The 62,221-nt window shown below is 37.8% G+C and overlaps 2 protein-coding genes across 9 annotated transcripts; one reads left to right on the forward strand and one right to left on the reverse strand.

Annotated features, from left to right (window-relative positions):
• Positions 1 to 1,278: 1,278 nt before the first annotated feature.
• kdm1a (lysine (K)-specific demethylase 1a) lies at positions 1,279 to 21,466 on the reverse strand. 4 transcript variants are annotated; one of them, XM_084392890.1, is made up of 21 exons: positions 21,381 to 21,466; positions 20,167 to 20,448; positions 14,301 to 14,466; positions 14,024 to 14,157; positions 13,249 to 13,327; positions 12,269 to 12,361; positions 12,007 to 12,113; positions 11,840 to 11,921; positions 11,627 to 11,721; positions 11,094 to 11,111; positions 10,055 to 10,197; positions 9,838 to 9,928; positions 9,628 to 9,762; positions 7,558 to 7,631; positions 7,342 to 7,453; positions 7,021 to 7,153; positions 6,740 to 6,927; positions 3,184 to 3,298; positions 2,742 to 2,869; positions 2,359 to 2,505; positions 1,279 to 2,274 (listed from the first exon to the last, which is right to left on the reverse strand). In XM_084392890.1, the coding sequence occupies exons 2-21, from the start codon at positions 20,425 to 20,427 to the stop codon at positions 2,086 to 2,088; spliced, it is 2,490 nt and encodes an 829-aa protein (XP_084249016.1). In that variant the 5' UTR covers positions 20,428 to 20,448; positions 21,381 to 21,466; the 3' UTR covers positions 1,279 to 2,085. The 4 variants fall into 4 exon arrangements, with proteins under 4 accessions (XP_084249016.1, XP_084249014.1, XP_084249015.1 ...); XM_084392888.1 differs by having other exon boundaries at positions 14,289 to 14,466; XM_084392889.1 differs by having other exon boundaries at positions 14,301 to 14,469.
• Positions 21,467 to 23,583: 2,117 nt separating this feature from the next.
• Positions 23,584 to 29,773, forward strand: tmem30b (transmembrane protein 30B). Of its 5 annotated transcripts, none has more exons than XM_084394212.1 (8): positions 23,584 to 23,721; positions 24,994 to 25,180; positions 25,494 to 25,601; positions 25,692 to 25,799; positions 25,906 to 25,996; positions 26,090 to 26,233; positions 26,345 to 26,551; positions 28,663 to 29,773. In XM_084394212.1, exons 2-8 carry the CDS (start codon positions 24,995 to 24,997, stop codon positions 28,842 to 28,844), a joined length of 1,026 nt encoding a protein of 341 aa, XP_084250338.1. In that variant the 5' UTR covers positions 23,584 to 23,721; position 24,994; the 3' UTR covers positions 28,845 to 29,773. The 5 variants fall into 5 exon arrangements, with proteins under 5 accessions (XP_084250338.1, XP_084250336.1, XP_084250337.1 ...); XM_084394210.1 differs by having other exon boundaries at positions 23,584 to 23,712; XM_084394211.1 differs by having other exon boundaries at positions 23,701 to 23,832.
• The last annotated feature ends 32,448 nt before the right edge of the window (positions 29,774 to 62,221 follow it).

The raw sequence follows: 62,221 nt of genomic DNA on the forward strand, positions 1-62,221 counted from the left end.
CCAATATCAGCTCAGGTCCCTCAGATTCCCACAATGCAGTGCAGCTGCCAGGGCCCACACCACACAAACTGGGGCTGAAGCCAGAGGCCTGGAGGGGTTATAGCAAGAACAGAGAGAGGGAGAGGGATGCCAAGAAAGCCTCTGGGCAGCATGACATGTGAAGAGACTGGATAAACTAAGAATAAAAACAGAAAGAAATGGTCACAAAACTGAAAGAGGAGGAAAACACGAGAATGTGACAAGGTAGCTTAAGCTAAACAGCCTAAGAAAGTGTCTGACAGAAATATTAAGTAAAAAAAAAAAAAAGTTCACACAATTGCATTTAACAGACTCATCGCTAAAAATTGCGGTCACAATGAATGAAGCACAGCTCACACAGAAGTCCCTTTCAAACCAAGTAGTTTTCTGTTGGTCAACGTGCTCAAGTGACCAACTTAAACCCACAATACGCATTATGCGACGGGAAATCATTGGGTTTATGCAAAATTCCAGATCATATAGATTTTTATTGAAACAACTTTTATCTGCAGAAAATCGATGGATAGCGGAAATGGTGACCACATCTCCAAAAAAAAAAGTTGCAATGTAATGGAAGTACCAAAAGATCATTACGGTAGTTTTGCATTGTGATGTACGTCAAAGAGAAATTGATTATAGAAAAGAAAAAGAGGAGCAGGGATTAGATGCTTGGATCGGTTGTTGATTGGATGAGGCATATCTGAATGCGCACTAGGTCAGATTTAAGAGAGGGGTAGGTTTAAGCAGACCAAATGATTAGAGTAGTCCAGTATACGTCACCAGGAAATTTTGTTATTCATTAAAGTACAAAATAAAATTGTATTTTTTTTTTTTTAATGAAACCTACATAGATTAATCATTCACAATAAGACCAATAACATGCATTTAGGATTACCATTTCATGCTAACTTTCATTTGACTTAAGGCAGAACTCATGTGCGAGACAGTAACGGGGGAACGCAAAATCACATTGTGTGAAACAGACCTAGGAACGCAAACTTGAGAGGTTCATTCACAGAGAGCGAGACGCAGCACTGAAGAATGGAAAAGAACAGAGCTTCTCAAGACATGTTTTTAAAAGTTGAACGGGGCACCAATAATTGTTACCTTAAAAAAACAACATTTACCTTAAAGAAAAGTAGTGGAAAACAAAAATGCATTCTGTCCAAGTCAGCTCTTTGAGAGGGCAAATTTTATATTGAAATGATTAAATAGAATAAAACCCACAAAGAACTATAAAGAAAATGACAACAGGGAACATGAAGCTGATTTCATATTTATTTAATACCAAAACAACGAAATATAAAAAAAAGATCACAATGACCACAATTAAACAAATAAAACAAGAAAAACTTCAACTGCTCAAAAAAGATACAAAGCTATATAACTGATACTCTATTTTAACAGAAACAAATAATATTAGCAATTTAATGTGCATTCCAGCTAAGACAATTTTTCCTAACAAATCATTCAAGCTACAAAGTGAGGAACATAGCAAAGTCAAAATATCTGCTTTGTTTTTTCTTCTTTTTTATTATTCTGAAAAAATAAGAAGGAATGGGTTGTGTAGGAAGTTGGATTCAACTAATGCATTAATGTCCATCTCCGATCTGTTTTTTACAACTGAAATTTTAGTGCTCTGCCTTGAAACATCTGATACTTTGAGACATGAGTAACATTAAGTGTAAACACTTGTCCTAGTCCTTATATGTGCCTTAGAAGGGAGCAAACCATTCCAGGTGAACTCCAACATACCTGGGAATTCGTCGGGAACCATCCACCTGTCCTTTGAGATGACCTAGAAGTTAGCTGGCATGACAGGAGGGAACTGAGTGGAAGGTTCCTTTAAATCCTGGCTCCAGCTCTCAGATTAGTGAATGATTTCCCTAAAGGCATGTATTTACACGTAGACAAACTCTCCCATAAATACACACACACATTCTCAGTCTAAGGAGTCACCCAGTGTCCTGACTTGACCCTCCCGCTCTTTATCTACCAAGACATTCTTTTACCGACAACCCCCAACTCCTTCTCTCTCTGGCTGCATCATGTACAGGGTTTAGATGTTTATTGGATGCTGGGGGAGGGCTGTGGGTTCGGATTGGCTGTTGCTTGGCGTGGCATAGTGTACATGGCTCCCAGGAACTGATCAGCGATCCTTCCTGCCTCCCTCAGCCCACTCAGCAAAGCGCCGTGCACCGTAGCAGGGTAGTTTCTAATCGTGTGTTCACCCGCGAAGAACAGACGTGGAACAGGCTGTGAAATGCACACAATCAGCATGACATCTGCTTCGGGTAACACGCATATCAGAGGAAATGAGCAATAAACTATGACACTCACCTGTGAGGCTCCAGGTATGGCAGGACCAGGTGTGATGGGCTGGGCCATGAGATCATAGTCGTTCCCCGACGAACCAGCTGCTACGTACGAGTAGGACCCACGAGCCCAGGGGTCGGCCCGCCAGCGACTCACCACCGTCTCTTTTGGCTACCATGACGACAGACACATAACACATAGTCAGTTTGTTGTCGTTAGAGCAGAGCCAGAAGCTCCATACCGCGGGAATGAGCCACAAAGTCTCGAGTGTGTACCGAGATATGAGAGCACTGAACTTTTCAGTAGATTTAGGTTGACGTTTCCTCTCATAACTGTTACTCACAATCTTTTGTTGTACAGTATCCAACTACAAATGAAGCAAGCTACTCTAGCGCATCTGAACTCACCTGAGGTACTGCACTGCTTCCAAAGATACCCTTGAGGATTGCCAGACAACGGCCAACGATGACATCATCACTAATATTCTCCATAATGCCTGCAGCCTCTCCTGCCATCAGAGCCAGCAGTATGGGTGCTGAGAAGGCAAAAAAGGTCAGATTTAATGTGAGCTTTATATGACATAATTATGTAATTATAAGTAAAAATTCAATTACATAGTTAAATGTAGTCTTTAGCAGATCTCAAGATATGTTGTTCATAATTTCAATAATGTTGAGATGATTAAATTTACTTCTTGCATTTTAAACTTTCACATTTTTTAAATTCCCCACTAAATTATAAAGATTTGTATAAGTCATTTATTGGTTATCACCCATAGCATCAAAATAATGATCAACTTATTAACCAGAATTTTAATATTGGTGCATCTTTAAACTGAATGATTATCACCTTTGTAGAGGTTCCAGAAGAGAAACAGTTCCCCTCGACTGGCTGTGGTACTTCCCACATGTCCAAAGAGGTTAACACTGGGGTCCCAGAATACTCTATCAAAACACAACACCACCTAGGACAAGGACGACACAGATTAAGTCATAATATATATCTTTTTAATCACGCCGTTGTTAGTGGAGGACAGTAAAGGTATAGTTCACCCAAAAATGACAATTCTGTCCTCATTTACTCTGACTGAAATATGAATGCAGCACGGACCAAAGACATCTAAACGAACCAAAAACAGGATGTGCTGTCACACGATGCAACCCTAAGTAGGACAGAATTCTCAAGCATTCATGTTCTCTCGTCATAGCAGCTACATTGCCTAATACAATTCGGTACAGGCATCAGAAACGCTGTCTCCTTGTAGCAGGATCTTCGTTAGCGTGTGCAACGGAGGAATTCCTGGTGCTGTTTTGAGTCCTTTAAATATGTTATAAACTCTTCGCAAGTTCTCAGTTGGTAAAAATACAATCATATGTACGCACATATACCAAGCGCATTTGGCCCAGCACACAGCATTTTTTTCCGTTGCAAAATATACATAATAAAAGCCGCTTTTTGTTTTGTATCGTTTTATTTTTTGGTCCGGACCAAAAGAGCCAAGATAACCAAACTACAAGTGTGAGCACACCCTTAGTTTCCTCTGTGGAATATTAGATATTTGGAGAAATGTATGTTTTTTTGCCCATACAATGGAAGTCAATGGGCACCAAAACATTCAAAATATCTTCTTTTGAGTTCGTACAGGTTTGGAACAACATGAGGGTGAGTAAATTGACAATTAAAATTTTTGGGTGAACTCTCCCTTCAATTAAACCCCAATCAAATATTAGCAGTCTAAGGGGCCGATCACACCGACGCGTTTTTTGCAGTGAGAGGCGCCTATTTTCAATTTGGTTTCCTATGGCAGCGAGTGTTCTGCGCGCTGTTTATGCGCCTCGCGTTTTTGAAGTTGAAAAAAAAAGCAACTCCGAGCTGAAAAAGGGCCCGACGTCATCGCGTTTTTTTCCACTGTCCAATCGAATGAATGGAGAGGCAGTGATGTTTCGTTTTAGTGATGAAAGCTCCAGTTGCTTGAACGCTCGGAGAGTGCGATGATGGAGGATAAACTTGTGGTGCTCTCGCAGGTTACCAGGAGCTTAACGACTTCACGAAACGCAACTACCACAATGTTAACAGAAAGTAAATAAAGTTAATAAAAGGCTGATTTGACATTTACTTGACTGACAGGACATTTGTTTCAGTGGTTGCCTAGCAACATAAACGCAGCGCACTGCTCGTTCTGTGTGATGGGGCAGTGCTGTGTGCCTCGCGTTTTCGAACCAGAAAAACACGTTAGGTGTGATGAACATAATACAAATGTATTCAAGACCACTTACAACAAGCCCCTATAAACTACAAAACCCACATTATGCAATTTCTTTATCACATGTACATTTTGTTTTAGCAGATGCTTACGAAGCAAAATCACTTTCCCACAACCACAAAAGCCTAAAGCCATTACCGAGAGATTATTTTTGTCACTAGAATGATACAAATTGATAAGGAAAAAACACATGTAATCTTAAAAAAGTAGCTAAAGCTTGCTTTCAATAGAGTCAAAGAAAAAGCATTTCAGTGAAAATTTCTGACATCCTGCGGTGTATACAGACAGCTGTTTCTGATATAGCAGCACTGTGAATGAATCTGGTAACACACTGTGCCCCCTTGTGACAAAAAACGAGAAATGGAGAAGGACAATTGCATAATACTGCAGTATTTTTCTGCTGCAGCTGAACAACGAGAGGGAGAGTGCAGTGAAGGAGGATGATGACGCATCCTGGACACCCAATGTGTGTGGGGGTAAATTTGTTCAGGACTCAAACTGATTAAATACACACACACACACACACATATCCAGACCTGCCAACCTGTACGCATTTTGCGTAGCGGATACGCATTTTGACTTCAAAGTACGCTGGTACGATTTGTTAGTCTAAACTACGCAAAAACCTGGTGACGCCTCTGCACGCGCAGTCCTCAAATCAAGCAACAGCAAAAGAAGAAGAGTTCGACCAATAATAGCGCTGGATTCATTCCCCAAATAGCAAGCGGGGATGATTGACAGATGCGTAAGGCCTATCATTAAAAAGAGACTGAAAATCGACACCAATAAAGAATCCCGCTCGATCCGCCTTCACTCCCGCGGCCGCCGTCTGATGTCATAAGCGAGGACAGTACAGTAGTCACTGTAGCCTACATCTGACTCCTGAAGGTAAACGGGCTGGGCTGGGCTCGATGTGGAAAGTTGAAATATTGTACTGAGTTAACCTAATCCTATGGATTCGATGATCACACTGATTGCATGGATTATCTTAAAATACTCCGTTCTTCATGGTCACTCAGAAAAGAGGAAGACATCATTCAGCCATGCAAATAATAAAATGCTCAAGAAATGCTGAACAATAAATCTTAATAAACTTGAAATCGCTATGGCTTAACGTTAGTGATTATGAAAGTGATGTGATATTACGGATAAGCGCGAGTCTGGAGAAACAGGCGTTTATTAATTAATTCTCAGTGCTAAGAAACGTAGCCTTCATGTGTTACGTTATTATGTTAATAATAACTAAAGTACCTAATTATGTTATTTATTTTGTATGAAAACTAGCGCGTTATGGATTAAAAAGTAGGCTACCGTTGTATCAGTGCTGCGCGAGCTCAAACACCGACGCGCGCACAAAGAGAGAGAAGTAGCCTAATTGTAAAATTAAATTTGACGGGCTAAGTTTAAATTTTGTTCTTGCTCGTTTTTTTTTTTTTTTTTTTTTTCTGTCAAAATGCCAGAAAGCATTTTGTATTATCCATCCTTGTTTTTAAAATTCGTTAAATGACGAACGTTTTACTGTTAACAGCCCTTATATGTCGGATTCGTCTAACGTTACCGGTATACTTGATATTCTTTTTAGAATAAGTGATTCGTTATGCTATTATTGTACTCCTGTCTAATCATTGTCAAATGTTTTCTATAAATATGTTTGTATTGGTAACATTTATTCAGCTAATGCGTGCCCTGTTTAAAATGCGCAATGTTCAAATGCAAAGGCAGCACGTCACAAATAGAAGCCCTTTTCCCTGTGGTATTTAGTAGCATATTTGGATATTGGGATAATAAATTAAGTAGCCTATCTTAATTGTATTTTTTTTTTTTTTTACAGTTTTATAGGGATTTCTTAATTTGAGACTAGTTGACCAGCACACATTTTATGCAATGCAATATAATGCATGTGTGTCGTCGTCGTCCACAACCCCCCCCCCCCCCCCCCGTCGGTAGGCTACGCAAAAAATAATTTCAAGGTTGGCAGGTATGCATATCTATCGTATTAAATATGATTTGACCTAACTAGCTTCACTCTGTATTAGCCAAAGTGGATTAGTTGGATATACATATATAAAATGTCCCATGCTGACACAGGCCAATTTTGTCATTACATCAACGACTTCCCGCCTGCAAAGGAATTATTCACACCTTGTTGAGGTTCCCAAAGCCCATTCTCTGGATGGCAGCCGTCTTCCATTCCGGCAGGGGAGGCACAAACTGCACGGCTGGCGGCTGCTGCTTCATCACTCCCAAAGGAAGGGTACACAACACGGCATCACACTTATAAATAAACGTCTGGGTAGTGGAGCGGGTATTTACCGCTATCACCTCACAACCTGAGATGGAGAGGAAATTATGTTTAAACTTACACAATAAAAAGCACACCAAAATACAGGCACAAACAGCAGGAGCTGGTCTGACTGACTCACCAGATGATGTGTATCGGACCTGTCTCACTGCAGTGTTGAGTTTGATATCCAAACCCTCTGCAAGTGCCACTGGTACGCATGAGTATCCATTCCGCACAGTCAAGTGACTTCCCGTGAACTCGAAATCATCGTCCTACTCAAACACAGAAGGAAAAGGGACAGGTTGCAGAAGCAAGATTTGTTTTCTTACATTTATATGCATTTGACTGGGAATCGAACCCTTGGCCTTGCCATTGTAAGAACCATTTTCTACCAGCTGAGCTACATGAACACTATAAAGACATTAAAGGTGTTTTGCAAGAAAAGGTGGGCGTGCAGTACCTGATCCCAGTGTTTGAGCGAGAGCGTGGACAGAGGCGTAGCATTGGCAAACTCCAGGTTTGCAAAGTGCCAGTCAAGAATCTGTCGATCTCTCGAAGACAGGTAAACATCACTGAGGAAGAGATCCAGGATGACATTACTTGGACTCATTGGGGAGGTTAGACAGGTATGTGGCCTCACTGTATTTGATTACATGCATAGGTTTTATATGATTACCTGGGTGGGTTGGCCTCCAGCTCCTGTAGTCTCTCCTCTAGCTTAACCTGCATCTCCACCAGTTCGTCATACTCCTGCAGCAGAAAGACAGGATTACAGATCAGCACATTTATGCATTCGGTTTTATAAATCTTACTGTAACCAAAGGATTACATATTCTTAATCGGAAGAGGTTAAACTGAGGTTGAACCAATGTGTGTTTATAAATGACAGATGGCAATACCATATCTAGAGAGCAGGGTGGCCAATGCCTGACATAATACAGATTTATTATGTATTTTAAATATAGATGGGGGAATTAATATGCAGGCTTTTTACACAATTTAGAAGGGGAAAAAAATCATCACAAAATTGGTATTATAAGAAGTTGATTCTTAACTTATATTGAACTCAGAACAGTTAAAAATAACCATCCTCTCTCCCTAGCACCTAAGTGTGTGTACACTCTTCAGTGAACGGTTGAAGGCAGCAGCAGTGGTTTCATCCCAGAGGGCAGAGTCATCCCTCTCTGAGTGGGCCAGCCGTTCACCCAGCTAACCAGCATGGGACTATTTAAAGAAAAGTCTACCCTTAAACCACATCACACAACTTTAAAATATCCTGCTACAGTTTCTCTGTGTGTCAGACTGTTACAGTCTGCAAAAATGTATTTTAAATCACATGAAGACCACAAGCACAATGAATGGTATAACTCTCCACACAAGGTGAAAGCACATTCAGTATATGAAAGAGAGAAAATTACAGGTATAGGTAGACATTTCTGTTGCTCTTTTGAGTCCCTTTAAAGCCATATGCACTACTGTTCAAAGGTATGGGATCAGTTTTTTTGTGTTGTTGAAAGAAATTAAGTATTTTATTATGCAATTACAATTGATCAAAAGGGCTAGTATAGACATTTATAATGTTACAAAAGCTTTCTATTTCAAATAAATGCGGTTTATTTGAAAACTTTCTATTCAAAGAATCCTAAAAAAAAATTTAAGCAGCACATCAGGTTGATAAGAAATAACACCACTGATAATAAGAAATGATTCTTGAGCACCAAATCAGCATATCAGAATGATTTCTGAAGGATCATGTGACACTGAATACTGGAGTAATGGCTGTTTAAAATTCAGCTTTGCCATCACGGAGATAAATTACAATTTAAATTATATTAAAATATAAAAGTTAATTTAAATGGAAATAATTTGAGATATTACTGTTTTTACTGTATTTTTTAACAAAAAACATTTAGAAAATCTTACCAACCCCAAACTTTTGAATGGTAGTCCATATCATGGAGAAAACAATGATTTGGCCCCTTTAAAGACTAATCAGCCTATGTATACTGATCTATAAAAAAAAAAAAATCCTTCTGTAGTCAAGTTTTGATTTTGAATATGAAATTGTGAATAAAGTTCATTTTTCCATACTATAAACCTCAAGGCCAAGGTTTAAGGCTTCATCTCTGAGTCACGCACTAAAAGTATCTCTAAAGTTTAAAATGAAGTTAAACCCCAATGTGAGTGAGCAGGCATCGAAATTCATGTTTCAACCATAAATGGGTAAAGTGCCTCTAATAGGCAACAATTGAGAGTGATTATGTGAATTAACATGCTAAAATCTCACCAGTGTAGACCGCTTAAGTTAGGAATTTAACTTTCTGCTCTGTGGGTGCTAAAGAGAGTCCGACAATGTTAGACTGTGGTTTGGAAAATGTACTAAAACAACCCAACTGAAACAGCAGGCTGAAATGGTATTATGCTCCATTACCAAGCACAGAGGTGTTTGGCATGGTTGGAAAACACTGCTGTGCAGTAAAAGATATTAAGATCGAGCATGATGGATCCAGAGGTGTCTGGAGTTGCTACCAGAGAAGACCTAATTAGGAGATTTCGTAAGGGATGCTTGGCTGTCGAATGTGCATTAAGCATTAGTGGATAGCAAGAATTGTTTGCAACAAACTGATTATCTTTGACATGTGGTTTTCTATCAGCATGTCTAAATGTGTGAGCGTGCACTGTTTACATGGTCAGTGTGGGGTGATGTCATATGGGTTTGGTTAATGTGGGGATTTTGGTCAACTACCTTGCAGAGAGCAGTGAGGTCTCTGTGTTTGCTCTTCACCAGGAACTCAGCTGTGATGTCTCTGGGTGGCTTCACCTCACTGGCCTCTTTATACTGCTGATGCAGCTCTTTTACTTTCTCCTTAGTACCCACCATCTGAACACGAACAAGCAAATTAACTGTGTGACGAGTAAGCTGTAACTGAGGGACGTGTAACTGTGTGTTAATTACCTTGTTCAAAAGGTCTCTGAGCTCCTCTTGAGTCTTCACAATCTTCTTCCAGTGTTCGATCTGTTCATCTTTCACATGTTTTTCCTGCAGCCTGAACAGAGAAAAGCAGTATGTCAGTGCCATGCTATTGACTCTATTTTAAAGGACAAGAATTGCTTTTATTGAGGTTTAATTCTTAAGGGTCCAAGACAAGCAAATAAATCCAGTGTTCACTCACTGTATGACGACTTCTAGGGCTTGTCCCAGAGACACAGGTTTGTTGTTAAGAAAGTTGAAGTCCAGCTGGTGGCTGAGATATGATGTCGCCTCTAACAGGCGATTGAACTCTTGTTCTACCATCTCATCCTTCTCTTTAGGGACCTTCAGCAGGGTTACAACCATTAAAGGAACATATATGGATCATAATCTAAAAATGTCCTTTTGTCTTTTATAGAAGAAATTTTTTTTTTACAATTTGGAGCAACATGAGGAGAGTTAATTTTTTCATTTTAAGTGAACTATTCTTTTAAGTGTAAAAGCCTGTAAAGAACAATTAACATAATACCATATTGTTCCAAATATATGATGACCCCCCCTCCCCTTTTTCAAGATGTACCTTTTAAAAAAAGGCTTTTTGAGGACCAAAACTAATGTTTGAAAATAATTTTTCTTATTAATAATGTTTTATATTGAAAGAATGGTAAACACTGGTAAAATGTACCAACAATCACATTTATTTGCGTTTATAAGTCCTGGGTGGAACACTCATTTTACTCGTATTTGGCACTCCCTATTGTTGCGGGTGAATAATTTACATGTAAAAGTCTAGACCCTGAAAAATAAGACCACCCCATTTTTTCCAGATGTATTTCCAAGAAAAAAAAAAGGAAGTCTTATATTAGGAACAATACAGTATTTATAAAAACAAATGGTAGCATTTTATTAATGGGGATTCATTTTCCCAGAGGGATTATATTGACCTTAACTGATAGACAGAGCTTAATTATTCATAAATTCAGTTGCATCACCAAACAATGCAGACAATTAACATCATGCATTTAAAAGTTCATGCATTATGAACCCAGGATGTCTGCCATTTAACAGGTGTTCATTTCCATCATGTTCTCGGGTAGCAAACTGTACTGAACAGGTGTTAATATAAAAATGAGACAAACCTGTATTGAATATGTAATTGTCATTGGGTGTTGTGAATAAATTAACTGGAACAAGTCCTCTAATTATATGTGTTGTATGATATTATAAACAGAAATACTTACACTTGTGCAGCGCTCTCCCTGGATAATCACCATTTTAAGAAATGAAAATGGAGTGAAATCAAGTAAGAGAAAAACAAAAAGAATAGGATGGAATATAGCAAAGGGAAAATGTTCAGGGTTTAAGAGGGGGCAGAGAGTGAGAGAGAGAAAAATATTGTTAGAATGTTTTTTTTTCCTCTAATTAGAGTCTGACAGCTTGACTTTAAACATAGTTAAGATGCCAATCAGAAGAGAATGGGAGGAGCACTGACTTTTCATTTGATTTAAACATCATGTTAACTGGTCTGATAAACAACTGCACTATAACTGTGAACACACTGAGGTAATGGATGCTGTACACATCTACTAATATCATTATCAAAGTTTTGACACTTTCAACATTATATTCCTATTTTAACATTTATTTTACTTTTGATATATTACTTAATACTTTAAAATTCTGATCTTATACATACAAACATACGAGTATATGATACTGATCTGTGTATGAAACCAGAGTGATGCGTGTCTGCCAGTGTTTCAAGAGCACTCACAGCCTGTCCATTGGCCTCATAGAGCGGACACTTCTGTTTGATCTTGGCCAGCTCCATGTTGACCTGTTTGCTGATTACAGCCATTGGGTTTCCACCTGAAAGACATGTACACTTCAATTTCAAACTGTTGCAAAAAGTCTGAATGAACATATGACTCTTTTCCATGGTCAACAGTGCCACTTCCTGGAGAGAAGTGTATTTGATATTTCTTACCCAGTCCAGTCACTACCATGGCACCCAGGTCAGCTACATAGTTCCCTTTTCTGAAAGTGGCCACTCGCCCTCCTACACGATCCTATCAAGAACAAATAAGGTTTGTAAAAGAAAAAAACTTGTCTCAGCTGTGTGTAAGATGCTGTATCGTAACTAAATTTACTTACTCTTGCCTCCAGAACAGTCACATCCATCCCAAAACTCTGCAGCTGTCTTGCTGCTGCCAGCCCTGACACCCCACCTCCGATCACTATCACCTTTCCTGTCTTTTTTGCTACAAGAACATAAGAGAGTATAATACGAACAATACAGAGTTGTCTCTACAACAGAAAAATTAAACATAATTGTGAAAAAATACTGTTGTCTTCCTGTTTGTTTGGACATTAATATCTCTAGTTCTGCTCTGTTGTAAAATTAAGTCTCAATTACTTGGCAGAGGCTTTACTCTCTTGTAGACGCCAAAGTTGATAAACCCATGTCTCTCCAGGTAGCTGTGTATCCGGTGCACCAGCACAGCATCACCTGCAGAGAGAACCAGCAGACCAATTAAAAATATGCACAAGAATATTTAACAAATACAATTAAAAGGTACACTATGTAACTTTTGCTGTTCAAATGACTCAATACATCATCAAAACGTATTTTTGCCCTGATTAAATAAGGTAAGCCTTTCCTGACACTTATAAGTGTGTATATTTTAAACCTGTCTGGATGGTTTTAGCAGGAAATTGCTTGCATACTCCACTCGCCCTTGCGGGTCTCGTCATATCCGTAATAGAGAAAAGTTTCTTCGGCTACTTTGCCGTGTATATGGTGTGGTAGTGGCACAGGTTAGTTGTCACAATAATCAAGAGAGGTTGACATGAAGCACGCAAATCTCGAAAATCTCATCTCGAAAAATGCCAAACAGCAGAGAGTCTACTGTCAAAAAAGAAAAGAAAAGGCTTGGCTTTTTGAGGATGGCGAGAACTGAGGGATTTTAAATGTTTTTATTTGTAAGTTTTACATTCCAAAGCATTTTCTATTGTGAAGGGTCATTTCATTTCGGTTGTTGCGCTGTGCAGGAATTTATTTTCAAGGAAGAACTACGTCTATTGTGTATAGCTACTATGATGTCTTTAGCTAGTCAGTTTGAGATCCTTTCCATCTAAATGTTAACCTAATAGTAAAAGTTGAGCAGTAGGATAAATCTCTCTCTTTTTTTAGTTTTGAGAAAGAACCATATTCATCCACACAGCGCCGAAGCACAACCAAAACAAAGTTCTTCCACAAAATGCTTTTTTTTTTTAACTGCTGGAGGGCCAAAAGTTACAATAGTGTACCTTTTAAGTTTATACATTCATTTAAGTGTAATAACATGAAATTTGGGATTTTTGGAATCAGAGCAATGTCAGGTGGAACAGACTTACTGTTGTATGGAGCTTCTAGCTGTTGCACAGTGGCCTCAAAGGTCAGTTGAACTTTGGGGTTGTCCAACCATAGCTGAAGCTGAACATTAGAGAGAAGACATTTTCACAACTGACTGGAAAACACATTTAGTTGTTCCTGAAACATTTCTGTTGAATCACCTTTAAATATCTTCTACACTACTATTCAGTAGTTTGGGTCAGTGAGATTTTTGCTAACCAAGGCTGCATTTATTTTTTCTAAAATATAGTAAAAACAGCAATATAGTGAAATATGATTACAATTTAAAATAACTGTTTCCTATTTTAATACATTTTAAACTTTTATTTATTCCTGTGATAGCAGAGCTAAAATTTCAACAGCCATTACTCCAGTCTACAGGGTTGCATGATCCTTCAAAATATCCCAATTTGCTGATTTGGTGCTGAAGAAACATTTATTATTAAAAGTGTTGAAAACAGTTGTGCTGCTTAATATTTTGTGGACACCATTTTTTCAGGATTCCTTGACGAATAGAAAATACAAAAGAACAGCATTTATTTGAAATGGAAATCTTTTGCAAAGATTTGATCAATTTAATGCTTCCTTTCTGAATATTAAGTTTTCATTTCTTTTTATTACTGACCACAAACTATAGAACAGTAGTGTATTATGATCCAATACAACTTCTAAAAGAGTTTCTGCCATAATAATGATGTGTCTATTTGGCTCTAGCTTATCAGCCTCAAAAAACTTTAATCAAATATCACAGAATTGTGTTTCCAGCTGTGAACTCACTGTGCGGTTCCGGATGTATAAGAACACCTTCTGAGTATGCTGTGGTCCACTGATAATATCAGGGAAGCATGCAGCTTCCTGTGATGTCATACGGTCATGTGGGAGACGGCTCTGGAAGGCAGCCCCCTCTACACCTGAAAAGTTACAATATTTCAAATTCATAGACTCACAACTATTATGTCAAAATGACGGGAATCATTTTGAAATGTTTGTTAAATTGCTTTCAGAATTCAGTAAAAGGTATAAAATGATAGATTAGGCCAACCTCTTTCCATACCTGATGGTTCCTCAGGTTCGCTGTCATTCTCCTCCTCTATTGGTGGGGCTGGTGGAGGAACCACCTGTTTGCGTTCTTTCTCAGCTTTAGCGTTCCTCTCTTCCTCCGAGTAATACTCATCCTCCGACAGATTGGCGAGACTCTCATCCATCTCTCTGTACTCCACCTGCAGCAGGAGGCACAATAAAAGCTTCATTAAAACCTTGTTCTGCTTCACCTGGGGTGAAATGGGACCATTATTCTCTTACAACTTACGGCAATGTCACTTTTTATAGCAATTTTTGGCATTACAGGGATTATTTAAAACAAATAAATAGAAAAGAACAAAGGGAGGAAGCACATCACAAGTGAAACAAAACCTCCGCCTGAATCCCTTATTCGTTATCCTTGACTTGGAAGTCTGTTCATATACATATATCAAACTCTGAAGAAAGAAAGGATACATTACAAAATACATAAACAATGCCACTTTTTTTTTACATTTTTTTGTGTGGTAACATTTTATCCAGTTTCTACTTAACCCCTTAACTGTCACCATCCTACCGGTGGAACGTTTGGCATTATATTTTTAAACCAATAAAATCTTGGTCACTCTAAACCTAAGGTAATATTTACAAACTATGTATCATTTGAAAACTTACAATCTCTAGTTTTCATATTTGGTGTGGTTTTTAATAGAAATGACAATGCAGTAGATTTATTACAAGAACTGCAACAAGAATATTTTCAGACTCATAAGGCATGTTCAGACCTTTATTTTTAAATAGTGTATATACATGAAAAATTATGAAAAATTGGTAGAAACCTCAATTTGTTTTCATGCCAAGAGTTATAATAATTACATATAATTTTTTATTTAAATGGTCTGAAATGTTTTAAAGGTGCATTGCGCGAGAGTCTGAGTTTTCGCAGAACTACGCCCCCTCTGGCGGCAAGCGAAACTGCAACCAGAGGTGTGCACGCTCACGGACCACACGCACACGCACGCTTGCACGAGCTCGAGCTGGTCATAACCCAAGGAGCATCAGCCGCACAAATCTTTTGTTTACAATCATAATGTCTTCAGAGGTAATAAAGTTTTAAATCTGCAAGTAATTTAAAATATGTGAAAGGAAAGGCAATTGAGTAAATAACACACTTATGTGTGAGGGAAAAAATGGGGGTAGTAGAAAACTTCGTTTTTTATTCCCATCTATCTCCATGTTGAACTGTGTTATGTGTTTACTGTATCCACTTATGACTATTATTATGGAAACACGTTCATGAACAATATAAGTTATAACTTTGTAAAAGCTCAAAATTGTAATCATGATACCATACCATACACAGTCGGTCAACAAAGTACACCCAAATGTCTCAAGGTAATAAACAATCAAGTGGCACTATGACGTTACCATAAAAGCCAAACAGGCTAATCCGCCGAAGATTTGCGGGGGTTTAGCCTGTTTTATTGATCAGCTAAGTAGCATATTCCAATAGCAATACATCGTAATTAAGCAGTAATTTGCTCAAAATTTGTGTCTAAGTATCTAACTTATATATCAGCATTTTATATCACAATCATTCTGAACCTGATCACTGACAATGGTAAGTTAGTAAAACCTATTCCGATTGTACATTTATCTAGCTTACGCTAAAGCATTACACATTTTATGGATCGTCATTTATTGTCATTATTGGCCGTATCAGACATTAGAGAATGGGATCCTGTATATCTTACCTTTTTATCAAGAAAAAAGCCAACTGAGGATCCCGTTTGAGCCCTAGAGCAGACCGGAGATCTCTCCATTTGTTGAAAGCCTTCCCTATGTTTACTCTCGTCTTACCCCGACGCCTGTCTGACTCCAATTTGGACCTTTTGGTTGCACTAGACAAAAGTTCTCTTTTTTTTTTTATCTGACGTGGAGTTTGCGTTGGTGTTTGAAATGAACTACAAGCCGGTCTCTTAGAATCCATTTTCTACGGAGAATGGCGGCGTCGGCGCATACACAAACCTGCCAGACATATGAGCGTGCCGTGAACGCGCATGACGTCACGCCCAGTCTCAGATTCCGACCCGAATCCCTCTTATTTATTTTACTGTACAGGATTATAGAGGCAATCGCAGTGATCAGAGAAGGGCTCAGTCAGCCCATCAGGCAATTGTTTAAGCATGTATGGGTTAGAAAACGGGTATTTTTAACATGAAAAGTTGCGCAATGCACCTTTAAATAAAGAAAAACATTAGATTCTTCATTTGTGATGCGGCGAGCTATGACGCACATCTGTGTTCTTTCCGCATGCCTTTTGTGTGTTTAAGAGGTCGAATTCAAATCAAATACTGCCAAACTGCCCCTAAAACTTCTGAATAGATTGTCTACTTCATAAATTGTATGAAAATTATGAATATATATATGAATGAATGAATATATATATGAATGAATGAATGTATATATGTGTGTGTATATATATATATATATATATATATATATATATATATATATATATATATATATATATACACACACACACACACACATACATATATATGTAAATGTAAGAGTCCTTATTTGGTTCGCAATAGAGCCTTGATGTCATCTAGAGGAAAAGTTTGGTATTGCGTCAAACAAAATCTTTTTTTTGAGCTATCAACCTAAAATTTGGACCATAACTTGTTCAGATTTTAGAAGTTCCAGCAGGTTTTGTGTAAAACATGTTAATTTGTAGTTAATAGTTAGAAATGTCATTTTGGGGTTTATGCCTACGGCATATACACACGATGGGGGAGGAGAGAGAGCTCAGTGCACAAGACGGAAATGAACAGAACAACAATAGAAAGAGAGAGATGGCAGAGAAAATGGGAGGGCCTGAAAATAGACGCCGAGGTTGCTTTATTTCTTCTCGATACCCGAGTAACGTTGGTTTTGCTGTGTTTCACAGAACTAAAATATGCTGTCTTTTCTTGAATATACTCGTGTGTCATCTTAGCTTGTTTGCATTATTATTATTATAAGCTTGGAACGTCTAAACCTCCTCCAACACCTGTTTCAAGCATCGGCTCCCAAAGTATGTCAGAAAAGAGAGATAACATACTCCTAATATATGTTATTTCTTTTGGTTCCTTTTTAGTGATTGCTATAACTCCTTAATCTTGTCACATTTGTAATATTAGTTACTTGGACTATCGTGTTATGTAGGGAGCTGTTGATGAAAACTAGGGATGTGCAAGACAATTCGACTAGTCCACTGAACAATACTTCTGCTGCGCCTGCTAGTCGATTTTTTTTACACATTTAATGTTTTGCTTTTGCTTATATTTTTACAAAGGCTACGTTTAAATTACTATCATGTTAATTTAAAAAAATAATATATTATTTTGAAAAGTGTATATCTGGAGCAGAAAAACAAAATCATTTCATTTTACCTAAGATTTTGCATGCAATGGTTTTCTCTGTGGCACTCGCAGCAGCTTCAGAGAAATTTCCGCAATAAACGAGCACCCAGTTTATAATAATAAACTGTTTTTTTATAATAATAATTTTATAATAATAAAGTTAAAATACTTACACTTACATAATTAAGTTTCTAATCCAGCTGATTTTGCTTTAAATGGTGGCTGTCATAAAAACAAAAAATATGATTAGGCTATGTAATATGGTGCATATATTTAACAAAATGCTCCTCTCTAGAGTTATTTTTCTTGCCGACTATCAAGTTAATGGTCAACGAATGGCTTTTCTGAGGTATATTACGTGACATTGTTTGCAACACTGAGCGATTATATGAGACATGATATGGATTTCGGTAAGTTGTACAGTATCTTTCAACATATTTTCTGATGTTCATTCATTTTATTTCGTTCTGTAACGTAGTAGAAAGGAAGGGATGATCAGGGTTTACTCACGGTCTGCGACAACTGTTCAATATGAAAACTGAAAAGTGACGTACAGTCTTTGTTCATCTTTCTTTTCATAACATAAATAAATGTATAGTCTATATGCTTGTCCTGTAAGTTTGTGAAATGAAAATGTGATTGAAAACAGAAGCCATTAAATGTCTTATTAAAATATGCAAATTAAAATGACGGGTCATAATAGATTATGACGGAATTTGTATGATCCTATCCATCTAACACTCTGTGAGGGAGTATTTTGAAAGACTACATAAAACTTTTCAGTGTTCTTTTATGTCATAGTCAAACTAGCATAACAATAAAGCTTGCTTATTGGTGTGTTATACTACTGGTTATGAGGGACAATATGGTATGAAATTTTATATTGGATTAAAGGAGAAACGTTATGAATGAAACTTAAGCCGGGCTCAGACTACAGGAGTTTCAGGCCGATTTACCCCTCCCGACAATCTGAGAGGGATAAAAATAAATAAATAAAAACACATCCAGGGCATCAATCGGTTCCGACATTCTAGGTTAAGACTAAACTACCGTTTAAACGTTTAGGAACGTACGTGTTTGTTTTTTGGGATGGAATGGAAGGGATGATTTTGCCATCGAAGGAGTAGAGGAACTAAATAACCTTTAGACATTCAACCCGAATTATCATAGTAACACAAATTGCTTTCAGTTATTGATGACATCATACCCTCAGGCGGCAGGCAGAGAAGATTCCGCCATAGTCGTAGCCTGTGTTGCATAGTGTGTACGTGAACGTGGGGTTGGAGGTGTCAAGATAGAGGTGTGATCCTTTTGAGTAGGGGCATGTTTGTTTTGGTGATTTCAAATATCAACATTTACCAGAAATCGGTTAAGGATTTGATGTTGGATTTTTTGTAAACACTATACCACTTATATATATATATATATATATATTTTAAAGTCCCTGTAAAGGCAATTCTACAAAAAAATTCTAAACACATTATAAGTGCTAGAAATGTATTGCTAAAACATGTTACAAAGACTGAGAACTGTAAAGTACTAAATTGTGGAGTTAGACCGTTTAACAGTTTTTCACCCTTGCTGTGAGCCGGATTTTTTGGGCGGAGCTAAAACGGGGGCTCGATGACGCACTGCGACCCCCTGAGCTTGATTGGGCCCCTACTTGATGACGCACGGAGTCACTAAGCCTATCGCTCAATCGCGAGTTACTATCAGACAGCCTACAGTTTGCTAGCTACTATGCCCACGGCTCTGGCTATGCCTTCGTCATGTAAATGCGTATTCCCTGGATGCAATCACTTAGAAAACAGATCGGTGTCCTTATTTAAATTTCCGAAAAATGATCATATCAAGAAGAGGTGGATTTATCTTGTGAAGAGCTAACGTTACCTTGATGGAGAGCTGATGATCACCACCACACCCGCCTCTGTAGAGATCAGGATAGTTTACTTTCGTTGGAGACAACTGGAATTCACTGATAATCCGCTGTTACTGGTGAATTATGGGGCCGAACCGACTATCTCCCGCTGTCCGCTTCGGCCTTCATCCTCCCGTCGCGCCGACATGCACGAGCTGTGCGCGAGTCATATTTCCCGCGAGTGGGCGTGGTTACAGCGCAGCCAGCGGACACGCCCCCAGCGTTTGAGATCTGAGACTACTGCTCATTTTTTCGAGATTTTGATAGCTTATTTTATTTACTTGGCGGCTTTTTTAATCATTGAAATTGGGCTGGGTGGCTAATAACACATTTTTCGGTGGTATGACAAACTCAGAACACATACTTAATTTTGACTTTACAGGGACTTTAAGTATTTTGATTAGCAATCAGACCAATTTAAGTATCAGAGCAATAAAAAGTAATGTATTATTTAGTGCCAATTCATTATTTTACTTCACTTTCTGTCTCAGTTCAACTCAGCTAAATAAATAAGCCTGCCTTAATCATTCCTGTTCTCTCTTCAGAGAACAGGAAACATTAATAAAGATGTTTACCTTGGCCCTCTTGCGGCGACTGGTTCTGCGCCCCTCTGCAGAGTCCTGATCAATCCCTCCTGGTCCAGGAGGGTGTGAGAGAGGGGGTCCACCTGGTTCCCCACTTGGGGAGGCTCTCTCTTTCTTTTTCACATCTGCTGAACCAGGGCCAGAGGGACCGGCCGGACCAGCCTGAGGGGCAGGGAGGATTTCAGGAGCACGGTCACCGCCGTTACCCCCTGAGGAAGAGGAGCCTGGGTCTGACTTCTTATTGGACAGCATCACAGGTGACAGAGGACTCTCCTGAAGTGATGAAAAAAGCTGAATGTAGGTGCACAAACAAAAGATAACCAGCAATCTAAAGAGAGACAATACAACATATTCTCCATCTATACATCTTTAAGTGTCTGTCATAAACTAAATGCTTCAAGATTAATAATGATCATCTTGGATTCCTTCCAAACGGTTTGGTCCCATACCTAACATAATGAATGTACTGCTGGCTGCCCCACATTACATGTGCCAAAGGATTTTAATGTTGATCAAAACAAAAAGAGGTTTGCAGAAGTTTAACGTCACACTAGTGCACCTGCTCTGAACAAACAGGCATCGTTGGGGACACTCAGGTTGTTCAGGTATGAGAGGAGCTTAGAGATGTTAGGTAACGTTAAATGTTGCATAATGACTTTGACTGTAACGTTACATCATTACAAAACATATCTTATTCTGGCCCAATTTCTCTGCTCAAATACGTTAGATCGTGAACAAACTCTGTAGCATTAAACCAAATAAAATCTATATTTATATATTTACTTTTAATCAGAGACCAAAGCAATAAATGAGCGGCCTGAATATAATTTACAAGTCTAACGTTAGCTGTTTTCATAACGATAGCAGATAAACGCTATACCGCGCATAATTAAAGCCAGGAACACCAGTCTCAGCTCTAAATGTGGGCTAACGCGTTAAATAATTTATTTTATTAAAAACATTCGCAAACAACATATTTCGTAACTACGAAAAATAAGACAATAACTGACGCTCGTGCACAGGTTAGCAAACATGCTATTGCTAGCGGCACGAGCTCTTCCCTCTGCTCATCAATCTACAGAAAACCTTAGTTCTTCATTACTGTTAATTTATTATAATTATCATATAAAATATATATAGATGTTATGCCTTCGTCTCATTTAACGCGTTGTGCTCTGTTTATAAAAAATATTATTTATATTTACCTCCTCGCGGCTGTGCGAAATCTAGCACAAAGAAACAGACGCTTGTCCCTGCAGGAACACCGCAGCCAATCAGGTAGACGACGAGGGTAAAGAAGGCGGGATCTAAATTGTCCAGTGTTGTAATTGGGTAAAATGCCATCGATCAAATATTTCGGAAAGTCAGGTTTAATTTATGCAAATTCTACTTGCGTCGTTTAACTGTATGCAAAATTCATGGAACCCTCATGTTATGATCGAATTCTGCAAACTATCCTGCTGCAGTCGGTCAAATTGACACCAGTTGGATTCAGTACAATTTCCACAAAAAATCACACTATGAAAAAACAAAATCCAGAATCGTGAGCAAACAATTAACTTTTTTTTTTAATATCAATACTTTTCACATATTACAAAGAATAAATATCTTAATCTATTTTATTTTTTATTTTTTTATTAACCACTATTTTAAGACTGCCCCTCCCCCAGATACTTGGAACATTTGCCTTTACATTTTTATAACAATAATATCTTAGTCTAAATCTAAAGTAATCTTTACAACCATTTATCATTTGAAGGGTTTCTGATTTTAGTTTTCAGATTTTTTGTGACTGATTTTCAAAAGAAATGACAGAATAATAGATAGATAGCGAATATTCTTCATGCCGAACTACACATGCCCTGTTTTTTTTTAACGTTTTTTTTATGTGGGTTTTAGAGGTTGAATACAAATCAAATATTAACATTACTGCCCAAACCACTTCTGAATAGGATGTCTACTTTATAAATATTATGAAAATTGTGGTCACATATGGTACAGATCGCTCAAAACATGTCATATTGGAAAAGTTTGACAACAGACCTTTCGCTCTCATGTCTTGAAGACATGGTGTTGGCTGACCTGAAGGACATCACTGGACCCCTTGCTGGACCCCCTGCAGTTTGCTTATTGAGCAAACAGCTCAGTGGATGATGCAGTCAACATGGGACTGCAACATCTGGACAAACCAGGGACTTATACAAGGATCCTGTTTGTAGACTTCAGCTCGGCCTTCAACACCATCATCCCAGGCAGCACCACTCCAGACTAAGTTAACCCAGCTCTCTGTTCCTAGCTCTATTTGTCAGTGGATCACCAGCTTTCTGACAGATAGGCAACAGCTTGTGAGAATGGCGAAATTCACCTCTAACACCAGCACAATCAGCACTATAGGTCTGGCGCCCCAATCTCTCTCCCCACTGCTCTTCTCCCTGTACACGAACACTGCCAAAGACCCTTCTGTCAAACTTCTGAAGTTTGCAGACGACACTACCATCATCGGCCTCCTACACAATGGTGATGAGTCTGCATAGGCAGGAGGTTAAACAGCTTGCTGTCTGGTGCAGTCATAACCTGGAGCTGAACACGCACAAAACTGTGGACGTGATTGTGGAATTTAGAAGAAACTCCCAACTCGCCATCATGAACAGCACTGATGAAGCAGTGGAGTCATTCAGGTTCCTGGGCACCATCATCTCTCAGTACCTGAAGTGAGACAATAATATTTGCTCTACTGCAAAAAAGGCCCAGCAGAGGTTATACTTTCACCAGCTGAAGAAGTTTAACCTGCCACGTGCTGCTGATGCAGTTCTACTTTGCAGTCATTGAGTCTGCCCTTCCGTAACTGTCTGGTTTGGCTCAGCTACAGAATCAGAAGACTACACAGGACAGTTCAGACTGCTGAGAGGATTATTGGTGCTCCCCTGCCCACAAACCATATACACCCAGAGTGAGGAAAAGGGCTCAGAAAATCATCACTCACATCCAAGTAACGTTTTCTTTGAACTGTTGCTGCCCGGCCGGCGCTACAAGAGCACCAAAAACAGCCAGGCACAAGATTGCCTCATGGCAGTCTAACTCATGAACAGTTTTGTTCTCCCCACTGTGCAAAGATAAATATGTGCAATATATTTATACATCATATAGCCTACATCACAGCCAATCTGCAGTATATATAGCTCACCTGTACAACTTTGTCTATTTTTGTTTATTTATAGATAGTACATAATTTGTATCTTATTCACATAGGCCTATATCTTTATTCTTTATGTTGTAACTATCTGTGTACTGTTGTTGACTGTGTACTGGAAGCTGCTTCTGTCACCAAAACAAATTCCAAACATGGCAAAAAAGCTAATTCTGGTTCTGATCCTGATCATAACAATCCACCAGTGACCAGACTGAAGTGGGAAAGGGAGGGTTAATGTATTCGACGTATGCGCTTTGGGAGCACGAGCCATGTGTGTGACGTATGCGCTATGGGAGGAGTATACGCAAAGCGGAAAAGCTAATCCAGGTGCGGCCACTACGGGACAGGTAAAACAGGTACTGGACTGTGTGAAGGTGTGTCTCCTGTTTGTCGGTGTACTGTGCGATTTTTTTTTAAAGCGGGCAACTAAAATAGGCCAAGCTGACTGCGCGGATCTTTTCCTAAAGGTTAGTTTTAACCCGTTTATTAAGCTTTAAGGTTTCTGATTTCTCAGATTGAGTGATTACTGATTGAGAGATTCATGAAGCACGGTTTCGTTTTCCTGCGACGTCACCCGTTGTTGTTGTTGTAGTGCTGGTGAGCTGATTCTCACAAAAATTTCTTTGACTTTATCATAGTAGGCTTAGGCTATACAACATTTTGATCAGTTTTCTATAATTATGTTTGCCGTAAATATTTATAAGGATCCAATAATAATAATAATTACATTTAAAGGCAAATTTATTACTGATATTGACCAAAACAATATGTGACTTGCACGTTCAACCAACCAACAATTGGTTGTTTCTTACTATGGGCACTGTGTGGACTTGGGCCTGTGGATTTAGGCCTATTATATATATAAACTCTTATTAATATTTAAACACTTTTTAAAACACGTTTACTGTCAAACGTTTTATTTGTTTTCACTGTCTACTGTCAATATCTAACTGTACATGCATCAGATAATAATTTCTAATTAAAGTCATAAACATCTTGACCACACTTTAAATCATGTATTGAATTTAATAACATTCTGTAATGGAAATGACATTTTTGGAATAAAATTGCAGACTTGCTTTATTTATCCTGAATACACATAATTAAATTACATTTGTACTTTTTTTATATAATATGAATTGAAATGAATTGAAAATAATGCTTAATATAAATGTTATTAAATCATTTAATTATTTTGTGTGTGTGTGTTCAGCACACATCACATGTGTAATTTGTATCTAATATTTATGCTCTTAATTATTGTTCTGTGGGGTGGAAATGATGCCACAATTGAGAGGTATTCTTTAATAAATGTATAGTAATCATTTCTACACAATAAATATTGAAATAGTTTATAATAGTAGATAGTTCATATTAATTAATATTTTTATGGTGGATTTTCATATTTTTAAGATTCGAGATTTTAAAATGGCTAAAATGAAGTCTTTTGAAAAGTCATTAATGATGAATGTTTCAAATGCAGTTTTAAATGTAACCTTAATAAAACAAAAAGATAAAAGTTGAACTCTGATCTGTTTTCCATTGGGCTTTAAAAAGAGTATTATTGTTTTATCAATGTAATTTAGGTGCACACAGTAAGCTTGTCCTTCCTTTTCTTAAATCATCAGGATGAAGAACGAGGGAGAGACGGCTGAACGGCCTGACAACACAGCATTCACACAGCAACGGCTCCCGGCATGGCAGCCCATACTCTCAGCTGGCATTGTCATACCTGGCTTTCTACTCATTGGCTTGGCCTTCATAGGCATTGGAGTTGGTCTGTTTCTGACTTCACAGACCATACAAGTGCTAGAGGTAAGTGTTTACTGCAGGACAACAACAGGAGCCAGTTCACTGGGTGGATGACATGGCATTTTACTGTAGAGTTTGTTCAGCCTCTCTAGTAGTTTAACAGTTGTACTGAGGTCGGTTTTTGCTCGTTTGTTAAAGGATAGACGACACTATTTAAACATTCACGTCTGTTTTAGAGTTATCAAACTCTTGGCTCTACATTACACTGCCTAGTACTTGAGTTAGTTTTGAGGTGTTATCACACCGGGGTGTTTTGTGCAAGGTGAGAGATGTTAATTAAAGATTAATGCTCTGTTTGTTTCTCACCATGTCACAGAGGGATTACACAGGCTTTGAGAAGGATTCACCCTGTTTCAGCTGTACGAACCCAAACACCCAAAACTGCACCTGTGAAATCACATTCGCCCTCAGTGAATTGTTTAAGGTAAAGTCTTTGAGTTTGACTCTCTTTTAAAGCCTGATATTTCTCTCTCAATGTTAGAAAGAGACTGATAATGGTCTGTGGTGCTTACAGGGCCCCATCTTCTTTTATTATGGCCTGTCTAATTACTACCAAAACTTCAGAAAATATGGTGTGTCAAAAGACGACTATCAGCTCACTGGCGATACAAGTTACTTCAAGGTTTGTGTCTGGCCAGAATGATCTTTTAAATGTTTATTTTATTTTATTTTTCTTTCCATGTAATGGATCATACGTTTCTTGTTTTTATTTTCATCTGACTTTCTAGAGTCCACAAGAATCCTGCTCTCCATTTGACTATGACTCCAATAAGAATGCCATTGTCCCATGCGGCGCTATTGCAAATAGCTTGTTCAATGGTATCATTTCTGTTTGGTAGATTATCTTTATGTATGCACTTAGTTCTCGGATGGATTACTAATATATTTTTTTGTTTATTTGTTTCTGCAAAGACACATTTGATCTTTACCAAATAATCAATGGTACGAAGAAGCAGGTGCCATTAGATGGTAAAGGAATCTCCTGGTGGACTGATTACAACCTCAAGTACAGGAATCCTTCGTTTGTGAATGGCTCCTTTGCAAAGGCTTTCGATGGTAATTAGCCTTCAATTTTGCAGTATAACGCAAAAGTCACTATCCCTGGATTTGATTTTTAGACTTGGAATATAACCTAAATGCTTTATCTTTATTAATGCTGATTAACAGGTACAGTGAAGCCCACAAACTGGCCCAAGCCAGCATATGAGCTGGACCTCACAGACCAGAGCAACAATGGTTTCCTGAACCAGGACTTCCTTGTGTGGATGAGGAGATCAGCACTTCCTGAGTTCAGGAAGCTGTACCGGCGTATCACAGAGGGTGATTATGGCGCGGGGCTCCCTGCTGGGAACTACTCTCTGACAGTGCATTACAGTATCCTTCATCTGCAAGTCAAATTTGATTCAAGACATTAATTGGGAATTAATAGTAGGATTATCATATTTGATTCATTCCATGTTCTTGAGTTTGTAGGATTTCATCTAAGCCACGTCATGGCTACAGTCAGAAAGTCTTCAGATATTTGTAGGCTCAAGACCGCATGGCATATGGCTTCAGTCCTGTTTCGCAGATGTCTTTTGACAGTGTTTGCCTGAGATCCAGGCAAACAGGGTTTTACATGTTGGGTGTGGCTTTTAGTTGGTCCAGAGCAGAATGTAGAAGAAACCGAGGTTTTTTTCTTTTGAATATGCATTGTGTGCCTATGCAAATCATTGAAAAGGCATGACAGTCAAAAGAGCAGCTGGGATTTGTCTTAAAGGTGCACTTTTGTAAATTTCCCTCCTCAGTAAACTATTTTCTGTAAAGCAGCATAAACGAGCGAATGAGACCTGAAGCCTCACACATTCAAGTTACAAATGGGCGTGCCCGCTCTTACGTTTCAAATAATGTGGATATACAAGTTTTACACATAAGGAAATGAATTGAACTATTTAAAAATATGTTTATGTACACTAACGGTCAAATATTTGGGGTTGGTAAGATTAAAAAAAAAACTCTCTTAAAAAAAGTATCTTATGCTCACCAAGGCTGCATTTATTTGATCAAAAATACAGTAAGGAATATTGTGAAATATTAGTACAAATTGAAGTAAAAGCTGAATTTTCAGCAGCCATTACTCAAGTCTTCAGTGTCACACGATCCTTCAAAATGTTGATTTGGTGCTCAAGAAACATTTAATATTACTATCAATGTTGAAGACAGTTGTTCTGCTTAATGTTTTTAGGGATGCCATGATACTTAAAAAAAAAAAAAAGATTCCTTTATTAGTAGAAAGTTCAAAAGAACAGCATTTATTTGAAACAGAAATCTTTTGCAACGTTCTAAATGTCTTTATCGTCACTTTTGACCAATTTAACGTGTTCTTGCTGAATTTTACTGACCTTAAACTTAGTGTACGGTAGTGTACATTCACATGAGATTAAGCTCTATATAATAGTAGATATACATGGAGCTGGTCTCCTAATTTTTGCTCACATGACCAGCTGAATACGTCTCTGTAACTCTCCTGTCATTGGACACTTGTGGAATCAATTGATTATGACTGGCATTAAATAGAGTATTTCTACAATGGTATCAGTGATTAAAACATCCTTTTACTTTAAAGGAACACTCCACCGTTTTTTTAAATAGGGCTTATATACCTTCTTTCCTACATTTAGATAGGTGGGCAAATGCATTTTTGTCTCAGTGCATGCGTTGTTTTAGTTTGACAGGGTCGGCGCTAGCTTAGCTTAGCATAATGAATGGAATCCTTTGTTGCCAGCTAGCATGTCCTGAGTAAAAGTGATATATATAAAAAAAAAAAACCACCTAATTACTTCTTGTAGCCTGCGTATTCACAACAAGTACAAATAGCGATGCAGATTAACACTAGTCACCATGATGTGGCAGATAGGCAGATATTGACTTGGGACTATATTAGGGGGAAGCACAGGCGAAGCACTGCTACTTGGGCGCAGAGATATCACGCCTGTGCTTCCCCCTAATATAGTCCTTAATATATAAGTCAATATCTGCCTAGGAAATCGCCTAGTGTTAATCTGCATCGCTATTTGTACTCGTTGTGAACCACAAAAAGTAATTAGGTGTTTTTTATTTATTTTTTATATCACTTTTACTCAGGACATGCTAGCTGGCAACAAAGGATTACATTCATTAAGCTAAGCTAAGCTAGCGCCGACCCTATCAAACTAAAACAGTGCATGCACTGAGACAAAAATGCATTTGCCCGCCTATCTAAATGTAGGAAAGAAGGTGAATAAGCCCTATTTCAAAAAACGGTGGAGTGTTCCTTTAAGTGTCAGTATGCGTCCAAAATGACTGGCTGTGTAGCATGATCACAACATTACTTATTGCAGATTTAAGGCAAAGTTTTTAGAAACACTTGTTATCTGAGTAAGCTTTACTGTTTTTTTTACTGCCATAGAAGTGCTCATGTGCAGCATGAATGAACTGTGTTTGTTCCTTAACCACGTCATTTCCAGACTACCCAGTACTGACTTTTGATGGACGTAAGAAGGTGGTCTTCAGCAATGTGTCTTGGATGGGAGGGAAGAACGACTTCTTGGGCATTGCTTATTTAGTGGTTGGCTCCTTGTGTGTGGTCATGTCAGTGGTTATGCTTATTGTTTATGCCAAATTCAAATTCTCAGAAGATGATGCATAGTGATGCATCCAAACGAAAGGAAAGAAATAAGTGGCTCATTAAGATGGAACCAAATTTTGAAAAACATGAACAAATCAAGTTCTATGTAATCATTTTGCACTCACTTGCTAAAAAGTTTTAACTTCAGGTCATTTATTTATTTCTTTTTAATCAGGAATTGTTTATTTATTAAAAGAACTTTAATAACAGGATATGCATTAGACTTTAGGAAAAAAACTCAATTATGCTAATGCTCAAAGAGCAAAAATCTTCAATCAATGTGACATACACTAAAATCTGAAGATCAAATTCGTTATCTGATGTCATTATTCAGGGACTGTTACAGGTTTTTAGTCTACTTAGACTGTCTCAGGTATAAAAGATGAATTAGCAGTTTAAATTTGATCTCTTGATAACACAATAAATGTTTAACCTATATATAGACAATTTTAGGTGCCATGTCTACCTGTCAAATGCAGGTTTAGTTTAATATATGGAAAATTAAAATTGATTGTGACTTGTATATTTTCTGTAATAAACTTTATATGCTGTTTTATAATATTAAAGTTTACACAAGTATTTTATTGCTGTCTTATAATATTTAGCCATAACAGCAGCACAGGTTTTGCTGTGAGCTATGACCGCAATAAGCATAAAAGATTTTATTTCCAACCAAGGGAAGCCTTCTGCTTTTAGATTGCCATTTGTACTGGACAAGTTAAATGAAAGTGAAGGGTGAATCTTGACTGACTCACAGAGTCTTTGTTTGCATGCATCGGTGATATTGATCCCTGTTAGTGGAAGAGATTTCACTTGGGTGCAGTATTCTGTGCAGAGTTTAGCTCTAATTCTGCACAGTGGTTCTGTGTTTTGTGAAGGTAACAGCGTTTGAGAAGTGAGGATAAAGCTTCGTTTGATCTCACTCATAATTAAATGCTTTGATCAAACTGTAATATTTCAAACTTTTATATTATCTGGATCTGATTTTTAAATGGGCTATAGGCCTATGTAGAATTCAGAAACCTGTGTTATTAGCGACACCGGTGGCCGTTAAGTGAACTGCAGCCAGCAATTTATTATGCTCAGCTCAAGTAGGCCTACGTACAAGAGACTGAACGTGATTCACCTTAGTTTTAAACAAACATCCAGATGCTGCTGAGTGCGACGTTTATAGATGAATATGTAAATATGTGCTGCTCGCTTTCTTCTCAATAAAATAATCACACAACAGAAATGTCAACGGTGAGAAATGTGGATATGTTTGCACTAACTCAATTCACCGGCATCATGTCGACAGATGAGGTAGCCTAATTAAAGTTATTTTATATTTTGATTATAAATGTGCTTTATTTGAGACTATAGACAAAGTATATCTGACTATGTGAGACTAGTTTGAATTAATCCGTTGTCTTTGCACGACACAGCATTCATTTCAACGGAGGCTCTCGGGAGCGCGCGAAAACGTCACAGCCTTTTGATTTTCCAGGCAAAAATAAAAAACATTCTAGGCTTTCACAACCTAGGAAGTCTGGGAAGCTATACGTTGGTAAAGAAAGCGATTAATACATGATAATATAGTTCAAAATATGACATATACAGGCCTTTTAATTGAACTTGAATCCTATGAAACCTTATTGTTAAACATGCTGTCCGCACGTTTGGTAAGTAAAGGTGACAGTTATATGATTTTTTAATAAAAAAAAAAAAAAATTATGTGAAAGAAGTAATTTATGTTCACCAACGCTGTAGCCCATTTGTTTGATCAAAATACAGTAGGCTAAAAACAGTAATAATGTGAAATAGGCTACTCTTACTTTTAATACTAGGCTATACTATTAATGCAGTAGGCCTACTATTACTTTTATGTCATTAATTTAAAATGACTGTTTTCTATTTTAAAGTGTAATTTATTCCGTGATGACAAAGTTGAATTTCAGCATCATTACTTCAGTCTTCAGTGTTACATCCTTCAGAAATCATTTTTAAATGCTGGTTTGGTGCTCAAGAAACATTGTATCATTGTTAAAAACATTTTCCTGCTTTAATATTTTTGTGGAAACTGTGGTACACTTTTTCAGAATTATTTGATAAATATAAAGTTCAAAAGAACAGCATTTATTTTTAATAGAAATCTTTTGTAACATCAATGTCTTTACTGTCACTTTTGATTCATTAAATGTTTCCTTTCTGAAAAAAAAACAAAAAAAAACTTCACATAGTTCTTTTGAACGGTTTTGTAATATAAGTATAAAAAGATTTTGATTAAAACAACATCTGCCAATGATAAAGAAGCAAGTGAGCCGATGAGCATCAGGAATGAAAATCGTAACACTGCTCTATGTGCACTAGGTGGCGTGGTTGGGTCAATGTTTGCAGTAAAACACCTGCTGCCACCATCTTTCTCTTTTTGTAAACTTGTAGCTGTTGTAGGCCTTTAAATATCTACTGTGTAATTAACCATTTTACGTTCCAAGATGGCTCTATTATTAAAGCTATAGTAAAGCTCTGCTCAAATCCCTTTGTTTCAGTTTTTAATCTCATTAGAAGGATAAAAGCCTCACCTTTGCTCGGTTGTTAGGTGTGTATATATGAGGTGCACCGGGATGTTTTGAGCGTGAGAGAGCATGTGGCGGCTCTCTCGCCGATGACTCTGTGCCGTCGTGGCCAGGCTGCTATCACTGTTTTGTATTATTAGCCTGTGATATGAGTGCCTTCATTTCCTGTTCTTTCAGATGGGCGAAGCAGGCCTGATATTGGAAAAGCTGAGAGAAGCAAGTGAAAAAAAACAACAACAACAACAAGACCAGAGGTGCATCTCTTTCTCTCACTTAAATTGTTTCTCTCTCTCTCTCTCTCTCTCTCTCTCTCTCTCTCTCTCGTCCTAATATAGGCATTGCATTATAAGTGCAAGTGATGATGGATCTTGTGTGGGTGATTTCTCTGAAGAGCGAGTTTATGAACAGAACAGGTAGTCATTATTATCCTACTGGGTTCCGCCCTTCTGGAAAGCTTAAATAGGCTATATTGTCAAGTAATTTCATTTTTCAGACCCCAACCAATAATGCAGAGCACTTTGTCATTATTGATGTCATAAGTGTTGCTATAACAACAAATCCTCTATATAATGACCAGTTTCTTGATTATAACAAGCACGAAAGGTTTTTATTTAGGAGCAGTGTGATCCTGAAGAGCCATTAGGATTGGACAACTTAAATGAAAGTAAAGGGTCGAATCTTTACTGACTCGCCAAGACTTCATTAACACACTGCGGTGATATTGATGTCAGTGGAGGAAATTTTAGACTAGTATAGGCTAGTCCTCACAGTGATTCAGTCCTGCACTGTTTGCAAAGTGTTGATAAACATCAATTCAAACGAATTCAAGCATTCGAATGCTTTCGCACGTCCTACAACGCCCTTATTTAAATGAGTGCACTTCACTCAAGCTTTAATAATAGATTGATTCCACGTTATCAAGCAATTAGGTGCCGTGTTATGGTTTCTGAAGTGATGGGAAGCCTTCGCTACTCCTCTGAGTTTTTAGAGAGGGTTTTAGTGCGGATTCGGCATCACAGAATGTCAAACAGTTGCACAGCCTACGTGACCGCAGGCATTTATGCAAAAAATACATGAGCAGATGTATCCAGTGATGTCTGGGTGTCTGTCTGGAACCGTGATGTCGCACCCATCAGTTTCACACAGATAACAGCTTGCTCGTTGACCAATAGGAGAGAAACAACACTGAAGAGGTGTGTATTAAAGGATAGGACTGCAAAAACAATAAAAAAAAAGTATTTTTGTTTACCAATACAGATATATCCAAACATCCAAAAAACTAGATATGTTTGCTTGAGAAGCAAAACTGACCAATACACTTTTGGAGTTTTTTGTTTGTTTGTTTGTTTGCTTGTTTGTTTTAAGCATAAACATCTCTAGCCGACATTTTTATTAAATGTAACCTATCCTTCAAATATTTCCAGTAAGATTTTATTTTTGTTTTAAAGAAATTAATACTTTTATTCAAGAAGGACACATTAAATAGATCAAAAGTGACATTAAAGACTTCTTTTTGCGTTTTTACAGCATAATTTTCATAACAATATTAAGCAGCACAGTTTTTCTTCTTTTTTTTATAATTGATAATAATAAGGAATGTTTTTTGAGCACCAAAACAGCATATTAGAAGGATTTCTGAAGCACAAATTACATTTTAAAGTATATTAAAATGGAAATCGGTTATAAATTGTAATAATATTTCACTAAATTATTGTTTCAGTGTATTTTTGGTCAAATAAATGCAGCCTTGGTGAGCATAAGAAACTCGACCCCAAACTTTTGAAATGTAGTGAATGCTTAAAACAAGAAAAGGTCATATACATTGCCTTTCCGTTTGAACTAAGGTTTGAGTTTGATAAATGATTTGCATATCATGCATATATAATGTAATTATAAACCAAAAATGTGGAGTAAATAAATAAGAGCTCAATTTATTCATGAATTGGATTAGATATTGTGTGCATTCCAGTTAACATTGATTCATTTGCATGTTCAATGCTGATAGCTTTAAAAGGACAAACAGCATTACAGTGAAATGATAGAAATATCCTGAAATACACATAATACCCTGACGTATTTAAAGATTCCCTTTAAATGGTTTTCCATTAACATGAAATGAAACTTCTGATAACTGCACCCTGCAGCTGAGTTTTGCAAATGATCATCAATCTCTTGACATTAATTAGAAAAAGATTCCCACAAAAGTGAATGCTGGTCCCCACACTCCCTCTGGCCACCTTCATTTGGGAAAGAATTCAGTGTTGGGCTGCACAGTCTTCACTTTGGGAGAACCATTATCATAAAACTATAAGACGTTACGAATGCCAAAGAAATATTATAAACTGCGAACAGAAGATTCTTCATTTTAATGCATAATCTCTATAACAAAGTGGGCAAATGTATAATGTACACGTGTGAACTTGATCTGGAAGAGGTGCGACAGAAGGAATGAAAGACATAATACATTTCAGGCAGTAGGAAAGGGAGTCTTGACCTTCGGCGTCACATTTAGCAGGTCTAGATACAGTCTTAAATTTGCTACATTGTCTCTCTCATTAAACCCTGATTTGCCTCTAATTGGAAGTAAATGGCTGGCAGTTCACTGCTAATCACTGTAATTGTGGTCTCATTTTGTGTGCTTGAAAACTAGCCTGCTCTGACTTCATCAGCCACCCAAGAGCAGAGTTTGAGGTATATTTCATTTAATCAAATTAATATTGATTTAAAGTAGGGCGCAATTCTTGCGTTTTACAACACTCAGCTCAGATAGTTTCAGAATGCCCCTACACTCAATTATTTGAATTGGTTTGTATGTTGAGTTGCTTGACTTGCATTTGTTATTTTTTCCGGCAAGCGAATCTGTAAACCTTCACAACAAATTTGAGGAAGTGCCTTGTTGTTTTGCTCTGTGTGACGGTAATGAGAATTGGCATCTTTATTTTGGATCTTGTGAGAACCCAACGGTTACCCATCATTGCATGACTGAGGGACACAAAAGTTCTAAAATAAGGGACTGATCGCTGTGTTTGACTGTCTCTTTGCTTTTTGTTTGTTTCATGTCAGATGTAGCCACAGAGATGGGCTGAATCTATGCAAAACAGGGTGTTAGTTTCGAGTCCGCATGGATAAATTTAGCTACTTTGTGTCACCTCACTGTCTCCGATATAGACATAAACTCGCTGGCTGAGTTTGGGATTCAGGCCATTGTGGTTTCTAGGTTGCCTCGTGACTTTGTCTGTTTTTGTGGCAGTCCTCCTGAGACTTTGTGCTGTTTTTATGCACTTATCAAATCTGTAAGAAAATAGATTTAGTATGAAACTATACATTTGGTGTTTTCATGATGCACTCTGCTTTACATTCACTTTTGTACTGATGATTGTGTGCATTATGTAAGCGTCAATTAGGCCACAGTACAGCTGAAGCCACCAAGAGCTGCAATTGTGCTTTTGCATTCTCACAATCCTTTGGAATTAAGTTATTTAAAAATATGAAAATAAAATCAAAAATTGTAAATGAAAAGTAATACTATTTATATTTAATTCAGCATGAATCAGAAGTTGTGATAGTCTTTTCTTCCCTATTGTGATGGATACCTAAGTGAAAAGGCTTCTCAGACAAGAAAAAAATGTAGGGCGGGACTTGATTGGATGCTTGTGGTTTGCTATTGCTGTGATCTCATGTGAGTGACAGATCGCATCGCCCTCGCGCCAGTAAACACGTCATCAGAGAAGAGATGTCGCTGCAAAAGGGATGGGAATTTAAAAAAGAAAAATGATGAGCACAGATAAAACGTAATTGTCATGGCTGGGTTGCGGAAACAAAGATAAATTGATCTAAATGCAGCATTTTTATTAGCAGAACTCAAAAAGACAAACACTCAGGTGCAAACTTGAGGCAGGAACAGAACAAGTATAGCGTAACAATAACGGACAACTGAACTGAACAAAACACAGAGCTCAAATGAATCAATTAACAAAATTAATTTCAGGAGTGACAGATAATAAAGCAATAAAAATCCATGGAAAACTAAACATGTATACCAAAGCAACCCATAAACAGAAATAAAACCAGAATACCCATAGCAATAATAATTACCGGAATATTCCATTAAAAAAACAAGATTTGTCCATTGTGGATTCATCGTGACTTTAATATTTATATCAAAATAAGTTAATATAATTCAATATTGAATAATATAAATGAAATGAAATTAATTATTATGTATATTTCACAGAAATTAAATGTTATTTTATTATTATTAGGAAAATATTTCAATTAGGTGATATGAGCCTTGAAAATAAGCTATGAATTCAGAAGTTTATACAGATATTTTCATATTTTTTTTGGTCAGGGGCGCTTGAAGCAACTGCAGCATATTTATAAAATGCAGCATAGGAAATATAACGTTTAGTTACTTATTACTTACCAAGTGGTTAGTTTTATATGAGCTTTTTTGTTTGTTTTGTTACTTTTTCAGACCCGGAAATGACTGCAGTTCGGAGCAGTAATCATTCTGGGCAGATGGCTTTGCTTCTGCCGTTTAAAATTGTTTCATATTTGTCAACTTTGGCCATTCCTCCCAAGGTTTCTTTCTGGCACTTAGACTTTTTCTCGCAATGTCCTTGTGCTTGGTCACCGGGGGGTTGATATCCTAAGCCGCTTTCTGTAAATCTCCATTGTTGAAAGCCAATTTACAAGTTGAAATCTTTAATTCGAACTTAGAAATGGCATTTCTGTACCAATACAATGTCTATTTATATGTGTGTTTATCTCTCTTTCACACTGCTTTTAATCTACTACGTGACTGATATTTATCTCCCGCTCTGGCGCTGCCTTTCTTTTTCGATAGCGTTCTTCAATAAGTGCGTTTTGATAACATCGGCAATGACTTTGGGTCTACAAGTCTTTTTCTGAACACATACAGAGAAGACTGTGTAGAAATTGGCCAAAGGTTTTCATTGTCTGAATATTTTATATTTATTTTACAGAGGTTACTCTTGCAAAAGCTCAGGTGGTTTGAAGGATTTTCTTCTAGGTTTTAAGGATGATGCTTTTCAAACTGAGCACACATGCATAGACCTATAACATGTCAGAGCTTTAGCAAAATGGGAAGATTTCCTGTGAATATATTGATGGTCCAATCCTCACAAAGCTGCTATATTGCTTCAGAATATTAATGCTTTCATGGTGTTTTTAATGGTCTTTTTTGTCCTTTGGTTTATGACAACCGTGGGCACAATTAATTGTATTTGTATAAAAATAACAGCATATGGGTTTGGAATTACATGACAGTGAGTCAAATTGTGATAGAATTTTAGGTGAACTATTCCAAGTCTCTCTTATTCTGCCCTCCTGTCTAGGAGAAAAAAAAAAGTATATTACAGGTCTCATTTGGGATTTTTCTTTCTTGTGATGCAAGAACTTTGAATAGATCTTCCCACATTTTGCAATTTTCGCACCTCTCATGTATTCTTTGAGCCTATTAAGTGTAGTTTTATATTTATGTGTCAGTGTTTGATGGTGTGCAACATGGAAAAGCTTAACGGGAAAGTAATGTTTCACACTGCCACATCCACTCAGTGCTGAGCAGATGACACTGCCCTTCACACACTCTGTCTTCCTCTGCCCATCAGCCCTGAGGCTGTTTCAATCTCAAACAATCCTTTTGGACTGACGGAGCAGTTGGCATGTTGTTGCATTGTAGAGACTGACTGGAGAGCTATAAGGAGTGACAGCAAAGAGAGAAATGCTGTGACATCACACAAAAAGCGTGTGACACCACATCAATTGGAATTCAAGGGAATGTTGTGTTTAAGGGATTAGTGCACCTGAGAATTAAGCCTGTCATCATTTATTCACCTACATGACTATCTTTCAAGGGAATTGAGTAATGTGCTGGGTTCTATGAAATTGCCATGAATGGGGACTGGAGTTTTCAAGTTTTAAAAAGGGCAAAAAGATTACTGACGGAGGATTTGGTGTGCAACAGATCCTGAGCATCATTAACAAATATCGGTCAAGTACCGTTGCTCCATATACACATAGGGCCCTATTTTAATGATCTGAAACGCAAGGATCAAACGCACGCTGTCTCGGGCGCTGTTGCTATTACACCGGCGGGATAAAGGATTGGGTTGGGTTAGTCTAAAATGGGTTGGTCTGAAGTAGCTACATTACTCATAGGTGTGGTTTGGGCGTAACGTGAAATAAACCAATCAGAGCATCATCTCACATTCCCTTTAAAAGCAGGCGCGCTTGTTCCATGGCGGATTGCTATTATAACGGCGGATTTGCCAGGCGCACGCCAGTAGTGGTTCACAGCCGAGGAGACCAACGTTCTCGTCAGGGTCGTAAAAGACAGAGAAGTGACATTGGGGATGGGAGAAACCCACCCAAATAAGGTTATAATTGTTATAACAGGCGTATAATAATTTGGGTAAATGTGTAAGCTAGATTTATGCCTATTTTTTCACATCTTCATGGACACCACAATGATTTCCCTCATGTGGAATATTTTTCTTTGTAATTATGTATGGTTTGCAAAAATGGCAACTGCTGCATCTGTGTGAAGATGAGAGAAGCAAAGTGTATGCACGTTGTGCACACCCTACATTATGGCCAAGTATGCGCCCTTAAAATAGCATCTGAATGCGCCATTGACTTAGACTAGGTTTTTCCTGGTCTGTGGCGGAATTGTTTTCTGGAACTGCAAAATAGCACCAGGAAACGTTTGCGCCGGAACACGCCTCCTCTTTTCGCTGAACCGCCCCCCGGGAGCGCAAGTTCATTCCCTAATTTACCGACGTGCGTCTGCTGAGGGAAAAGTCCGCTGTGCGTCGGGTGCAAAATAGGAATGACACATGCGTCGGTGTACAAAGTAAATTGCGCTGGGTGCAAGATAGGGCCCATAATGTCACAAGTTTATTTACCGGTGTGAAAAAAACCCTCAACGTGACATCCATAGTTCATAAGCTATACGACAGTTTTGAAATTGAACTTGTTCATTGATAATATGTTATAGCTGCACCAAGATAAATGAGTTAGTGAGTTGAACTCGGGAACTAGATTAGCTCAATTCATGAACAAATTATACACACAGATTTTGTAAACTGGTGATTTAAAAGAGTGATTCGTTCAGCAGTGAGAATGTGCTATCATGTGCTGTCACACATATGACTATTTGGAATATTTTATGCTATACTTTTATGATTTGTCATTTTTGAGTTTGACAGCTCCAGGCCTCATTCACTTTCATTGACCAGCATTCTTTTCAAAACAAAAAAGAAATTCATACTGGTTTGAAGCAACATAAGGGTGAGTAAATCACCCTTACGTCCGTCCTTCGGATGAGACGTAAAACCGAGGTCCTGACTCTCTGTGGTCATTAAAAATCCCAGGATGTCTTTCGAAAGAGTAGGGGTGTAACCCCGGCATCCTGGCCAAATTTGCCCAGTGGCCTCTGTCCATCATGGCCTCCTAATCATCCCCATATACTGATTGGCTTCATCACTGTCTCCTCTCCACCAGTAAGCTGGTGTGTGGTGGGCGTTCTGGCGCAATATGGCTGCTGTCGCATCATCCAAGTGGATGCTGCACATTGGTGGTGGTTGAGGAGATTCCCCCCTTCTATGTAAAGCGCTTTGAGTGCCGAGAAAAGCGCTATATAAATGTAATGAATTATTAAATGATAACAGAATCGTCAGTTTTGGGTGAGCTATTCCTTTAAAGCATTTTCAGCCCAGAGCTTTTGATGAACCCACCAGTGTTTACATGAGCCTGAAGAGCTGTCCATTTGTTTTTCTGTGGGTAGCAGGTGTATTGCCGTATTCTCCTTCATTACATAAAGCATCTTTCTCCATACACTTAAAAAAATTGAACCAAGTTTTACTGTGGTTTCCAGTTTGCACTGGATCACTGTACACACCTGTGTAAGAAACACCAGTGATTTTAAGACTGTCTTTGGTTCACTGCAGTTTTAAGGAGAAAATAGCCTACTCAGCAATGGAATTTATGAATTTGCACATGGTTTGTCTTAAAGCATAACACCACATAGACATATAAACAACATTAAAAGCTTGATTTTCACCACAGGGGGACTTTAAATATTTTGAATGCCTCTTATGCTCACCAAGACTGCATTAATGTAATCAAAAATAAAACAAAAAAAGTCATATTGCAAAGAATTATTACAATTTAAAAGAACTGTTTTCTATTTTAATATATTTAAAAATGTAATTTATTCTGTTATGGCAAAGCTGAATTTTCAGCCACCATTACTCCAGTCTTCAGAGATCATTCTAATATGCTGATTTGCTGCTCAAGCATTTCTTATGTTCAGTTGTGCTGCATAATATTTTTGTAGAAACAATGATTTTTTTTGTGTGAAAGTTTCTATTTCAGTGATGTCAAGCTGAGTAGCCCGCTGTAAAATCTCATTCATCCAAAATCCTGCTCACTGTACATTAAACATCCAATACATTCTGTTTGGTTACTACGTTTACATACACTTCAATTCAGTTACATTTTCAGTCGACTAAAGCAATAAAGTCTTTAAATGCCACGCAAGTGCTGTATGTGCTTTATGAAATCATGTCAGTCCAACATTTTATTTTGTGCACAATAGAGCTGCACGATTAATTGTTAAAAGATCGCAATCTCGGTTCAAACACCCACGTGATCTTATTTCAAAATGACAATGATTCGGCTATGCCTATTAAACATTTGACTAGTATGATCGTAGCAAGAATTCTATGGTAGCGATTAAAACAGAGTAAATGAAAGTTTACCTTTTGAATCATGTACCTTCAAATAAAGATAGTATCGTTACATCGTTACGCCAGTAGGTGGCGACAAGTGACTTAAAACATTTATTTGTCATTGAATATTTGTCACATTCATTCAAACTGATTTTTTAAAAAATGCTAATACAAATTAATTACTTATATTTTTAAATCGACTACAGCAATTAACATTATGTCAGAACCTTGAGTGAATTAGTCCCTAAATGTTATTTTGTTTACTTGTCTCTTCAGAATCGTGGGAGAATCGTGATCTCTATTATATATAAAAAAAAAAAGTGATTCCCAATTTATCCAGAATCGTGCAGCTCTAGTGCACAAGGTGTATTTCATTTGTCAAATATTCGATTATGCATTGTGTTGTGTATTTAGGCAGAGAGCTGAAACTTGACAATGCAAAAATCTTCTGCAGCTTGATCATAGCTGTGCTTGTAAATTAACTTTATGTCATGCAGCAGTTTCGCATTTATTGTGCTCAGACAAATTGCTTGTCACTAGAAATCTATCACACCTGGTTAGGACAAAGAGTAACCTTGTACCCAAGATCCTCTGTGGCACGTCCCTGCTGACCAGTAGATATAGTTAAGGAGGCCACAGCTACCTTGGGTAAGGCATGGAAGAATGCTAAATGGTGTGTGTTACATTTCCACAGCCCCTGAGGCTTTGACCTGAGTCTATTAATACTGTTTTCACACACATGTAGAGCATGATAAACTCTCAGCAGTCTTTGTAACCCCTGACTGTGGTGCGAAAGCTGTGAGCGGACTGCTGGACAGCTGGATTTCCTCCATGCTGACAGCAGTGTCACAGAGGTCAGGCTTTCCCTCATTCTGATTAAGGGCTTGGATCTGCCAGGAGCTCATCATGTCTTTTATCAGCGTTATGACAGCTCCTCTACTTTACTGGGTAAGAACTGTCAGGCATCAATCCCCTGGCCTCCCAAATAGGTAGGTGTGCGTGTGTGTCTTACTCTACTAGGACATCTTTATTCACCTTTCACAGTAAAGACCTGAAAGAGAGAAAAAACACAGGTGTAGTGTTGTATTGTGCTCAGTTTGAGCTTAGAAGAGAAAATATTATAGCACAGTATATTATAATATATTTTATAAATATATTAAAACAGTTGCGCAGGCCTGTTATCACAGCAGGGATAAGTAACTATGCAAATAATAAAATACAATTACATAACCATGTATAGGTAATTACATTTAGAATTCACTTGACATTTACCAATCAAACACTCTAGCAATAAAGAATGTCAGTTACACCTTTGCTGGTGTTTATGCATGTATGAAATTGCTACTCTTCCTGTTCATTTTGCATGTTAATCATTTTGTTGGGTCTGTTTGTTAGGGGATTTACAGTTAAAGACCCAAGAACCAGATGATTAATTAAGACCAGGAGTTAGAAGTGCAGTCAATTTAAGACAAGAGTCAGAATTGTAATAAATGAAATAAATGTTTCTACTGAAGATAGTTTGCAGTTTCATCATGCAGAAGTCAGCTTCAAGACTCGCAAGGAGTTCGTAGGCCGCCCCGCTTGCAGTAACAAAGATCACAGCAATTATACCCTTCACCAAGGTCTATGCTACGTCCTTGCTTCAGGTTTAATGATTCTGATTGGCTAAGAAATAGATAAACATAAGCCCCTTTCACACAGAGATTCTGGAAAATACACGGATAATGTGGTTTGATTTTGATTCACACTGCCAGTGATTTTCCGGAATCTGTGAGTGCGTTCACACACATCCCGTAAAGATTCCGTAAAGACATGTGACGTCAGGATGTGACGTGTAACGTACGTATCGAAAACATGTTGCGGTACAACAGCGGAAGTGTTTGCATTGCTTTGAACATCATGGCAGCTGATCAGGCACTAACGCATCGCGTACCATTCCACAAAGCTGGCAAACGATCTCAGCTTCAGCGCGGATAGTAAGGCGCTCCCTGGTCTCTGCTTCATTCCAGTTTGCAGACATTTTTTCGTTCTTTCTTTGTTGATGACGGACACAAACTTTCTTCTAAGAGCAACAGTCAATCTCCAATAATGCCAGTTGTTCCTTAACCTGTAACTAAGAACACTAACACACACAGCTTATTTAAGGCTGGGTTTGGTTGGGCTCTAAGTACGATAAGCAGGAGAGTCTTCCCAAAACATCTAGATAACATGTTCTTTCTCTCAATGAGAGAACACTAAGAAATGGTCACTTAAACTATTGGTTCCAATGACTCTTATATGTTTTAACACGTTGTAGAACTTTCTCAAACAAAACGAGTGCATATCTGGAAGCCGGCTAAATGAGCAAGCACTGTTTCTGTATTCCTAGCATGGGATAGACCCGCAGTCACCTCTCAGATATTTAATACAAACATTAGAGAATACATGAAAAGAACATTTCAGTAATCACACTGGTAACTTCTATAACAAAGTAAAATCTCATTAGCCTAGAGAAGTCATTCAACTCGTGTGATATTTAGAAGGAAAAACATTGATTAATACCTTGATTATAATCACTCATTAGATATACTTGTTTGGATGCGGCAATTTTTTTGCCCTCAAATATGGGACAATTTCATAATATACGGGATGGTTGTCAGCTTTATGTGTGCGTATTGGTGGTCTTCTATATCTCCAGGTTGTTTTGATCACAGTTGGAGTGGAAATAGTAAAAAGTATTTCTCTCCGTTTCGTCTCCACTGTGAAGTTCTCTACTCTTTGTGTTCAGATAAACTTCACACACTATAGAGTGCTGACCACCAACCCTCTCCTTCCTCTGATCTGTGTAATGCCCATCTCCTTATCCCTCTATCATTTGAGTTTCCATTTACACTTTCTCGGTCTCTCCCCTTCATCTCCGCTTTAAGTCTGTCCTGCTGTCGCATTGTCCATTTCTCCTTTTCTCTTTCCTGTTTATTCAGTCCCTTTTTCCAATTCTCAATTCCTTTCTGTCTCTCTTCTGTCATTTTGAGTACCATCACATGTTCATTGGCTCTTGGCCGATAGAGCTCTTGGACTCTGAGATTAAGTGGCTGTCTGGCCTAATCTGAGTTGTGCAGCAAGCTATGAAGTTCAGGTTGAAGCAATGGCCAGCCTTTTGAAAGAGATAAGAGGCAGACAGAAGATTGGAAGTGTGGAGTGTGGTATTTGACCTATAAACAGAAATGATAACCAGCCAGGAGTCTAGGACACAAAAATATCTGGAGTCCCTTCATGGGCTTGATTCAGTATGGATGCTGCAACATATTGAGTAAACGCACTACCTCTATTTCAAATTCTATACTGGCAAGTAACTAGATGAAGGTAGCAACGCCACTAACTTTGTTTAGCTGGTTTCACCTGGTCTCTTGGACTGACCAGCTAAAAGGTGCCCTTTAAAACCAGCCAACAGACCAGGCTGTAAGAACTGGGAGATCATAGGTTCCTAACGATATTTTTTTTTTTCCAGCAGGGTATTTACAAAATATTTTAATGTGTAGTTAAATTCTACTTATCAAATGCTGTTTAATGCTTTCGCCTTACTAAGCTGGCTACTTTTTAGTACCTTGTAGTGTAGCTAACTACTTTTTCAAAAGGGTATCTATGGTAGTTCAACTTTAACTTATGGGCCTACCTTGTTGCTTGACAAGCAAGTCAATTACACTTGCTATATAGTGCGCCTCACATTGTATGAGGGACTTGACAAACTATTGTTAATTGAGACTAAGTCGTACAGTTCTTTTCAACAGAGCCAGGCATTAGCTCTTTGCTAAGCTAACAACTGACTCAGTACTTGATCTTACTGCCTCAAACAACATTTAATCATTATAAAGTTGTTTATTGGATAAGTTTATTCAAGTGTGCTATTATTTTGATAGTAGGCTACTTTTTGTTTTGTCCCCCCTTTTGAATTGACTTCAAATCTACTTTACTCTTTCCCTGCCATTGACTGAATTTTCCAGCTTTCCATGTTTTCACTGTTATATGGTAGGGGGTGCTATTATGCATCTTCTGAAACTCCGGATCAAAACACAGGTGAAGAAGAAGCAGAAACAAGTGATAGTGGATCAGAATAATTAATTAGTATACTTAAAGTGCAAAAATTATATATAAATAGTAAACTATATGATATGTTCACTTAAAAAATACAAGTAGTTGCAGTATAAAACAACTAAACTAGCAGTTTACAGAGTACAAAGTACTTTTTTATAAGCTAAAAAATGTGCTACAAGTATTTGACTAGTAAACTATCAGTATACCTATAAGTTCACTTGTAGTATAGTTGCAGTACAACCAAAAAAAAAAAAAAAAATAGTTGTAAACTATTATGTAAACAGTACTACTGTTACACAAAGTATATTTAAAAGTATACTTTTATACTTTACAAAAAATAAATAGCACAAATATTTTTAGTAAGGATGTTTTATACTGCAGATTTTCAGTACTGAATATAGACTTGTGTTGATGCCTATGAGATGCTGCTTTAAATGGATGCCTACTGTTTATAACAGCCTTCAGGTGGCAGTTGTGAACAGAGCCTCTTTCTCTCCTGCAGGGTGCTTTGACAGACGCATTCTTAACACCTCTCCCTAAATGTGAATCGAATGAGAGGTAGATGAATATTTAGCCTGCATGAAGGTTTTTTTACAACTCTGAGGTTTGTAACCAATTAATGATGATTTGTTGCACTCAGACGCCATTAGGGAGGCTTGAGGAAAAGAAAAGTTGAGAATACTTTAGGCAGAAATAGCAGAAACAACTTCTACTAGTCCTGAAAACTAAAGCTCAACTCTACGTAGACTTTCTCAAGCTCTGCAATCATTATTCAGGAGAATCCCCAAAGTGTTTTGTACATGAAACACTGGCCTTTGTGCTAGGATTCTACAGATTTGGCTGTGGTTGAACATGAGCTTAGTGCATAAATCCTTTCTGTCTCTCTCTGGACCTTCAGGTTGAGTCCTGGTGGAATGATGAAGTGTTGTTGTTTTACAGAGTGTCAGACTGCACTGATTTTGAAAGTGTAGCAGTAACAAACAAGTCTCTTCTTCACTCTAATTAATCCCATCATGCTCTATGGCAGAATTCAGAATTCCATGGCAATTATGCTGATGGAATCAGGAAGTGTGTGGGTTTTTTTCATGGTGAGGATGAGTCAAGTGTGTGCGTTTCCCCTTCTCCACACACTCATCTCTGACGCCATAATGGCGGTTGTATCTTCAGCACACCTCATTTCCTGTTTGTGCAGGTGAGCGATAACACACATGTAGAAAAGTAGGGTAAAGCTTCTGTAATTTCCTCTTTTGCCGGCAGGTCTCCACTGGGGAGATGTGTTTAACATGTTCACTCTCTCTCTCTTTCTTTCAGCTGCTCCTGTCACCACATGTTTAACATGTTCACTCTAGTTTGGAAAAATTGCACTCTCTTTGCCCTTAACAAACAAGATGTGAATGATTCAGCAGATGCAACCCCACTCTTCATGATGCATCACCGCAAAACATGTTAGTTCTGTTAAAGTCCCCCTGTAGTGAAAATCAAGTTTTTAATGTTGTTTTGTCTATGTGTTCTATGTGTATATATAAAGTATTTTCTCCTGAAAAATGCAGTAAACAAAGAGACCGTATCAAAAAAGCTGGCGTTTCTGACGTCACAAACTACCTTGTAACCAGTCAAGTCAATGATTGGCGGGCTTTAGCATATCATTAACAGCGAACTAGCAGGGGAATCTGGAGAGATGCCAGGTTATCCCGGTATAGTTTTCTGTTGCTATGAAAAATCGGTAAGATTTAGCATATAGCGGGTGTATGATGTACAGTATATTTTGATGTTATGATGACTAGCCTTTCTCCACTGGTGTTCTGAGTTGTTCAAAGCGTTTCTGATGATTGTTAGAAAGCAGACTGAGATGGCGAACAGGAACATAGTTTGTGTAATATTAGCAACACATTATTAGCTGTTTGATAGTCAAGCAAAAGGCTAATCATATTAATTACCTTTGTGTGTCCGACATTGTAAAGTGTGATACCATTGTGCAGTGGAGGCTCATGAGTGGAGGCTAATTAGCATATTCTTGGATCCGCGTATACTAAATTAAGCAAGGGTGTAGAGTCACTTTCAAGCTATTTTAAGGCATTACGTTTTTTTTCCGTCATTTTAGTGATCAAAGATGAGTTTTAAGGGATAAAATGATTGACTACAGGGGGACTTTAAGTGCAGATTTGCTCTGTTCCCATAACTGACTATAATAAAGTGGCATTTTGAAGTATCATAGGCACACTCCTGACATAAAGGGTGATCCAAAAGTACTTTTAGATCATGCCGACATCCTGCTGAACAAAAATGTTTTATCAAATCTCCATGCACGGAAAATTGGATCCATCCTTTTTACCAGAATCATTTCATGCTTCCTTTCAAGAGAAGGCAATCCGATAATGCACTGGAAGGAGGTAGATAAATGTACTACCAATATATAAATATTTTTTAAACTAACCTTTTCCCCTTTAAACTGTGTTTGCTATGTTGAAATATTACATTGCTCCTCTCTCACCTGTATTGAATTCAGCTGTGAGTTGAGTCTCTCCTTCACTTCCTGTGAGGAGCGAAAGTGTTTTTTGTATTGCGCACTGAGTTCATGATTATGTAGAGCATTTCATATCAATAACTAATGGGTTCGATTTTAGTTAAGATTGTTTCATAGAAGACAGCTATGTAGGCAGTGAAGCAGCTCAATAGGTTTTTGAAACAGAGCTAATGTTTCAGTAAATTCATTAGAGAGATTTATTTTTATAGTTATGAACTCAATGTACCCCAAAATAATCCATATGTATAAAAAAGAAAACAACTTTACATTGAGGTTTTGTTCAAGATTATTCAGAAACTTGTTCACAGTCTGCAATGCAGTGTTTGTTCAATAGCTTTTTATTGAGTACTGACAAATAAAAGAAAAACATGAATTTATTCATGTTTACGCAGTCACACAGTTGATGCTTAAAATCACAGGCCCTGGGGCTCACAGTAAACATGTGAAATGTGAGAAAAAAATGCTTTTGTGCTCTTTTTCAGTTAGTAGTATTACATTTGGGTAGCCTGCTTATCAATTTAGTTGTCTCAGGTAAGCATTACAAATTTCTAAAACCATGTGAGCTATAGATACAGAAATCAAATGCTTAATGTGGAAAAGTATATTTCTGCTTTCTTGGTGACATAGCAATAGCAGCCTAATGGTTATTATTATAATATATGCAGTTCAGGTGAGTTATGTTGATTCTGTAGCTGCTATGATGGATTTGACAAGTTTATTTATTGGAGGATTTGTGATGAACATGTTCAAACTGGTAAATCCTTAGTTTGTGAGTCTTTTGAACGATGTCTTGTGAGTCTTTTTTTGGCCTATGCAGGTCGCTCTGTTTAGGTTTGTTTTTGTGTTCAGAAGAAATTAAGCGTAGCGTCAGTTCTGGCAGGTCACGTTAGTCAAGCTCGCATCAGCTGACTCTCAGCTGATCCACGTCTACCTGTAGGAATACGACGCCTATCACTGTATTCATATATAAGCTCCTTCAGTATTATCAGCAGCTATCACATTTCTCAGGAGCTAATTACCCTCCTCCATCCCCAGCTCCTCCTCTCGTGCACGCAGTATTTGGCCTCTGAGTGCCCTTTGAATCAGAATAAATTCTCGAATTATGTTGTACTTTAAAATCTTGAATCAATGACATCTGCAATACATTCATGTTGGTTCTGTTCTGTTTACCCTAAGGGGGGTTATTGCTGCTCTCCCTGCTCTTATCCATGCTAGGCTGCATGATACGCAGGGAGTTCTTTCCCAGAACAGAACCAATACCACCAATCCTAACTGTATGCTAATTGTCAATCGTATTTGACGAAAGTGGTCCTGACAGAACTTATACTTCTTAATATTTCTGACATGAACCTGGACTCGCCACCATTCCAGATAAAATTCCCAGTTGCTCCCCATGGTGAATGAGTCATGTCATTATGTGTAGGACTTGTCACAGTTTGGCATTTCGACAAAGATTTATCATGATATGAAAGAACATTGAGTTGAAGTGCAGCTTCAGAGAGGATTTAGCTTTTGTCTGAAGTAATATGGACACAAAGGAGCACATATATCTCCAATTAGCCCAACATCAAGCTAAGTTTGACAACAGATGGCTGCAATTTGTTTATAGAGACTGGGTTTTGACAAAGGTCTTGCCAGACATTGCCTTATCCATCGACTTGTTTTATATAATACAGAGCAGACCTCATCTCAGATGGATGGCAGGCCAATAACATTCATATGTAATACGAATGCTCCCTAGACTATCATCCATTTCCAAACTGAGTTCAGATGTATTAACCTAAGCTCTGGACCATTTGTTTCACATCAAGGTCTATTATACAGTTATCACTTTGTGTATTCTCTCTCTCTCTCTCTCTCTCTCTCTCTCTCTCTCTCTCTCTCTCTAGCTGTCTCTGTCTATCTTGCTCTTCAATTCTCCATCTCCATTCAGTTGCTGAATAATGTATTTTTTCTTCATTATAACTATGTTCCTGCAGGGTCAAGCATTAAATCAGTTTTGCAAGCGAAAGAGAGATTGTGAACAATACGTGTGGTCTCAGCCCAATTGCTAATCAAACCTGTACCAATCACGTCCCAGTAAAAAAACGTGTTTGGAGGGAAGAAACAGCAACAGTGTAAAAGTAGCCCAATCCCACAAGAAAACCGTGGACTTGGCAAAACTGGAGACTGCAAATGCATTTATTTTTTCCTACGGACAGATAGATAGAGAAACAGACACAAGCGTTGACCATCTGTTTAATCAAATTCAGACCCTTGGCTTGACCATCACTGATTGGTCAGTGTTAGCAACTCTGTGTGGCTTGTGCAAAGCTCTTTGGCTGGAGGACTTGGAATGGAAAAGAGAACTTAGACTATGGAATCAATATAGCATAAAGCCTGTAATTACAAATGTGAGCTCAGTAATGCCTGCGGTCTCCCACACTCTGTTTCTCTCCTAATTCTCTTTCGTCTACGCCTCACGTCTTTCCGCACAGCAGATAAGAGCAGAACGACTCTCCACTGCTCTCCATGCATACCAATGTTTAAACCTACCCACAGGCAGAGAGTGAGACACACACACACACACACACACACACAGAGAGAGAGAGAGAGAGATGATCACTGACATGCTAGAGAAAACTGGGAATTTTACAGCCTGACAGCCGCCTAATGATGGAACCTCTTTTCAAGTGATTAATGAGTTTCATGTGCAGAGATGCACTGTATAACAGCCAATACAATAATCTTCCCTGAGATTTCTATGCTGAAGTGGGAAAAACTCAAAATTGATGATCCTGTTATTTTGCAGTGTGTGTGTTTGTTTGCTCTGTGCTTCATTAATTGTTTCAAGTGTGTATTTTTCCACTGTGTGTGGCGGTAAGATTCATTGTTATTTATTGTATTTATTTTTTACATTCTGGTATGACTGAAGAAGAGAATTTATTCTAATAGCCTCATTTAAAATAATAATAATTTGTGTCAAAACATAGTTAACCATGAATTCTTGTGGCTTTAGATCCTTGTAATCACCTCCATTTGTAATCACCTTACAATGAATTTAAGGCTTTCTACTTTTCCTTTTGACTTGAATTAATTCTGACTTTTACTGATTACACTAGGTTTGTCTCTAATGGTGCCACTGAAATACCATCTAGGCTCCAACAACTTTTAAAAAATATTGTATACTATACATTTACATTTATGACTTTGGCAGATCAGTTCTACCAGAAAGACTCGGGAGATAAAATGATATAACAAGAGTAAATTTATTAATAGCTCAGCAAGCATAGTCTTTGGCGTAGGCCCCGTCCTTAGCAAGCAATGCGAGGGTAACGGAATCTGCAAATCCCGCCTGAAGATGAAGGCAGGGGCGCAGCCGACCCCCTGGAGGTAAAGGAAGGGACCATCCTGGTGGTGGTGGGGAGGATGGAGGGAAAGGACCATCTTGGAGGTGGTTGGGGAGGATGGAGGTAATTGGCGCCGTCAGTATCTGCGAACTCAGACGGATGTAAGTACCATTCTTTTATACTGAGAGTGTTAACACATGATTGGTTAGAAGTGAGTTAATTCATGATGCGCTGATTGAGTCTTCCTGGCAGAACTTAACGCTAAGCTTACATTTCATGCATTCCCTAGGAATCGAACCCATGACCTTATCATATATGTAATAACATATATACTAGTGCTTGGGGAATTGTGTAGATGCCTGTGTGCAGTCTGTGCAAGCATGTGAAAAACAGTATTAAAATACCAATAAAACTTTAATGTACAACAAGACAATTCAAATACAAACTCAATTTGCACTTGAGTTTGTGCATGACTATATCTCCGCAAGACTCTCTCACACCACATACTGTTGTTTTGCATTACATATGAAATTGGATCATTTTATGTGCTCACTGCTTTTTCTCCATGGCAATGACTCTAATTTTCGATGTCAAAGTAATGGGTTCAGCTTACCTCTTAAAAAAAATTATTCCATCTGAACAGTGAAAATGGCATTTTGTGGTATTTTCTGGTTGAACATTTTCAGTGGCAGAAATTTTGCATTTAAGTGATCAAATTAAATGACTAAACTTGAACTTTGTAGTCCTTCAAAATCTTATTCATTAACCTTTAACTTTCATTTACTTCAAAATATGTTTTGTTACAGGCATCAATAAGGAGACAAGGTTCTTTTCAAACGATCTATATTCTCTTCAGTTTTGACAGCAGAGGAAATACAGCACTGATGTTATAATGTGCTCAACAAAAGCTCTTCTTTTGCTTAAAAAAACATTGCACTTTTAGCTCCTCCTGCTTTCATGAGCTTAAATCAATACGGCACACTATTTTTCCATTTCACCCGCTGTTGCGGTTTAATATAAGCTACTTCAAACACAATGGAATTCACACACCATCAAAACCAGTGCAGCAGGAGTCCTCGAGCATGCATTCAACTTGTTTGTGTTTCAAATCAGCATTTTAGGCAGTGCGGTGTGCCCTGGGATATATACTAAAACATGACCATGATATGGGGGTGTTGCACCACAGTGCAGAAAAACCCAGGATGATTAATTCATGAGCGGCTGAATCTAAAGTGATTTGGTACAGGTGTGTCTGTTATGAAAAATTACACATTCTGTAAAGGTCTAAGAACATCATGGTTTATTTATGAACAGTTGGATCTAAAGCAATTTGGATTCTAGTTTTTGGGAAACTTAACATCATGCAGGAGACCATTTTAAAAAATGTAACAGAGAAGACAGTTATTGTGAATATGTTTAAATGGCACTTTAACAGAATTGAATATAGTTATTGGGGGGTCTCGCAAAGGTTTCTGCAATCTGCAAAGTTGTCACCCATCTTCGTCACGAGAGAGACGAAGAATTTAAGTGTTCAGTTCAGGATAGGCTCTGTTAAATGGAAAGGTGTTGAGTCCAGGTGAGACAGCGGTCAGGGTTCAGGAGAGAAATGTGCACCGCTGTGGGTTTTTGAGCACCTTTTATGGCTGTTGTGGTCCTCTCCTGTAAACTGAAAGCATCAGAATGATAGAACTACATAATGCATGACCTACTTTATTTTATGTATGTTATTTTCTACTTCTTGTGAGGTGTATATGCATGTACAAATCTTTGTATAATTTTTGTTGCAAAAAACAAAAAAAAACAAACGTTTTTAGTGAAGCGCTGCAGAGCTTTTGGCCCGACAGTGGAAATGCATCAGATTTTGGACTCGGTGCTACAGGCCCGAGGCTTTTAGCCCAGCACGGCCCGTTTAAAGCCCTGGCTCGCACTGGCCCGACAGTGGAAACGCGCCTATTGTCTTCATGATCAATTTTAATACATCCATTGCCTGCACATTTATTATATATCTCAGAGAGAGTGTGTGAGAGAGTGAATGTACGCGTATTATGTTTTCAATAAGAATATTTCCCTCTGTTCTTTCCTGGCAGGATTATCATACACACTCTGCGATCTATGCATAACAGTGAGATTTCAGCTGAGTGTCAAGTTAATTCAAGTTGTTGTTAAGCCCTGTTCAAAGTGACTGTGATGTCAAGTGTCGCTGGACATTTGCTGTGGCATTCAAATGTGGCAAATTACTTTATGTGCTTCCATTGGTGGACATCAACATTTAAAGTCTTGTGGCATTTAGTCAATATCAGCTTGCCAAAAAAAAGATAATAATAATAAAACAAATAAATAAACAAAACATTTATCATATACACTACCATTCAAAAGGTTTGGGACAGTTAGATTTTTTTATTTTTTTTTATAAATTAAGATCTAGTTCATTCATGAAACTCCAGGGTGCAGGCTAATAGGTCCTTTACATGCAATCTGCAAACAATCACATAATTATTGCATGGCACAAGCTGATTGGCCTCTGCTGATCCTGTAGCCAATTACATTGCTTGCTCAACATTTAAATAATCTGGTTCATTGTTTCCCCATCACCACCTGCCTAGATCTACTATGGGAGTTATGTATGTCTATTTTGCAGCAGCAGCAGCAGCATATCTTACATGCTCACAGCAGTATATTTGTCTGTATATCTATTAGCAGTAGCAAGTCCTACTTGCCCTGCAGCAGCGTCGCAGATAGTCCACCAAGACCAAATACATTAACATTGCCATATTCAATAACATGCTAAAACTATTCAGAGTTTATTGAATGATTGAAATACTTTCAGCAAGGACACATTAAATTAGGGTGGCCATTTCCATAACACCAAAAAGTTGTATGAAAGAATAATGGACTCGCAACTGCAATACAATTTTGTCCATCATATCGATGGTATCATGATACAGTGATTCTGAAATAGTCTATTCTTTGCCAGACAATTTGATCTACGATATATTTTGATGTAGACCTATGTGTAACAGAAGAGGCAAAAAAGTGTTTGTTCACAGTATTTGTATTTATTCAAGACATTATGATGTCTGTTTCAAAAACTGACCACTGAGATGAACCTGTCTTGAAAAGTGCACAGTGCCAGAAAACATAACATTTCTGGACTTCTGGAAATAACAGAAATACATAAATAAACAAATAATGAATGCGAAAAATAAATAAAAACACATTTCAGTTCTTAACAAAGAAGTTCACCCTCTGCAGCAGCTCAGGCGACAACAGCACCTCTAGGGTCATCATGGCCAAATTCGTGCTCTTTTGTCCATTGTGGATTAAATGAGGTCTGACGTTTCGGCATGTTAAAGTTATGATATGACGTAGCCAGCACGTGGACTCCACGACTGGAGGTTTGTTTAAGTTTTTAACCAATGATATATCAGATGATATATCAAATATTTATTTGACACTGCTTTCAGCCAATCATTTGTTTGATCTACTCTTACCAGAGATCTTACGGCATTAGACCCTATGCTGCTGCGTCCCAGTAGAGATTCTAGAACAGGTTTTTTAGGCTGATTCAGCGCAACTCCAAAAAGGAGGACAAATGAGTGTCCGGCTTGAGGCTGTGCCGGACGCCGGACAGGGGGCTTAAAATCCGGACTGTCCGGCCAAAATCCGGACGCATGGCCACCCTACATTAAATTGGTCAAAGGTGACACTGTTCTTTTGAATTTTGTATTCATCAAAAAAATCCTGAAAATTAATAATATTAATAATAATAAGAAATGTTTCTTGAGCACCAGATCCACATATTAGATTGATTTCTGAAGGATCATGTGACACTGAAGACTGCAGTAATGGCTGCTAAAAATTCAACATTGCCATCTTATTAGAGGGCAAGCCCCGATGTTCCCTATCAACGGAACATAGGAAAATGATGGAATTTGGCACACTTGTAGTGATGGTAATGAATAGTAATTGGACCAATTTTCGAGTCTCTAGGACCAACTCTATAGCGCCACCACCAGTTAAAAAATGTAAATGGTTATAACTTTTGAACAATTTGATCTAGAAAAATGAAACTTAGTACACCTGATTCCACTCATTATGGTGATCACAATCAATATCTTACATTGAGTCTCCGTCCATTACAGTAGTGGCCATTTTGAAAAGTACAGTTTTTTTATTCATCTTTGTTCAAAACTTATGGTGTTGCAAACTTAACAAGGTCGACCCAAAATTGGTTCAGAGGCTGTATCTCGGCCAAAGACTGATCAATCGAAACGAATATTGGTACGCTTTATCGGAACCATGATCTGAGGGGCCATGCCAAATTCGGGAACAACGCCATCTACAGGTCATGAGATGTAGAAAATGGGTATTTTGGCCAGTAACTTTTGAACAGTTTGTCAGAAAATCATAAATGTGTTATCTATGGATTCCTTGTGTCATGTCGAAAATGTACATATTCAGCTACATCCCAAAGATGCAAAAGATGTAAAAAACTGATGAAATACACAGAATTTATGGTCATATTTGCATTATCCTGCTGGAATAGCCATTAGTGGATTTAAAGGGATTCAAATGGTCAGCATTCCAGCAGGCAGTGGTTTTTAAATACTGCTCATTAGCTATTAAGGAGCCTAACATATGCCAAAAAATTATTTCCTATCATTCATTACATCGCTGCCAGACTGAGCTACTGGCACGTGCAGACTTCATGCTTTATGTCAAGCAGTATTAAGACCAGTTTGGTTGGGTTTCTTACCTCTGTAGCCTCAGGTGGTCTTCTGCTGCAGTAGCTCATACAAATTAAGGTTTGATGTGTTCAGAGATGTTAATCTGCATAGCTATGTTGTAACGTGCTGTTAACTGAGTCATCTTCTGGTTAGCTTGAACCAGTTTGCCATTTTCTATGTATTTGTTTGTATTCATCTGTATAATGACCACCAGCAATGTGTTCAGCTCCCTGCCTGTTTGGGTCAAGCCCCCTTGATCCTGCCCAGTGGCAGTGACGCCAATGTGCATCACTATCACACCAGCAGCCTCTGAAAATGTCAGAATTTCCACACTTTACCTGCTAATCCAGCACCCAAAGCCTTCTCTCACAGGGTGCCTTTGATGTAAAGGGTATGTTTCTCCACAGAATTACATTATTTTAGAATGTGCAGTAAAATTCATTGCAGGTTACTTTATTACTCACCAATGCTACTTTTTTATATTAAGTACACAGTACAGCTGATCAGCTAAACCTGTTGAAATCACATCAACCTCCCAAAGGACCATAATGAAACACCAATTCAGACGAAAATTAACGAAGGCTTTGTTGAGTTTTCTTGCAGTACATGACCACTCTGATGTGGCAGTGCCCAGTGATTGTTTCTCTATGTGGATTTGGCCATTATTGTGTAAGAGTCGTTTAATTATCTGTTCTGCCAACATTTAACATTCACTTGATTTTACCATGTTACTAAATAAAATAGGTGTTGTGTAGAATTTTTCAGCTGAAGTCAGTGTTGGGTGTCAGCATGTATGAAGTAGGCTATTTTGATTTACAGCAAATGCTTGCTGTGACAAATGGTGGTTTCACTTTATTTTAATGGTTCCTTTAACACATTCTGTTGACTATAAGTAATGTTGCATCTACATGTCTACTGACTCTCTTAGAGTGTTAGTAGAGTATTAGTAGACTGGTAGGTTTAGGGTTAGAATAAGTTAAAGCAGCACTCAGTAGCTTCGGGATTTCTTCGCTGTATTCTCGCTTTTTGCTCGCAGGTTTCTCTCTAGAGCTCCCCCCACAGCTTCGGAATAGATATTTGACAACACTGTTGTAAAAACTCTTTGGTGATTCTCAGACACCAGAGGCTAGTAGATCAACGACATCAAAGCAGATGGGACATTCTTTAAAACGTCTTCTTCATTCGGGTTCGGACAGCGTGAGGGAGCGCAATAATGACAGTATTTGAGCAGATTTCTTTTGGCCGTAAAGCAATTGTTTACATCGCGAGACCTGATATCACGCGATACTTCCTGCCGTGGCGGCCGGTGGCCCGCCGTCTCAAAGTTGCAAGTGCGAATTTTCCGCTCACGTGCACCAGGGGGGTGCGAAACGACCACCATTCAACCCGAAATAAGTAATGTAACCATTCCAATGACTCCGAAGCTGTTCAGTTAAGGTAAAAAAGTTACTTAGTTCACCTTTAAAGTTGCAAAGTTTCTTATAGTCAGTGGAATGTCTGTTGGAAACTCTGTAAGAGTTAGCAGATATTAAGCAGACAGTGTACTCAACAGAATGTTCGAAAGGGACCATCAAAATAAAGTGTTACCCAAATGGCTTGTTTTATATTGCACTGGCAAACTTACTCAAGGTTTCGAGTAGGGCTGGGTAAGGATTCAGATGTCCCGATTCGATTCCGATTCACAAGATTTCGATTAAATTCGATTCTCGTTATTTGATTCGATTCAATTAAATAAATTATTAAACTTACCACAAAACACAAAAAAATTATAATAAATGAATAAAATAGTTCCTGTTTTAGTTGTTTTAGACCCATGTATCTTTGTATTGTAATAAATTATGACACCCAAAATTTTAGATACCAGCGAAATTGGAATTGAGAATTGTTAAATTTCGACACCACAGCTAAAACTACTAACTAATATATAAACTTCAAAGATTATTAAAGACAAGTAATATAGTCATCAATAAAAAATGGAACAAAATAATTAAATTACAAGCAATAGCACACATAAATAAATAAATACAAAAGAACAAAGATACAAATGAAATAATCAGTGCCTTTAAGGCTTTTCAGGTAGGTCTAACAGTTGTTTTCAGGTACAGAAACTGAATAAAATAATCAAATGTAAAATAACTGCATTTAATCTTCACTGTACAAATTAAATAAAGGTAAAGTTACAAAAATGTTATTCAGTGAAGAGAAGGGAGTGATAGTCTTTTGTACACTGTAAAAAATATTTTTGCAATTTAGTTATTTCAACTTATTTTTGTGAGTAGAGATAACTAGATTGTCCAGACAACAAGAAATTTTAAGTTTTCTTGTCCTCAACTAGACTGAAAGTTGAATGAACAACTTAAATTGTTATTTTAACTTAAAAATGTAAGTTTAAACAACTGCACTAGATTTTCTGTTGAATTAACAAGTATAATTGTTATTTTAACTTATAAATGTAAGTTAAAACAACTGCACTAAATTTTCTGCTGGTTTTAATTCAATTATACTCTAATGAAGTATAAATGACTTTAATAGAAGTAAATTTACTTTGTAAACTAAACTTAGTAAACTAAACTTAATTTATATATCTTGCTGTCTGGTAGACTGCAGTTAAACCTAAACTTCAATTTTATTTTAGTGTGTAACGTTAGTCTACATTAAAAACAGTACTGTTATTTAAAATTATGAGCACAAATTAATTAAATTACACAAAACAAATTGTCTAGCTGTTTCAGTTTTTATTCATGGTCAGATTCAATCCATCATGGGCGTATTTTTGCGATTCATGAAAATGAACCTCTCAAGATGATTCGGTGAATCATTTTTTTCTCTGAGAATTTTCGAGAAGCCCGCGGAAACTGGATGATTTTCCCTGTTGGACCTTGTTACGTGTCTTCAGAAGGAGTGATACAGAGTAAGTGAAAGTGGATGCAAGTTTTTAGTTCGTTTTAGAATTATATTATCCATTTCGAGTCAGACTGTTTTTGCACATAGAAGATTCGCTGATTTTTTTTTTACTTCCTTGTGTTCAAGCTTCAGTCAAGTTAAAAGCTGCTCGTGCACCACCAAACCGGATGTTTTTTTACCTCAGTTTCATCAGTTGCACAGCGCCAGATATAGGTAAGTTTTCACCAAAATATTTGAATTAAAAAAAGTAACTGTTAAATTGAATCGATATGGGTGATATAAATATCAAGTAATACGTCTGTGGTTTGAAATGTCACGGTTTTCATAGGCTAGGCTACTATTCAGTGTTTGGATTTTGCCGGCCTCGCGCCATTTCGATGCGCTTTTGTTCATGTTTTAAGAAATCTTGATAATAGTGTGAATTACTCACGATGTTGTCACAAATTTAAGATTATTGAGTGTATTTTTGCACATAGAAGATTCGCTCATTGTACTTTCTCGTGTTGACACAGGTTCAGTCAAGTACTTTGACTAAAAGCTTGTTCATCAACCGGAATTTTTTTACCTCAGTCACTTCAATTCAACTCAGTTGCAGAGCGCCAGATATAGGTAAGTTTTGACCACAATCTTTGAATTACAAAAGTAAATGTCAAATTGAATCGATATGGGTGATGCACAGTTAAAGGGATACTCCACTTTTTTCGGAAATAAGCTCATTTTACAACTCCCCCAGAGTTAAACAGATGAGTTTTACCGTTTTAGAATCCATTCAGCCGAACTCCGGGTCTGACGGTACCACTTTTAGCATAGCTTAGCACAGATCATTGATTCTGATGAGTCCAGTAGCATTTCTTTCAAAATGACCAAAGAGTTTCAATATTTTTCCTATTTAAAACTTGACTCTTCTGTAGTTAAACCGTGTACTAAGATCGACGGAAAATGAAAAGTTGCGATTTTCTAAGCCTATATGGCTAGGAACTACTCTCATTCCAGCGTAATAATCAAGGAACTGTGTGGCTGTACCATGAGTGCAGCAGGCGTAATGATATGACGCAGCGCCTGAAAATAGTCCCCAGCTCGGTAACTTCTTCCAACGTGACCGGGACTAAGTTTGTCTAACCTATTAGACCTATTTTCAGGCGCTGCGTCATATCATTACGCCTGCTGCACTCATGGTACAGCCGCACAGTTCCTTGATTATTACGCCGGAATGAGAGTAGTTCCTAGCCATATAGGCTTAGAAAATCGCAACTTTTCATTTTCCGTCGATCTTAGTACACGGTTTAACTACAGAAGAGTCAAGTTTTAAATAGGAAAAATATTGAAACTCTTTGGTCATTTTGAAAGAAATGCTATCTGGACTCATCAGAATCAATGATCTGTGCTAAGCTATGCTAAAAGTGGTACCGTCAGACCCGGAGTTCGGCTGAATGGATTCTAAAACGGTAAAACTCAACTGTTTAACTCTGGGGGAGATGTAAAATGAGCATATTTCCGAAAAAAGTGGAGTATCCCTTTAAGTTAATACGTCTGTGGTTTGGTTTGTTTTCATTATTAAGTTAACTATTCGGAGTTTGGATCTTGTGCCATGTCATCGCACTTATGTTCATGTTTTAATAAAATGATAATAGGATGAATTAGTCACGATGTTGTCACAAATTTAAGATTATTGAGTGCATTTCGAATCAGAGTGTTTTGCACATAAGTTAGAAGATTAACGTTATCTCATTGTATTTCCTCGTGTTGACTCACAGGTTCCATTGACTAAAAGCTTGTTCACCAACCGTAACAGTTGCAGAGCACCAGTTACAGGTGAGTTTTCACACATAATCTTTGGGAATTCTTAAAATTAACTATCAATTTAAATTGATGTGGGTAATAAGTAACTTTACTTTTAGTAACTTTACTAAAAGTACCTGTACTTTTAAATGTGACTGTTTTTATTAATATGGGAAATGGTTGTGATTGACACACACTGTATGTTTCAGTAATGGATGTTTGAGTGACTTGTAATTTGAGAACACATTTCAACCATCTTCCTAAATTCATCATGTGAATCGTTTATAAACCTGTAGTCTGAAGTTTTAGGCATTTGAAAGAAAAAATGTTAAAGGGTTAGTTCACCCAAAAATGAAAATTCTGTCATCAGCCGTTCCGCAGTTGGTGAAAATCCGGCCCTTTCACACTGGACGCGATTTTGACGCACGAATAATTTGCGCAATGGTTTTATTTTTTGATCAGCTGTTTGTGTAATGAGTGCTTTCACACCGAACGTGAATGTGGTGCGGCGAAAAAACGACTTTTCTTTTTTTCTTTTCGATGTCGATTTTTTTAATTTATTTTTTTGCGGCGACAGAAAAGGCTTCAGCCAAACGCATACTACAAGGACAAAGATTGTGTGGCGTAGCATTGCCAACCAACTCAGTTATCACGACTGTGAGTATGTTGTGTGATAGTTTTAGTCGTTGTATAGTCCTGTGCTGTGTAGGCTAGCAGGCTAAACTACATTTGGGATAGAAAGCTAATCGTCAAAGATGGAGATGGAGACCGTGTTCAGGCAATTTCATTCTGCCGGTCCAGAAAAGTTAGTACAAACATTGGTAAAATAGTCCAAGTGACTATGGCTCAACCTTGAGTTTATCAAGCAATGAGAATACTTTTTGTGTGCAAAAAACAAACAAAATTAATGACTTTATTCAACTCTTCATTTTCTTCCATGTGGGCCTCTGACGTGAGTTTACGAGAGCGCCACGATGCATGCGCGAGAACTGAGAAGATGACGCAGATGGGTCTCAATGTAGTGTTTAAAATGGTTCTAAAGTGTGCATTTCCTGGATGTCCGAATCGTGAGAAACCAAGAAGAAAACGAAAAAAGTGCCTTACCAGTGCCGCAAAATTAATATCTTACCTTTCACACTTTCCCATCAAATGATCGCAAGCGTCATCTTCACAGTTCTCGCACATGCGTTGTGGCGCTCTCATGAGCTCATTCAGAGGCCCACACAAAATAAAATGAATAGTTGAAAAAAGTCTGGGTGTTTTTTTGCACAAAAAGTATTCTCGTCACTTGATAAACTTAAGGTTGAGCCACTGTAGTCACTTGGACTATTGTAACAATGTTTTTACTAACTTTTCTGGGCTGGCAGACATCGATTACCCAGCAGTCTATGAAGGAGTGAGCCAGCTCTCAGATTTCATCAAAAATATCTTAATTTGTGTTCCGAAGATGAACAAAAGTCTTACGGGGTTGGAGCAACACCTTGGAACATAATTGGTTACTTAGTTGATATTAAAATGGTATTTAAGCCAATTCTTAGGTCTTTAATGTGTTTAACAATGTTTAAACGATTTCATTTTTAATGTTATTTAACAAATTAATCCACAAGACATGCATTGAGACAGGTGTAAAACACCTTTCCATGAGGTTGTTTTCTGCAATTTCATTGCAGTTCATTGCAAAAAAAATTGTATTGTATATAACACCTGATGTACTTGTTACATCATAAGAATGGCATCTATGCTAATATTTGTCTTTCTGTTTATTCCAAGGTTTACTGAAGTCAGCCGGATCCGGGCCGTATCAAGATCAGGTGGTGGACCTGCGCCTGGACCCATCCACAACGCATCCCTGAAGTGCCAGCCTCATCAGCCCTGTGAAGGCCTCATCGACACTACAGCCATCAGCACTGATCCTCCACAAACTCGTCTACATACCGGCGTGACTCCGACTTCCAACCAGATGGAACTTAATAAATATTCGGAATGTTCTGATCCAATCTGACTTCTGATCTGTAATGCTGCCTGAATCATAATCATACACTGTTTGCTCGTTGGCCAGAGGAGAACTGGCCCCAACTGAGCCTGGGTTCTCCCAAGGTTTTTTTTTTCTCCATTCTGTCACATGTCACCTGATGAAGTTTTGGTACATTGCCACTGTTGCCTTGGCTTTTGGCTTGCTTAGTTGCGGACATTTAATATTCAACAATATTATGGATCTGCCTTAATTAAGGTGGAAGATGACACAATCTTCTTCTAGAAACAAACTTTGTTGTATTATTTTCATGTTATCACTGTAAAGCTGCTTTGATACAATCTGTATTGTAAAAAGTGCATTATATAAATAAAGGTGACTTAACTATTGTAAATTGTATCAGTGATTGTTAATTTTCCATATTTAAAAAAAAAAAATCAAATGTATTTTACAAATTAAATGTTCTAGTAGTAATTAATTATTTGGTACTGCTGCTGGTTTCAAGATACTACTTTAGTTGTCTGAACTTATTGGATGTAGTTTAGAAAACTTCATTTAGTTTGCTGAACTTATTGGATGTAGTTTAGAAAACTTTACTTTAGTTTGGTGAACTTATTGGATGTAGTTTAGAAAACTTAACTTTAGTTGACTTAACTTAAATTCGAAGTTAACTTAACTAAATTAAATCAGTTCATTGTACTTCATAACTTGTCAGGTTAACTTTTCCAAATTTGTCAGGTAGACTTTTATAAATAAGTTAGTTTAACTTAAAAATATCCAT

This window comes from Rutilus rutilus (genome assembly GCF_951802725.1).
Source record: "Rutilus rutilus genome assembly, chromosome: 21".
Lineage (NCBI taxonomy): Eukaryota > Metazoa > Chordata > Actinopteri > Cypriniformes > Leuciscidae > Rutilus > Rutilus rutilus.

Excerpts from the sequence above, each read along its gene's own strand:
- kdm1a (XM_084392887.1), bottom strand. The coding sequence starts at position 20,427 with ATGCTGTCCAATAAGAAGTCAGACCCAGGCTCCTCTTCCTCAGGGGGT. Across the intron at positions 6,928-7,020 it reads GGTCCGATACACATCATCTG|GTTGTGAGGTGATAGCGGTA; the intron begins GTGAGTCAGTCA and ends TCTCCATCTCAG. Across the intron at positions 2,870-3,183 it reads CTTCTGGAACCTCTACAAAG|CACCCATACTGCTGGCTCTG; the intron begins GTGATAATCATT and ends TTGCCTTCTCAG.
- tmem30b (XM_084394210.1), top strand. The coding sequence starts at position 23,648 with ATGCGCTATGGGAGGAGTATACGCAAAGCGGAAAAGCTAATCCAGGTG. Across the intron at positions 25,800-25,905 it reads GCGATACAAGTTACTTCAAG|AGTCCACAAGAATCCTGCTC; the intron begins GTTTGTGTCTGG and ends CTGACTTTCTAG. Across the intron at positions 25,997-26,089 it reads TGCAAATAGCTTGTTCAATG|ACACATTTGATCTTTACCAA; the intron begins GTATCATTTCTG and ends GTTTCTGCAAAG.